At 40.8% G+C, this 72,089-nt stretch overlaps 2 protein-coding genes across 2 annotated transcripts; both read right to left on the bottom strand.

Moving 5' to 3' along the window:
• Positions 1 to 18,630: 18,630 nt before the first annotated feature.
• Positions 18,631 to 36,130, bottom strand: ADGRF4 (adhesion G protein-coupled receptor F4). Its single transcript, XM_021937356.2, has 8 exons — positions 33,917 to 36,130; positions 32,984 to 33,038; positions 30,379 to 30,530; positions 28,618 to 28,869; positions 26,020 to 27,399; positions 23,816 to 23,857; positions 23,277 to 23,336; positions 18,631 to 22,247 (listed from the first exon to the last, which is right to left on the bottom strand). Exons 1-8 carry the CDS (start codon positions 34,007 to 34,009, stop codon positions 22,194 to 22,196), a joined length of 2,088 nt encoding a protein of 695 aa, XP_021793048.2. The 5' UTR covers positions 34,010 to 36,130; the 3' UTR covers positions 18,631 to 22,193.
• A 9,940-nt stretch (positions 36,131 to 46,070) lies between these two features.
• Positions 46,071 to 69,861, bottom strand: ADGRF2 (adhesion G protein-coupled receptor F2). Its single transcript, XM_003897702.5, has 9 exons — positions 69,055 to 69,861; positions 64,574 to 64,616; positions 63,243 to 63,394; positions 62,071 to 62,304; positions 59,716 to 61,077; positions 55,273 to 55,314; positions 51,721 to 51,780; positions 48,462 to 48,538; positions 46,071 to 47,192 (listed from the first exon to the last, which is right to left on the bottom strand). The coding sequence occupies exons 1-8, from the start codon at positions 69,211 to 69,213 to the stop codon at positions 48,491 to 48,493; spliced, it is 2,100 nt and encodes a 699-aa protein (XP_003897751.3). The 5' UTR covers positions 69,214 to 69,861; the 3' UTR covers positions 46,071 to 47,192; positions 48,462 to 48,490.
• Between the last annotated feature and the right edge of the window lie 2,228 nt (positions 69,862 to 72,089).

The following is a 72,089-nucleotide window of genomic DNA, read 5'->3' as shown; positions in this document are numbered from 1 at the left end:
ATTCTGAATAAAGACAGGTGCAACCAACCTGCTTCTCCAGAGATCTCCCAAGACTTCAATAATGGGGTCGAAGGAAACAGACACCCTTGGGGTAACCCCCACTGCCCCACAGAGGAAGAGAGAACTGGTATACTTGCTCTAAGAACACACCTCCCATTAACCTACAACTCTACCTACCTCCAGCATCAGTGTAAAGAGGGGCCTCTAGAAACTCGCCCTCTCTGGCCCCCTCTAGTCAGAGCCTCACCCCACTCTCTCCTTTGGATCCACCTTATTCACTTTATTCCTGTTTATGAAAACCACCTCAAAAGCCCCAAACTGCAAAGCCACCCCTCATCTCCCACATTGTAAGGGTCTGCTCACCCCCATTCTGCCCATCTCTTCCACATTTCCCCCAATCCTGAGATCCTTCCATTGTGCTATTTGGATTCCTAGCAAATCACAGAGGACAAATCCCCCTTATTGTCCTCTCTTCTCTGAATGTTCTCTCATTTTCTTGTTGTTCAAACAGAAATCAGGTCCACAGGAGTCTTTCCACCCCACTAACACCCATGATTCATTGATTCTTAAATCTCGTTGCTGTCCACTGCTCCTGCCCTTCTTGATGGTTTCACTCCCCTCCTTACGCAGCTGAAACTCCATAGTTAATCCTTTGCATATACCCTTTTGCCCTTAACCCTTTCTCATTTGCTCCCACTTCCTTGGCAAACCACAAACTTGGCTAAATCCAACATTTCATTCCCTGAAGCCCACTCTAGCAGTGGTTGGTTTTCCCCCAGACCTGGAAGGGAGTAAGTGTCCTCCTTGCCTGCCCACAACCTCCATTGCTGCTTTTGGGCTGTTCTCTTTCCTTCAATTCTGAATTTCACTGTAGCTGTCATCTGCTGCCCCCAAGCCCTGCCTCCTTATTTTCCACGGGAACTCTTGGTTCACTGTCACTTCGTACTATTTTGGTGCTAATCCTTAGTCATTTCAATATACATGTAATTGCGACTTCTAATGCCTGGACTACCCCATGGTCAGACTCTAAGACCTCATCATTACCATCCTTTACAGAGCTGCACACTCTTCACAGTCTCAGGTGTGCACATCCCACTCTCTGCCAGCTGCCTCCTAACTGCAACTCACTCCCTCTAATACCTATGCCAACTGTCTTTCCACCACACTCACACCCAGTATTCATTGATTCTTAAATCCCTTTACTGTTCACTGTTCCTTAGCCCCTTGATGGTTTCACTCCCCTCTTTACACAGCTGAAACTCCATAGTCAACCTTCGCATGCACCCTTTATGCCCTTATCCTCTCTCATTTGCTCCCACTTCCTTGGCAAACCACAAACTTGGTTAAATCCAAATCAGCACATTTTCTGCATACAATCTCTTTAAATTTGTGACCACTAAATCAAGTGGCCTCTTTATGGTGCCCAGCAGTCATAAGAGACCCCACTTTCCAAAATGACTATTCCACACATTCTCTTCCCCTCTCAAATTCCACACTTCCTCCCCCATTCTTATTCTCAGCCAATGATCTTTCTTTCTATTTCTCTGAGAAAATAGAAGCAAACGGAAGAGAACTTCTACAGGCTCCCACCATCACTGCTTCCCACCACCAGCATCTATATTCAATGACTCTGGGTTTCTACCTGTTAACCAGAGCTGATCCTCTGAAAGCCAGCCTTGACCCCTGGGTACTAGATCATAGCTATGGGAAGTTTTACATTGCAACTCATTAATTTTTCCTAGCTGCGAGGAGCTTCTAAAATAATTTGAAAAGGACATTTCATAACAGTTTGTCAGTACAGGAGATTTTGCTATTATTAATATACACAACAGATCACAGTGAAGGAAAGACTTGACTTGGGTGGCCATTACAGCTAACTCTGGGCAGCTGTGAAGTAACGGAAAAAACACCAGTTAGGTGTTTCAATGCTAGTGCTTTTAAAGTGACCTTGGGAAATAATTCCAGAGTTATAACAAACTGAGTTTGAATCATAATTCTGCTACCAACTGGCTTTGCTATTTGGACAAGTTATGAAATAGCAAAGGCCTTTAGTTTCCTGTACATAACAGCACTGCCTCATATGTTGTACTGAGGTCTAAGTGCATAGAATCACATAAAATGTTCGTTTTTAAATTTATTTTCAAGATGGAGTCTCACTCTGCTGCCCAGGCTGGAGTGCAGTGGCTCTATCTCAGCTCATTGCAAGCTCCACCTCCTGGGTTCACGCCATTCTCCTGCCTCAGCCTCCCGAGTAGCTGGGACTACAGGCGCCCGCCACCACACTTGGCTAATTTTTTCTTTTTTTGTACTTTTAGTAGAGACGAGGTTTCACCATGTTAGCCAGGATGGTCTCGATCTGACCTCGTGATCCGCCCACCACAGCCTCCCAAAGTGCTGGGATTACAGGTGTGAGCCACCGCACCTGGCCTAAAATGTTCTTGAAATATATAATTTTCATGTTTAGTTTCTTCTTGATGTGTTCATTTTACACTGTTAAAAAGTAAAAACATTGTAATATCATTTCCATGCTGTGGAAGGAGGAAAAGTGACCAAACCCTGCCCCAGCCCCCAAGATGTCCATATCTGACTCCCCAGAGTCTGTGAATATGTTACCTTACCTGGGAAAGAGAGTTTGTAGATGTGATTAAGGATTTTGACATGGAGAAGTTATCCTTTATTATCTGGGTTGGCCCAGTGTCATTACAAGAATCCTTAAAAGTAGAAGCTGGTGTGGTGGCTCACTCCTGTAATCCCAGTACTTTGGGAGGCCTAGGTGAGCGGATCATGAGGTCAGGGGTTCAAGACCAGCCTGGCCAATATGGTGAAACCTCGTCTCTACTAAAAATATAAAAATTAGACAGGCATGGTGGTGAGTGTCTATAGTCCCAGCTACCCCGAGGCTGAGGCAGGAGAGCTGCTTGAACCCGGGAGTTGGAGGTTGCAGCGAGCCGAGATCATGCCACTGCACTCCAGCCTGGGCGACAGAGCAAGACTCTGTCTCAACAACAACAACAACAACAAAGTAGAAAAGGTACTCAGAAGAGTGAGGTAGAGGAAGATTGACTACAGAAAAGGAGGTCAAAATGACTCAGCGTGAGAAGGACTCAGTGCATCCTTGCTGGCTTTGAAGATGGCAGAGCAGTACCAAAACGTAGGCCGCCTCCGGAAGCCGGACAAGGCAAGCAAGTGTATGCTGCCCTGGAAGCTCCAGAAAGGAACACAGCCCAGCTGACATAGCCCTGCTGACACTTGGATTTTAGCCCAGGGAGATCCATTTTAAACTTTTGACCTCCAGAACTGTTATATAATAAATATGTGTTGCTTTAAGCCACTAAATTTGTGACAACTTTTTTATAGTGCTATAGGAAACTAATACGCTTATGTGTTCAGTACAACCTATGCCTCACCCCACCTTGCCCTGCTCCTAATGGTAACCACATTTACCACTTTCTGCTTTATTCTTCCTGTGGATATATTTTTAATAAACAAATACATATGTGGTTACTCTAGCTTTTTTCTTTCTTATGCAAAATATTCTATACTACATACAACAACTCTGCTCCTTGGATTTTTTTTTTTTTTTACTTAACAATGCACATTCTTGTTCTTTCTTTACCCTGCACAGTAGCCCCACCCATGACCCAAGTTTTTGCAATCAAAATGTCTCCAGACCCTGCTAAACATCCCTCCCGTTGAAAGCCACATTTGTAGATGGAATAAATACCTCAATCTAGGGAAACATCTTTATGGGCTGTGAGTACAGAAGAATTTCTTTAAACACAACTTCAAAAACACAAACATAAGGCAAATGTGGATCAATTTTATGACATCACTCAGGCAATTGTATTGAGAATTAAACAGTAAGGGGATAAGAGCTGAATCCAAAGGACCAACCAGGCAGTTCTTAAACTAATTTGGCGAATCCAAGGCCACACAGCAGGCAAACAGTAGAACCAGAATTCAAACCTGTAGTGTCTTATTTCATGCACACACTCTACCTCTGCTTCATACTTTTCTAGAGTGTCAACATAAGGAATATTGCAGGCTGGTAAAAGGCCTAAAAGAGTTAAGTTGGCTCAAGTACAATCAAGTTTCCTTAAAAATAGGTTATGTGATGAAGTTCAGGTTCTACATTTAGAGGCTTTATAAAGTTATACATGTTCTGAAAAATCCTGATGGAAAGATCTGGGGATAATGTGAAGTCTGTCTTTAATACCAGGAGGAACTCATGGCTGACGGGAGAATTGAACGTTTTCGATAAATAGCAGAAAATCAGAAGATGGAAGGGTAAAGCTGTGCTTTAGTAGTTGTGTCATATAAAAATTGCAAAAGAGAGGCAACTCTTGGGACCATCTGAAGAAGGCTCACAGATGTTGACCCTGTTCAAATGCCACAGCCTTCAACCGGCCTGTTCAGTGGATAGGGACGTTCGTGGTGCCTCAGCCAGAGGCCAGTATGGCCATTAGAAGAGGGGATTCACCATCCTTCATTCTGTCCTGTGCATGCTTCACTACCCTGCATTTTATTTTATTATGGTAACAAACACATATTATAAAATTTATTATCTTAACCATGTTTAAGTGTATAGTTCAGTAGTGTTAAGCACATTTACATTGTTCTGAAAGAGATCTCCACAACTTTTTCATCCTTTAGTGCTGGAACTATATATCCATTAAACAATTCCCTTTTCCCTCGTTCTCTGGTAACCACCATTCTATGAATCTAACTACTTTCTAGACCTCATATAAGTGATATTTTGCAGTGTTTGTGTTTTGCTATTGGCTCAATTTACTTAGGATAGTTTTCTCAAGTTTCATCTATGTTGCAGCATGTGACAGGTTTTCCTTGCTTTTCGGATCGAATAATATTCCATGTTTATATATGCATATATATATATATAATATTCTATACGTGTGTGTTGCTTCTACCTCTTGCCAGTTGTAGACAGAATTGTTATGAGACCCCACTTTCAATGTTTTCAGATATACACCCAGAAGTTGGATGGCTGGATCGTATAGTAGTTCTATGTCCTTTTTTAATTTACTGAGGAATTCTCATACTGTTTTCCACAGCAATTACACCATTTTACAATCCCACCAACAATGCACAAGGGTTCCAACTGCTCTGTATTCTCGCCAACACTTGTTATTTTATGTTTTGTTTTATAGCGGTGTAAAATCAAAGAAAAATGACTGAGGAAAGTCTAGATCAATTTCAAGGTTTATTTTGCCAAGGTTGAGAATGCACAAGGGAAAAAGGGACACTAGCCACAGTTGGATCTGCGGCCCATAATTTTGCTGAAGAAGGTTTGAGGACTTCAGTATTTAAAGGGGAAAGAGCAGGCAGTAGAGGAAAGAGGAAAGAAAAAGGAGGACAGTAGATAAAAGTGGTAATCAGTTGCATTCTTTTGAGTCTTTCGATCACTGTTCACATTCACATTTTTACATGTGAAAAGAGAGGCTAGAGAAACAGTCAACTACATATTTGTGTGGCCTTCTGCTCAGTGAATCTGCATTTCGACATAAGATAAAGTAAACATAGAGTAGAAGCAGCAGTCAAATATGTATTTGTCTCAGGCAAGCAGAAGGATGACTTCCAATCCTGTCCTTGTCCCAAAACTATGAATATAAGTTGTTGATGTACATTGTCAGGGTGAAATTTAACAGAATTTCTGTTTTAGAGTAAAAATCTTGGAGCCCACAAGGAATTTCATTGTAAGCAAATTGTGAGGGAGGCCCCCTGGGGAGGTAAGTGGCCTTGCATCTTTTCAGCTCTCTATTTGGGAACACAACAAGAGGCAGTTTTGCACTATTCAGTTCCCAAACTTAATTCTTCCCTTTGGCATGGTGAGTTCGGAGTCCCGAGATTTTATTTTCCTTCCACAACAGCCATTGTAATGGGTGCAAGATATCTTGCACTTTTGAATGGCCATGGGTGTACAAACAGGTTCAGATTCTGTATAGGAGAGGATTAGAGGTGGTCTCTGGTTGAAATAATGCTACATTTGCATCATACTTTATATATCGGTTGAGAAAATGTAATTGTCCATAACTAATATGGAGAGAATGGAGATTTCATAGACTTTGTGAGGTAAGGTCTGGGTAGAGTGAAAGTTCTCCCAAGTCACCTATCACTGACAAATGATGATTCCTAGGCAGGTCTCGTTGGCTTTGTGTTTTCTGTTGTGTGTCCTTGCCGTAAAATGCTTTATTCCTGAATGTTTACAAGCTGAACTTCTTTCTTCATTGTATTATCTGGTGACCCAAATAAATCCTTCCATCTTTTATTTTGAATCATTTAACCAAAAACAATAAGCTTAGTGTCATGCTTGGAGCATTTTACTTCTACTGCTTTGGGTAGATGTCATTTCAGCTGTCATTCACTCTAAGATTTCAACCACCAGGTGGCGCCTAAGTGTTTATTAAAATCAATTGTCTGTTAGCCCAGTTTTAATTTGCCTAATAAGTTATTTATGACTATAAAGTCACAGCTACTGTATTAGTTTTGTATCATTGCTGTGACAAATCACCAAAAACTTATTGGCTTAAAATATCACAATGTATTATCTTCAGTTTTGCAGGTTAGAAGTCAAAAGTGGGCCTCTCTGGATTAAAACCAAGGTGTCTGCAGGACTGCATTCCCTCTGACGCTCCAGTAAAGAATGTTTTTCCTTTCGTTTTCCAGCTTCTAAAGGATACATGCCTTCCTGGGTTCATAGCCCCTTCCTCCAATCTCAAAGCCAACAGCACAGCATCTTTATATCTATCTCGTCTCCCTCTCGCACTTACAAGAACACTTGTAATTATATTGGGGATACCCGGATAACCCAGGATAATCTTACCCACGTTAAAGTCAGCTAATTAGCAAATTCAATTTCATCTGCAACCTTCATTCCCCTTTGCCATGTAACCTAACACAATCTCAGGTTTCAGGACATGTCTATCTTTGGGGGTCATTACTTTGTCTACTACTGCTACCACAAGTTCTGGAACTTTTAACTTGTCTTGATTTTTTCATACTCTGCCCTGACATGCTGAAGTCAAACAGTATCAACATTTTTTTCTGGAGTATTCAAAGGATGGATGAATGGATGGATGGATGGCTAGATGATTTGATACTCAGACAAATGTGAGGTATTAATGTGTTTCACACATACAAATCCCATTTGACTTCATGAACTTCTCCTGCACCCCACTTGAGCTTATAGATATGAAGTGGAAATCAATTCCAGCTACCATAATTACCAGGCTCAAACATCCAATTCCTAGCTTTTTAATTTCGAAAATACTAGTCTGTGAACAAGACAAAAACTTTTAAAATAATACTTGACGAATCTTTTTTCCAGATTCAAAATGGGTTTTGGCATTCACAAAATAGGTTAGGATTCTCCTGGCTGGGGGAGAGAAGCAGGAAAACCATTTGCTACTGGCAAAGGTGTCTAAGACACGTCCTGAGCTCTGGGGTTAGATCCCAGGTTGGCCGAGAGTGTAGGGAGAAAGCAGATGATAAGTTTGGGGGACCAAGAAAAGAGGAAACTTGTCCACACCCCTACCTTTTGGAATATGACAGACAGACTCACAAACATTCAACACACTATAGTGGCAGGGGGTGTAGAGTGGAAAAGGCTGTGGGAGCTGTTAGGGGCAGAGAGTAATAAGCAACCTCACCGTGTTTCTCATGACTTCAGAGAGACATGAGATACCACCTGTATCCTCTCCACACACCTGAGAAAAGGACATGGAAGTTAGGAGAAAGAGAGGAGGAGAAAGAAGTATAACAAGCCATTTGTCTAGATATATTCATAGAAATCTCAGCAGATGCTGGGACAGAGTGATGACTATCCCCAAAGACGAGATGGTACAAATCCAGGGCAGATGCCCTCATAGATAGAGCAGCCCAAGATTTGAGACCTCCTTTCTGCTGATACACAAAACTATGGAAGCCCCTAGAACTTAAATGGAATCTTAGGAAGAAAAGAGAGGGAGGGAATAAGGAGGACAAATCCTGAACTAATTGAAATTGGCCTAGAGAAAGTGAGTTTATTTTGAATGGGCTCAATTTATATATATATAATTTCGCTAAAGGTGAAGCAAGGTTTAAAATTAAGTTGATTTTTTAAAAATTCTATTTCTTATACACATGAGTACATGACTTGAAACTATATGTCTACTAAATACAGATAATGTCTGCTAAATAGACTGATAATTAGAACTATTAAGCCATATACCTCAATTTTTTGCTCAAAACTATGCAATCATATTAGTGTACTAGGTGAAAAATGATATACTTGAGAAAGTTTCGTGCTTGTTAGAAAACCTAAATTTTGATTCTCAGTCACTAGCCCCAGTTTTCTATCTATAACCTTTACCTTCTTCCTCATAGAAATAAGTGTTGATGTTTATGTGCATTTTCCATATTTTAATGGGCAATAAATACCAGTCATGAAGTCAAGAAGTTATTTGGGTGAGTATATGTCTAATACCATAAATCTAAAAATCTGAATTATACAATGTATAAACTGTGTAAGAATCTTAATCTTAGGCCTCTCCACAATTGCTCCACTAATAAAATACAAGAAAAACTTAAAGAGTGAATACCAGGATTATCATTTGGGGTGGGGTATCAGTATTTGGTACCCAGCCAAAGACAAGCTCAAGTAAAGTATTTACTAAGATTACTAATATTTTGGCTCTCTGATTTGGGAGCTGGGTTCTATTTTGAACCTCTCCCACATAGGAATAACTGCTGGCCTCTTCAGCATAGGAATAAAGCAAGGATTTCATTTCTCCAAAGTTAATTATGACTTAATTGCTAGTTCCTACAGTGACACCATAAGCCCCACAGTAGTGTAGGGACACTAGAGAGGTTCTCAAGGCATTATGGCAGTGCTGGCTGCAAAATAGGACAATAAGGCTTGGAAAAGCTTTTTAACAAACTCAGTCTCTCTCTCTCTCTCTCTCTCTTTCTCTCTCTTTCTCATTTTTAAGGTGTTGTTTGTGCACAAAGAAATAAATACAAGGCAATACTAATAAGACATGACTGCTGTGAGCTACAGAGAAAAGAATGAAACCCTTATTCATAAGTTAATCATAGAGGGAAGCTCTCCAAAAGCTACACAGATTCGACTCTTAGCAACTCTGGTGGCATCCACTCCTAACTCTGGCTGACCGCAGAGTGTAGAGTAGTTAAGGGTCATTGCTGAACAAGTCCCAGTTTTAATCTAGTAAAGAAAACAGAAACTTGAGAAATTAGTCAGAGAAAAATACATCCTATGACATCCTAGTTATTCATTATTTATTCAGATAATTAAATGATGTAAGAATAGTAGAACAAGAAAAATAAAGATGTGAGTATTCAAAAAGAGAGAGCTGTCTTTATTCATTTAACACTAGATTCTATACATAGAAAAATCTACAGATAAGAGATTAGAAAATATAGTAAATTTAGCAAGGCTGCTAGATGTAGGAGCAATACACAAAGAAGGCGATTTTTTTCCACATGACAGAAAAACAATTAAAAATGAATACTTTTAAAACAACAAAAATATAAAAAAAAAACTCAATACCTAAAAGTGAAAAATATGCAAGACATACAGAAAACTACAAAACATGTGGAGAAATTAAAGAAAACCCATTGACCAAAAGACTAAGATGGAAGGGTAAACTATGTTAATGAATTAAAGACAAAAATCTTACAAAGATATTAACTTCCTACAAATTTAATTTAATTCCAATCGAAATTCAGCAGATTGTTTTTGTGTATGTTGACAAACTGTACTTAGACTCATGATTGCATAAGGTTAGGCTTAGGATAGCAAAGTTGTAAACTTTGCTTTAAAGTTTAAAATTTAAAACTTTGCTATCCTATGTGACCCAGACCAACCTACTTCACCTATCTGAGCCTCACTTTCCACTTCTATTAAAGTGGAGATAATAATGTCTCCCTCACAGGATTCCTGTGCAGATAAAATTGGCAATTTAAATAATGTTTTTCAGTGATCTGCTCCTCATATTTCCTATTTGTCTCTCTCCTACTGTAGACTATAAGCTCTTTGAAGACAGGGACTGGGTTTTGTTCACAATTAAAAGTCTAGTGAAGATACTCAATAAATGTTGTATCAATAAATGTATTTTGAAATATACAATAGGAAATAGATGGCATTTCAAGCAAATATCATGCAAGAAGGAGCTCTTGTAGGAGATAAGAAGGGTTTCCTAGTAAGTGGGCAAGTATGTGATTAAGGTATCTGGGAGCAGACTCCTACTCAAGTCGGGGAGGGATCTGGGAATCAGTCCCTGGGGAAAAGGAAAGACTGGAGCAAGGTAGCAAGTTGAAGGCCCAGATTTATATGGACTTAAAATCAGAAAGGACAATCAATACATGGCACAGAGTCATTATTAGAGCCGGTACAATTTGGAAAGTTGGTTCCAGGAGCACGGTGGAAGCCCCATTACAACCAAGGCATGTGATCAAAGTAAGCAAGGAGTTTCATTAGATATTGAATCACCCAGCTCATAATGAAAAAGACTTTTTATACTCCCTTCTGATTAAGATCAAAATCAGTCCTAAAGCCTAAGGCAAGGTTGATCCTGAAGTTTAAGATGAAGTGACCTTCACTGGGGAAAAACATTTCGTCAGAGATTGGAGTCTAAGCAGAATCATTACATATTGGAGATCCTCACTTACACATTGATTAAAATATAAAATAATATTTGAAATAATTGATTTGTTTAACCCTATTGGGGGGACTTTTTATGTGCAGATCTTCTCTACTTAGCTCCCTTTGGTGACAGGGCTGGATAGCAGCAGCAGGGGATGGCAAGGCAGGGGATGGAAGAAAGAAGCAGCTCTTCTCTGAAGTTTTCTGAGACCTCAACAGAGGAAGCTTATGGGAATGGACAAGAAGCTGGACTGAGCTCACTTACCTAGAGGACTGGTCTTATGTGGAGTGAGCAGCTACCCAACTCTCAGAGCGCAGAGAGGCTGAGTAGCCAGGGCTTGACTTGGCCATGAGCACTGCCTAAGGGGTCTAGGATACTTCACAGGGTATAGCAGCCAGACCAGGAGTAGGCAGTGACAAGTGATCTCAGGGGGCTGACCAATGGAGCAAGTTCCAGCCAGAGCATGGGACAGCACCCAAGAATGAAGCTGCCCAGAGGAGGTGTGAGAGCTCTGCTCTTATAAGGTACAACTCAGATCAGGACACTAACCACAGCATGACAGCTGTTTAGTAAACCAGACCCCGCCAATACAGGAGATAAAGGAAACAATAACAGGCTGAAGACACCCAGAACCCTGGACTCATCTTCAGCTCACCTAACCAGGTTGATGGTAGCAAATCCCAGGTCCTAATCACTGCTGTGCATGAAACTCTGAGCATGCTTTCCAAATTATTGGCATTGGCTCAAAAGTGGGCAAAGTTGAGCTGGTAAATAAAAGGCTCAGTATAACAGTGCAGAGGCTAGGAGGTAAGGGCTAAGGTGAAGATTCTAGGCAGAGAGCATGATTCAGAGGTGACTCAAGTAGACTGCAGTAGGAAACCTTAAGCAGGAAACCTTGAGTCTGCAACTTAAGCCACTGCTTCAGTGTCTACAGAGAAAGATTCACTTATACTTGAAACACTTTTCTTTGAAAAACAGAGAGCGAAGATTAGAGAGAAAATAAACCAAGAAAGACATGTGACCTTACCCCAGAAAGACAAAGGTGTCCTTGTAGATCCCAAGTGCATGGTCCAGCCCCGTTCACCAAGACTGACTTCCTCATGGGAATATTATTGCACTAAGAAGTCCTCGTGAAAAAGAGACATGATTGAAACATTCCCTCTGCAGTTCTTGTTTGTGGCAACAGCAGATCAGGGACTTGGAGATTCAGGATTGATTGCAGCCCATTTTTCCACTCTGTCCATGGTGACAGGTGAAGAAACAGATGGACAGAAGAGTTATGACTTTCCCTAGGTCACATGACTGGTGGCACTCAGGTGTTCTCAGAGCTCAGAACATATTCCAGAGCCTGATTTATTTCCTGATTTCTTTATGATAAATCACTCTGAAAACCAAGAACACTAGATCATAGACTGCTTGTGCACTAATATCAGAGCTCCTTCAGAAATGGGTGGCCCATTCCTGGGGTGAACAATCATATCTCAAGGTGCATTTATCCTGGGTAGCCACACTCAGCCCTGTGTTTTCTCTTTACATAGTTCCAGCAGCCTGCAAGGTCACTGATGGGCAGTCCTCTAATAATGGCTTAGTAACTCAAAATGTTTGGATCCCAGGTTTATTTGGCTGCTATGTGGCTTATTTTTTTTTTTAAGTGAGTCCTACTTCCATTGAGCACATGTTCTCTAATGTCAGAAAATTTTCATCAACATAGTCTATCATGCAAAACATTCAGACTATCAATTACTTCCACTTACTCTGAGCAAAGAATATCATTAGTATACCAATAAAAATAGTTTTCTATGAATGGCGTCCTTGTTCACATTCCCTGGAGAGCAGAATCTGAGATGGAAGTTTAGTTGCATAAAGTTTATTGGGGAGTGTTTCTGTGGGTGAATGAAAGCAGCCAAATGGGGAAGAAGGAAGAGTTGAACTGTGAAGCAATGAACAGTGGCCACCGCTGATCCCACAGGAAGCTCTGGAGATGGGTGGTCCTTCAGAAATATTCCAAATTGAGCAAGGCCTTTATGGTTAATGTCATTCAATCATTGCATGCAAGCTGACCTTGGCATGATATAGGGAGAGGCAGTTGACTTCAGTTCTCATAGGACAATGCTTAGGGTGTGATGTGGTTTGTCCCCACCCAAATCTCATCTTGAATAGTAGCTCTCATAATTCCCACGTGTTGTGGGAGGGACCCAGTGGGAGGTAATTCAATCATTAGGTGGGTCTTTCAGTGCTGTTCTCATGATAGTGAATAAGTCTCATGAGATCTGCTGGTTTTATAAAGGGATGTTCCCCTATACAAGCTCTCTTGCCTGCCACCATGTAAGACGTGCCTTTGCTCCTCATTTGCCTTCAGCCATGATTGTGAGGCCTCCCCAGCCATGCTGAACTGTGAGTCAATTAAACCTCTTTCCTTTATAAATTACCCAGTCTTGGGTATGTCTTTATTAGCAGTTTGAGAACAGCTGTAAGCCATTAACCAGCAACACTCCTGGAAGCTGGGGGAATGAGTGACTTGATCCTGAAAGGAAGGTCATGGTAGTGCCTCACCACATCCACTATAATTGGTTTCTTCAAGATAGTTGCTTTGAGAATATAAATGGATGGCCATTTTCACAACAAACTCCTTGCAGTACAGCACTGTATCATGTTTGTCTTTATAACTACTATACTATACTAGCTGCTCTCATGCTCTTTGCAAATAGCTAACTTCAACAAATATTTAGATTAGAATTGCCTGAAATAAAATCCACCCTATTATTGGCATATTATTTTGAAAATGAAAATAAAAAATCTACAGTGGAGCTAAGAATAAACAGTTTGTTTGTGCAGACTTGTAATGATAATAATGCATTGTATCCACCTTTTGTTCCAAGAAATAAATACGTATTCTCATGAAGCATTTCATTCATCTAAAAATATCTTTAGGCATGTACATTAGCTTGCTAGGTTTGCCATAACAAAGTACCACAGACTGGGTAGCTTAAAACATAAATCTATTGGCTGGATGTGGTGACTTACACCTGTAATCCCAGCACTTTGGGAGGCCAAGGCAGGCAGATCATCTGAGGTCAGGAGTTCGAGACCAGCTTGGCCAACATGGTGAAACCCTGTCTCTACTAAAAATACAAAAATTAGCCAGGCGTGGTGGCAGGTGCCTGTAATCTTAGCTAGTCGGGAGGCTGAGGAAGAAGAATCACCTGAACCCAGGAGGCAGAGGTTGCAGTGAGCCAAGATTGCACCATTGCACTCCAGCCTGGGCAACAAGAGTGAAATTCTGTCTCTCAAAAAAAAACAAACAAACAAACAAAAAAATGTAAATTTATTATCTCATAATTCTAGAGGCTGGAAGTCCAAGATCAAGGTGTTGGCAGGGTTGACATCTTCTAAGGTCTCACTCCATGGCTTGTAGATGGCTGTTTTCTCCCCGTGTCTTCGCATGGTCTTTCCCCTGTGCTTATCTGTCTCCTAATCTCCTCTTCTTACAAGGACATCAATTACACTGGACAAAAGCACACCCTAACAGCTTCATTTTAATTTAATTCCCTCTTTAAAAGCCCCATCTCCAAATGTAGGCACATTCTAAAGTAGTGGGAATAAGAACTTCAACATACAGATTTTGGAAGAGACAATTCATCTCATAACAACATATGGGAAGGGCTCATGCTTCAAATATCATTTTATAGATAGATAAACCAAGACAGAGATGCTGAATGTCTTGAGGCACAGGTCATGTTACCTATCCCAAAGGCTTATCTTCTTAATTTTAATACAACTGTAGGGACATCACTCCAGCTAGAATTTTAGCATTCAGAGAGTGAGCTTTTACCACTAATGTCCCCCAGAACTTGTTTGCATTGAACAATTAAGTTACTAAAGTCATTCAAGAATGGAGTTTGTCGTCTCCACACAATTGGTTCCTCTGAAAATTAATATTATCCCATATAAGGTTCACTCTCTTGAACCAGGTTCAAGACACAGATATATATATATTTGTTTTTTGTTTTTTGTTTTTTTTCCTGAAGCAGTTCCTTGCTCTGAAGCTCTTTCCCTTTTCCTATCCTGAACCAGGCCTAATCACTAGAAGGACATTTGGAGGTTTCTTCTAACTCTTGCTTTTGAGCCTGATAAAAGTCTTAATACATAAGTCCCTGATTCCACTTCTCTAGTATTACCACTACCCCCTCATCCCCAGAAAAATAGAGAGATGGGAAGGGGGACTAACATTTCTCCGATATCTACTATGTGTTAGACATGAGGGCAGGTGCTTTCACAGATAGCTTCTTTACTCTAAACCATACCGTAAGGTGTGTTTTATGTTATCATTTTATAGATAAACATTTAGACTAAATATTAGGCTCTAAGAGCCTAAATACCTTGCCCAAGTCACCCGTTGGAAAGTGGAAAGGACAGAATTGAAATGACAGACATGCCTGACTCTCCAAAACCTAGCTTCTTTCCATTGGCCTACAGTGCTTATGTATAATGGGCATCACAGAGACAAGCCCCAATCCAGCCCACTCTCTCCAAAAGTCCCCAGGTCCAAAGGTGTAGATGTTCATAGTCTTTACTCCCTGACTTTCATACCCCATTTATGTGTCTGAAAAAAGGTTCTATCCACTGTCTTAAAATACCCATATCATATAGAAGGGTGGCACTCTTCTGCACATGCTTGTTTCCTGTTTCATGAGCTTCAACATTCTTCATTTGTTTTATCAGCTTAAGTCTTTTCTTTGCCAGCTCATCACATCCTGCACTGAGGGCTGTTAAATCTGCACAGGCCCCCTCCAAGAGGAAGTTGTGGGAACTGGGCTGAATGCGAGCTCCCTTCTCCAGTTGCCTCTTTCAGGGGTGCCACTCAGTGACTGACTGTTTCCCCAAGGTCCTGTGACTCTGAAAACCAGTTCTCCACTCCCCAGGCAGATTGCTATCTCTCAAAGAGCTGGATTGCAAAAACAAACCTATGTAAAAGCTGCCCCTTCCATTTGCAATACAAACTTTCAGCCAGATCTGCCAATGGAATGAATGAAATGGGTGAAGAGGTAGAACGAGATGACAAAATACCACCTGGCTACAGTATGCAGGTAAAAATGGATTTCTTTTTAAAGAATGATATACTTTAGATGTTTGTCCCCTCCAAGTCACAGGTTGCAATGTGATCCCCAATGTTGGAGACGGGACCTAATGGGAGGTGTTTGGGTCATAGGGATGGGTCCCTCACAAATGGCTTGGTGCCCTCCCGATAGTAATGAGTGAATTCTGACTCTATTAGTTCACATGAAAATTGATTGTTAAAAAACACCTGGCACCTCTTTCTCTCCCTCATTTTCTCTCTCACCATGAGACACACCTGCTCCTCTTCCCTTATGCCAAGCTTTCTGAGACCTCACCAGAAGCCCAGCAGATGCTGGCACCATGCTTGTACAGCTTGTAGAAACATGAGCCAAATAAACCTTTCTTCTTTAGAAATTACCCAGTCTCGGGTATTCCTTTATAGCAATGCAAAATGGACAAATACGAAAGGCTATAATGGAACCACAACCATTGAGTCATTGACTTGTGACATTTACTAGAAGGGAGAAATCCATAGCTGTAAAATTTACCTTCCAGTGAGTGGCTCAGGGCTGAGATCTTTCTGCCTAGGGTTCATGCCCGGATACTGGAATCATAGCAAGATAGTCATCCAAGAGCCTGGGCAGTGCCTTCCTAACAGATAGCCCCTTTACTCCACCCTGTCATCCTCTCCACATTTCTCTGAGTCTTTGGTTTCCTTAATAAGACTAACCATTGTTCTCCAAAACAGAAAGCTGTGCATTAAGCAGTATTTATTATCTTTACTGTCACATACCAGATCCAGCCCCATCATCCCCACACCAGGTATGCTAGGCCTTCCACAATCTGACCTACTCTCCTTCCATGGCCAGCATGGCCTCCACTTTGGTTAGGCTGCTGTCTGCATGGTCTCCCATGAGTGCCTTCCTTACTCTTTACTTCCCTCTCTGGAGTGCGCATGCTCTCCTCCAGGCCTAGAATAAGCATCTGTTCAAATCCTTTCCAGCCATTAGGCCCAGCTCAGGTTCTACTTGCTCTGAGATCACCATCCAATTCCACAATTCTCTGATATATTCATTACATCAAATCTTTGTGTAATAATTCAATATTGGATAAAACTTTTTATATCATCTTTTGGTCAGATATTTGGTCAGAAGCAGAAGACTAAGAGAGACTTCATTTTCTCTACTTGAACCCCTCAATGTAGGCACATACAGTAAGAAACCAGTAACTATTTATCTAAATTAAACTTATTGAGTGAGAAGTTTCTCTTTCTTCATTCTTCCACCTAGAAAGGTTTTCTTTTCCCGCCTTTTCAAAGACTAATTGGATCAGAATCTCTGGGGGTAAGGCTCAGGGTTTCATGGTTTTAGAAGCTTTCTAGGTGATTTTTAATGCGTTTCAGTGTTGGAACTCACTGTTCTTTATGGTGGTTCACCACGAGATACAGCCAGTTCTGCTATAATGCTTGTTTTGAAAACAAGAATTTGTTCTAACTGGATGGATATATTCGGGAATAATTTGAACATAACATGAATTTCATGTTTGCTAATATGTGATACCATCTTTAAGAAACATTAGGTGAACCCAGAAAACTGTATGTACATGAATCAAGCAATGTAGGAGTATACAAAACATGCACACACGCATGCACACACACACACAAACTTCAAACATCTACCAGCTCTCTCAATTCACTGCATGTGTTATAAGCTATACCAATTTACTTCTGGTGTTACAACTTTCTATCAATGTCAGATAACCTTCCTTCACCATAACTAACAAGCTGCAACCTTTTTGACAACCACTTCCAAAAGCAAATTTCAGATCTTTTTCAATGAAAAGTATGTGTGTGTGTGTGTGTGTGTGTGTGTATAGACGTATTTATATATTTCTTGACCACTTAACATGAGTCAAACTGTGCTATAATTTTTATTCAGTTATCTTTTTTAATGGGTCTCTGATAAAGTTTTGCCATGTTTTATCTCCGATCCATTTTCCCCATAAGCTCTGTGGTTTTTATTGCCTATTTTGCATAGCAAGGTGATTTTTGAAATGCATATGTGGCCTTATTGCAGAACTGACTGCACCCAGTACTACATTTCTCTTACTATGTGCTACGAAGATGGAAAGCTTTGGAAAATATGGAAAAGAAAGAAGACTAAATGGTATTAGCATATGGAAATTATAGATTTGGCCTTGTTACGGTATCAAATAAATCTACTAAACCAAAGGCAATTATTTGGCTTGGAATTGCATAATGCTCAGGAATTTCTGGATTGAGAGAAATAAAAGTTGTTTTTATAGTGACAAGAGTCAGAAAGGAAATGTGAATCAATAAATTAATGCTAAAGAACTTTTATACATCTAAAAGTTAAACTCATGTCTCTCCAATGAACATTTTATTTTCATTTCATGAGAGGAGAAAAATTTGCAATTGACTGAGAATTTTCACTCTTTAAATAATTACTATTTAGTATGAAACCAGATCTTATCTTGTTTCTAAACCAATACTAAAGGTTTTGACAGGAGCCCTGCAAAGAGATATTCATTCAGTTGTTTTGTTGTTTGTTTTATGAAAAAGCATGACCACTAATCAGCTTTCACGACTTCCACAATTTGAACCCAGTGCTCTACCCATGCACATACCCATCTTCAGTCCTGAATGCCTCACTATAAAGCCAAATTGGTGATAGAAATTTCGTTGAGAATCCCTGAAAGACGCTAGTGTTCTTTGCTAAATATTTCCAGGTTCCCGCCCTGTGAACGCATGGCAGGATTGCATTCTCAGGCCTCCTATAGGTATGATCAATGCACTGAGGTGGACTGATAGCAGCACTAGTGCCCAAGAATGTGTGGTACCAATAGACAAGCCCATCTCAAATGAACTCACACATGAGCAAGTTGTGAAAGGTACATATATTCATTTTTACATCTAAAATAACAACCAGAATCTTCTTTATATATAGTATTTTTAAAAGACACACACACACACACACACACACACACAAACACATGCAGGTAGACACAAACACACAAATAGTAATACCTACAAGAATTTTTTTTTCCTGTTTCACAAATAAGGAAACTTGGATCCTAGAAGCTAAATTAGTTTACTCAAGGTCTAAAATACACTAAAAAAATTAGCATATGAAACAGTTCTCTTACTTTTCTTCTGTTCCCTATCTTTAGGAAACATACCATGACTTAACTGTCTCCAAAGTAGACTCATTGTTCCTCCTGCCACCCCACGCTACCACTCACACCCCCAACCCTACTCCTAAAATTGGATCTAACCCTCACTGTCCAAAGTACCCAAGATCCACGCAGAGTGATGGAGGACTGAGCTATGGAGCCACACAGCAGGCCTCAGGAGTGAAAGACAACCAAGCCCAGCAGAGCCCCACAGCCCCCAACTGGCCCAGGAGACCATAAAACGGCTTGCAGGTTGACTCTTAATCTAGCCAAGATTGACCAAGAAGCCAGCCTCCTGCAGGGCGCAGATAGGTCAAAGGGTCCATAAATCACCCTCCTTAAAGCTCAGTCAGCAAATGATATCCTCAGTTTTTCTTCAGCAGACCAAGAGCTTTGGAGTCACTCCTGACAAGAAGAGAAAGTATTCCAAGGAAGCATGACCATTCCTCCTCACTCCAGACTGCTTTCCATGTCCTCTTTCTCCCAATCTCCCCTCTTGGTCTCAGGACATCCATCAGAAATGGGGCAGCCTGGGAAATATGGTTGAAAAACAATTAATAGCAAGAACAACAGCTTGCATTGGGTTTTTAACGTGTTAGTTCATTTAATCCTGAAACTGTCTTGGGAGGCCTGTACTATTATCAACTCTGCTTTACAGAAGATGAAATGAAGCACAGAGCCATTGAGTAATTTCCTCAAGGTCACACAGTAAAAAGGCGATGCTCTCAGCTGCAATTTTTGGTGCCTTTGCCTTCCCTGGGCTGCTCCTTCCACCCTAAACTTGGTGCTCAGTGCCCTCCCTCCTCCTCTGCTGTTGGAACTTGGATTCTAGAATGCCTCTGCTGCTGTGAATTTACTTTGCAAACCGTGTTGCTTCCCTTGGGGTATTTGCTCAATCAGTCTCATTTATTATTGTGGAGTGAAAAACTCTGTATCCTTTTAGTGATAAACCAACACTAAACAGGCATAAACAAATATGTGGAAGACACTGGAGGAACCCAGAGCCTTCCTGGTGCCCCTGGAATCTAACAGCCTGCTTGTCTTGCCCTTGATATGAACAACAGAGGGTGCTGTGGAGCTGTGGTCTCCAACAGAATGCCGTGGCCCTCTCTCCCCTGCCTCCCAGGATGGGGTCCCCCAATGAGAATCTATACCCAAAGCTAAGTTCCCTGTTTCTCCACCTCTGCAGTCCTCTTTCCCTGACCCTAGGACCACCTGACAGACCTGTCTCAACCCTGTTTCTAAGAACAATTCTGACCTGCGTTCATTGGGATATGAGGAGGGTCCCCCAACACTGGAAGCCTCAATTCTCCATGCAAGTCCAATTCTGACCTCTCAACCCTTTTCTCAGATTGAGAGGCTGAGACCAGGTCAGCCTTCAATCCTGTATTCTTGGTGAAGGTCTGGAACACTGCCTTCCCCCATGGTTCAGCCCTGCCCTGAACCACCACCACTCCTGGTGCTTACCAAATAACCCGAGTGTGCCTGGGGTTTTGCCCTGAACCCTGTGCATGGGGCCCCTCTCTTTGCTGAGGGACCCCCCTGGTGCTGCCACCCTCCACTCTGGACTTTGGAGGATGATCTAGTGTGAATTTCTTAGCCCTATACTGTAATCTTTGTTGGGTCCTCAACACGGTCTACCACGATGCCAGCTGTGATTATAGAGCCCTTCTGATATCACGTGAGTCCAGATGTGAAAAGCATAGGACCTAATACTGAGAAAATTCAATAGGCACCGAGCCACCTACAAGTGATATGCTCAAAGAATCCAGTCCTCAGTTCCTCGCCTACCTCTTATCGCTTCCAAAATAGAGCAAGTTGATAGTTAGAGAATTACGTAATGAAGTCTTCATCATGGAGTATCGTAAGGGCATTCCACCTCCTTCCTGGACTTCCTTCTAATACTGGCAGACTCCTTTGTATATCCCCAACCCTAGTTAGTGTAGCTCCTGATCTTGCCTTCTCCTGTGTTTCTCCAACATGGACTACAGCCAACCAAGGATCCCCAACCAGCTGGAGATAAGGCCTTCACTACACACTTCTTCCCTTGAAAGGCTGGACACAGCATAAAGGCAGGGCCTCCTCCACCTGAGACAGTCTGATAAACCTAAAACAAGCGGTTGTTTAATTAGGACCTTAATAGAAAGGCCAGCTGTGTTTTTAATAGGTCATTTGAATTAGTGACTCTCTATTAGTGGCAAATTAAGAAACGTTATAGCGATGTTTCATCCTGGAGGAAGCTGACAGACTAGGAAATGGGCAGCGAGCAGGAGGATCAACCTTTGTAAAGTTCTCCTATAAAATTCCAAATATGATGACAATTATTAAGGGTAACAGGCCTATGTTTTCCCCTCCCCATTTTCCCAGCACTCACACATGCCACTCCATGTATACGACAGAGCCCTCCTCCTCTCTCTCCCTCTCCCTGGGACTGTACGTCCCATACCAGCACAGCATACGGTTTGCAGGGTCTGTAACACGGATGTCCCTTAAAGGTTTTTCCAACTCAGAGTGTCTTTGGTTCCATGAGATTCCACCCCTTGTTTTGGCCCGTTGCTCAATATATGGACCATGACTCAGAAAAGTAAAGAAATATAAAAAGGATGTGGCTGCTGCCAAATGGTATTTTGTTTGAAAGTCTGAGACTCTTCTATAACAATGCAGAAAGGCCATGAAACCTCTCCAAGCAAAACCATTCCCAAGGTTGATCATCCCTGCCCACATTCCCCCAGTACCTCTCAGGCTTCTGGCTGCCATTTTTGTGACTTACTCTCCTGCTTCCTGGCTGCCTAATGTGTGTTCTCCCCTGGTTTCACCTGTGTAGAAATATGTCTCAGGGGCTGGCTATGAGTAGGTAGCTAATTTGCCACAACCCCACCCACACCCGCTTAGGAATGATTCTGGATTCCACTTCATTAGGAAAGACAGACCTGTTGCTTTGTGATTCCAATCAATCAAGTGTTCTTTTTCAACAATGGGGCTATTATGAGTGTTACTACTCACTGACAAGATGGAATTAAAGTATGTGAGTACTGTAGACAGCAGGTGTGATGGGTTTGGTCATGTAAGCTGAGATGACATAGGTTTTAAAGAAAATGTACATATTTTCATTTATGTGCTAGACAATCAAGATGTTTCCATTCTCTGAAAAATATGTCCCCCTGTTCCCCTCCTACCTCATTCCGGCATCACATAGCAGGCAATAGTGTGGTCACAAGGGGCACTGGTGGATTGATACAAATTGCAAGTGAAATTTCTCTTTGTATTTTTAATACTCACATTTCATCCTTGACGATTCATTAATTTAGATCCATTGGTTGGGCTTAATGATGCATTCTAAGTGGGGGAAAAATAACAGTGGTGGTAATGAGTAATGATATTGACTAAATGTATATCCCTCTCTAGAGATAAACATGTGAAAATGAATACATGAAAAGGAGTACCCACATTGATATAGCTACACAAAACTAAATTATCATATTTCACTGAATCGAAGTGTAAGCTACATCATTATTTTTATGTTCTGCTAAAAAACAAAGGGAAACAAAACTTTCCAATTAAACTCTGACATGCCATTGAATATAAGATACATTCCAATTTCAGACACATTAAAAGATGAAGAAAATGCCTATCTTAGAATAGATAATCTATGATACTAAAAATCACAATCAATGCTATCTAACTATAAATGGTAGTTATCAATGTATCCAAAAAGTTTTTGTTTTTAAGGAAGGGGCTCCTAATGTGAATCTGTAGGTTAAACAAATAACTTCTAACTAATAAAGTAGTATCAGCAGTTTTACTTGGTGCTTTAAGAGACTGATAGCCAGGCTCAAAGTCTCCAAGATCTGTAAATACACAGATACTCCAATCCAAGAGAGTATGGTTTACTCAAAAGAGTCTCAAGGAGAATGGAAAGAGATTTCAATGCCAATTGTTCCCTGCTGTGATTCTGCTACTGATTAGCTGGGTGGCCCTGTGCCCAGCCCATAAGCATTCTGGGCTTTGACTTCCATACCTGTAAAATGAATGAGTTGGACTAGAATCTCATTTCTAACTCATTTGTCATTTCACAGCTCTCACATTTTATGAATCTATGATCCTGAGTTCATGTGGTCCCATCTTGATGGGTTCAAATGTCAAGCTGAAATACATCCAACATGAAACATTCTCTTGAAGGGTATATTCCACTGACCTTCAGTTTTAGCAGAATACTCCAAATTTATTGAATGAAGAAATGAATGAATTATGCTCTATTGATCCTCTTCGACCGCAGATCCTGAGTACTGAGCTATGGTATTTGTCTCTGCATAACTGATGAGGACACGGACCCTCCAGGGCTGAGACTAAAAGGGGAAGGCTTACCTCAGCTGCCCTTGATTTCCCCTTCAATGAAGACATCCTCATCCTCAAAGCATCTCTTATCTAAAGAAGCAATGACAGTAAGAAGTACCTCACGGATGTTGGAAGAAACAACAGAATCACCAGGGCTCAGATGCCTGTCCTGAAACTTTAAGACCAGTAACCCTGGCAGAAGCAATATCAGAGGACTTAGTATAGTGACTGGCAAGTAACAAGATTTGGATAAAAGCTAGCATGTAGTTTTAATTAGATTTCGGATTTGGTATTAACATTAAAATTGTGATTATGATTTCCATTTTTTTCACCAGCAATACTCCTCCTGTTGACTTGATAAAGAGCCTTCTGTTGACTTGATAAAGAGCAAGAAATGACAGAATATTGGTTTTGTTTTGTTTTGTTTTTCCTTTTCACAGCTGATTCCTCAAACCATCCTCACAAACTCTATTCCCCTGGACTATGCTCTCCAGTCAAAACTGCTTCATCCTCCTGCTTCCCCCAGCCACATGAAAATCATTGATAAGGAGGAAGCAAATTCAAATTACCTTGTGATCCATAATGGTTCCAAACAGCAGGATGAAAAAACCCTGTGGCAAAATTCAACAGACTCATGAGGGATGGTTTTTCAAAAAATATCTCAGCTGTTATTTTCATACCACTCTTCTAGATACCTCCTAGGGCAGTTATTGGACATTAGAAACTTCAGTTTCCACTAATGCAGATAATAATGCACTGATGGGTGTTCCTTTGAGTCTGCCCCCACCCTTGGAAGAGGATCATCGCCTGCACAGGAATGTGCAGGAGGGTTATTGATATTTATTGAATGACTGTAGATGTAGGACAGTTTTCAGCCTTATGCAGTTATGTTACTTTCTTCCCAAATATAGAGGTAGCTGTTTCTACTCATGATGACAGTAACGTGTGACAGAAACTTGTAATTCAAAATCACAATCATGGAAGGTGTCTTAAGAAAACGAAACTTATATTCTAGTCTACTTTGAGCTGGAGTTAAAAGTCAGTAAATAGACAGCCAAGGCCTCTAAGCTGGTGGAAAAAAAAAAAAAAAAAAAAACATTTCTACATAAAAGTAAGAGAATGCTACAGAGATTTATAAGGCTAGGGTCTTTTCACAATCAATCTAAGGAGAGTTCATGGCGAAGAAACACTCATCAGATTAAAATTTTAGATGTTAAGTCACAGGGAGAGCTTATTGAGAAAAGAGAAATGTATATAACTAGAAACATTTGAGTATTTTTCTGTCAAGAAGAGAGAAACACAAATGAACTGAAAAAGAAATACATAGCAAAATTTCCTGGGGTTTAATTAAGTTGCAAAGTAAGGAAGGATGAGATCATTACTCACCAGAGTAACTTCAAGAGTGGGGAAATTTATCAAAAGTCCCAGAGTCTTTGATTTAAAAAAAAAAAAAAAAAATCCCTCATGTCAAAGATTTCACTGTAAAGCAATGCAACAGAAAGAGTAGAATAAGTGTGCTCCTTAGTTATTATAGAATTATGAGTAAGATATATAATTGATCTGAGTTGGTATTTCTTTAAAGGCTGCTTTCTATTTTGTATCATGCTTTCAAACAGAATAATACTGACATGTTAATAGGAATACTTTGCTGTTTAATTAGTTATATTATTTAAAACAGTAGTGGGGAAAAAATTGTACTGAAAAGAACCAAATAGTAAACATTTTAGGCTTTCCAGGCCATACGGTCTTTGCTGTGACTACTCAAGTTTGCTGTTGTAACTTAAAAGCAGTCAAAGGAAAACTGTAAACAAATGAGCATGACTGGCTACCAGTAAAACCCTATTTACAAAAACAGCCTGCAGGCCATAGTTTGCCAACTTCTGATTAAAAGCATAATCAAGAAAATGAACTCATCAAATTTTCTATTACTTGTGGGTATGAAAAGCAGTCTGGTCAATGATAGCCTCCCAAAAGTGTAAGCTTAGTAGCCAAGAGACAGTAAAACAACTTTGAGAGGAACAATCTTGCCAAACCCAGTATGTTGGAGTAGGAGAAGACAATAGAGATCATTCTAGATGCCTATCTTTATTTTACAGATGAGAAAGTTGAAGCCCAGAGAAAAGTGTCATTCCCAAGATCAGGTAACATATGGCAAGATCTGTTTCTATAAACAGATAGCTGTTAGCTGGGTGGCCCTGTGCCCATCCCATAAGTATTCTGGGCTTTGATTCCATACCTGTAAAATGAATGGGTTGGACTAGAATCTCATTTCTAACTCATTTCTCATTTCACAGCTCTCACATTTTACAAATGTGACTAGCAGGGAAGGGGTATGAGAACTCCTGACTGGCTAACACCCAAAGTGAGTGGCAAGGCCCATCTTTTCATAACATAGAAAGTGGCTGTTATTTCACTGAATTCCCAAACCACTGGAGAAAAGATAAAAAATGTACCTGTTTTCAGGCATAACATGTAGCTTCACATATCCTTGACCAAACAATAGTCCTCTATAAGTGAAAGTTGGCTTCTTCTAAGATTGAAACTTTAGTAGGGATACAGGTGGATCAGTGAGGAAAGAAGGAAGGAGATTTCCACCCAACCACCCTGGTCAGCTAAATTCAATTTAACAATCAACAGTTGGAGATGCCATAGCCAAATAATCCTAAGATATAAAAGGAAGTGGAGAGGACATTTTGTGTTCTATAATTTCAGATCATAGTCATTTTTTGTGGTGTAGCCAGAGTAACACAGAAGTCTCTCTCTTGGAACTTACCTGGAAAGCATTGAGCAAGGCAAAAATTATATGGAATGTCAAGGAAGTGCCTTCTATGAGAGTGGCTATTCCAAAACCCCAGGTCAGTCCCAGCAGTGGGGTGAGGATGGCAACATTTTTGCTGATCCTCATAATTATGGCCACATCCTGAGACTTGGAACTGCCAATAGAGGGCCTCTGAGTGTTGATGGCAACAACCAAAACCACAATGAGATTGACAGCCACAATGACCAATGCCGGGATGGCAAATGCTAAAAGGGCTTTGGTATTGTCCCAGTTAAGCCAACAGGCCTCAAGTCTCATGTAGCCGTTCTTTGGCTCTGTGATAGCAACTGTAGTGACAGCAATGATCAATGGGCACCCATAGCCAATGGCAAAGCCAATGACCATCATTCGGGACTTCATCATCCTACGGAAAATGACCAATATTCCATAAATGATAAGCAGTGCTTTGAAGAGCATCCAGAAAAACAGAGAGAGGTAGAAAAAGTGGCTGAAAAATATCACTGCAACACACATGTTGTGGTCCTGGGCCTTAGTGTTAAAGTTAGAGCCTATGATAAACCACACATTGGCAGTCAGAAGGGACACTGCTATATTCACGATGCACACGTGACGCATGTATGATATCTCCGTCACCACCACCCGGGACCACACCGTGGCTTCGATGATCAGGCAAAGAACCAAGCTTAGGATTGAGACGCTGAGCCCAATGCAGGTGATGTAGTCCAGAACTTTGTCAGTCATTGATTTGGGGGACATTAGAATGGAAAAAGACATCACTGTACTGGTGTAGTTACAGCGGCATTTCACTTCGTTCTTGATATCCGATATCATTTGGCATGCTTTCTCATCCCATCTCCTTTTCTTGGAGTGCCAGCCAACACACTGGGCTCTGGCATTGCGGCTTTTATTGATCTTTTCGAAGGTGAGTACGATTTCTTGCAACTTTTCTGGTAAAACCACTGATAGGACCAGACCATTTACCGGTCTGGGAAGACTCACATTTTGCAAGTGGGCTTCTCTCAGGATAGCTCCCAAGGTTGGGAAAGCTATGCTAATGGCTCGGGATGCATTTGGCCACAGCTTCCTTAGCTCTTGCCTGGGAATCTGTACCATTCCTAAGATATCTTCTGTGGTATTGTTTGTGCTCATGGAGAAATTGAGGCTCTTCTCTGAGGTATTATGGTTGATGTGAAACCCTTTTGTCTGAATGAAGAGTTCATTCACAATGTTCTCAGATTTATTGTGGATGTGGAGGTGCCTGGCAAACAAATTCACTGACTGCAACAAATCCGAGCTGGCATTTTTGTTGGGAATGAAAGCCCAATTTGAAATGGCTGCCGTGTCCAGGATGTGGTTGGCCACTTCACTATAGCTCTGCAATGGAGAAAGGTGAACATTATACTAAGGATTTACACATTGTTGTATAAAGTTGATTTCTAAAACCTGAAATTTCTAAAGATCAAGTTACCCAATCTTATTTGGCACATTTCTCTTCAAATTCCCTATGTATTAGAATCCCACATTAGTAAGGTCACACAGAGGGAAGAAAAGTAAAATAACGCAAAAAAAAAAAAAAAAAAAAAAAAAACCAAAAAAATCACAGCTAAGGTTTACCTGCTTTATTATTGCACCCAGGGCAGCATTTCCAGACTGCAGTGTGTGTAGAACTCAAGTTTCCCATTAGATTTTAATGATTGTTTAATGGAGGAGAGTGGAGGTATGTTCTCTGGTCATCCAACCTTGATAAAGACTGCACACCCTGTCCCTATCTCCCCCTGCCTTACAAAGAATTCCAAAGTTCATTAGGACATTAAAGGCTCTGAAAAGTTGTGCCATACAGAAAACTGCCTAACTTTGTTTAATCTAGAATTTCCTACAACTGATGTGCTACAGATCTCCCTTTTAAAAACGGAATCTCCATTAACATTTCTCAGAATGGTTATGTTCTACAGCAGTGGTCCTCAACCTTTTTGACACCAGGGACTAGCTTCATGAAAGACAATTTTTCCATGGACTCTGGGCGGCGGAGGTGGGGAGGGTTTCAGGATGAAGCTGTTCCACCTTAGATCATCAGGCATTAGATTTTCCTAAGGACCACACAACCTACCTCCATCTCATAGGCAGCTCACAATAGGGTCCGTGCTTCTATGAGAATCTAATGCTGCAGCTGATCCAACAGGAGGCTGAGCTCAGGTGGTAATGTTCGCTCACCCTCCGCTCACCTCCTGCTGTGCAGCCCAGATCCTAAGAGGCCACAGCCCGGTACCAATCCACTGCTCAGCTGTCGGGGACCCCCATTCTAAAGAATATAGTTTTAGAAAGGTACATTCCATCTTGCTCACTGCCATCACTACACTATGTGACATTTTCTTGAAAATGTGAAGTGTGTACAAAGATAGGTATTCAAAATGTTTTAACTTCTTGAAAACTTCCATAAACTAGAATGAATCAATATCCCAAACCTAAGTGAAATGCCTGCTGTTGCTGTGATGGTTGCTGTCACTGTAGTGTTTGCCCTGGAAAGTACATTTGAAACTATTCAAATGAAAATTTTAAGAGAAACATCATTTTTAAATTATTAACAAAGAATACCTTCATTTTCTCTCGAGTAACATCATCAGACAAGTCTGTAGAAATATTTTTTAATAACTCCACTATAAATGCAATATTTCCAGATGTCGTTTCTGATGATTTCACAACATCAATGATGCAGGCATAATCAAGGGGGCAGTTCTTACGGATTCCTTGAGCTACATTCTCAATGTTCTCAGGAGCTCGAAAGTCTAGAATGTGCAGGGGTATAGATGCTGCTGCTACAGAAAGGCGAGATGCACCAGTTGAGTCCTGTTTAAAACAAATGTAGTTTCATTCAAAAATCATTAAGTACCTACCATGTGTCAGACTAAAGGAGCTAAAACACAAACAATCTACATGGCGAAGGCAGATGAAGAAGCAGAATCCTAAAAAGTGGATTGGATGCAGAGCGGGGTGGAGAGGATACAGTGGGGTCAGAAAGAGGCAGAGGATTTCGCTCGAATTAGCAGGGACCAGGATATTGACCTTTACTACTGGAATTTGCTTTCAGGACATTGATTTTTAACTCGCGCATTATAACAAGATAATTTTCTACAGAGAAGGGAAAGAAGAGCCACATGGAATTTCATGGGGGAATGGATTTGGGAGGTTGGCAGGTCAAACACAGAACGCTAAGGAATTACAATTTTGGACTTTAGAGTTTACTAGTTAGAAGAGGTGATTTGCTCGTATTCTGATTTTTTTACCTAGACTCACTCAGAATGTGACTTTGAATAAGGAAAAGCAATGATTTATTTCCTTTCATTCACTTTTGAGTGTGACCATAGTTGCAAGGACTTCTATGTGATTACCTAGGCTAAGTGACAGAGAAGCCAGCTGCAATCCCCTTGTAAAACCACTGTTAAAATTTTAGAAAATGCAGAGATCCATGAGCTTCCATGAGATTGCAGGGGAGGTAGAAGATAACAGTTGCTACATGGAATTATACAAAAGAGATTTTAACTTTAACTGGATGTGTATGCATTCAATTTCTGTTCCTCTAGAAAGAGCACACATCTCTCCTTTCTTTTGGTCAAGAGATTGAAAGTATTAAAAAGAGATATCAAGGCCCGGCACAGTGGCTCATGCCTGTAATCTCAGCACTTTGGGAGTCCCAGGCGGGCAGATCACGAGATCAAGAGACCGAGACCATCCTGGCCAACATGGTAAATTCCCATCTCTACTAAAAATACAAAAATTAGCTGGACGTGGTGGCAGGTGCCTGTAGTCCCAGCTCCTCGGGAGGCTGAGGCAGGAGAATCGCTTGAACCCAGGAGGCGGAGGCTGCAGTGAGCTGAGATTGCACCACTGCACTCCAGCCTGGAGGCAGAGCAAGACTCCATTTCAAAAACAAAAAAAGAGATATCAAAATAAATTTGATTCTAGACACATTTAGTTGATTAACTGATTATCACAAGAGGCATACAAACCCACCATTAGAGCTAAAACGTAACCTCTAAGCAATCATATGCACCATAGTGTAAATGAGTTTCATATCTTTGTTTTTTGTTGTTGTTGTTTTTTGTTTTTTTTAAGAGAAGTTTCTTAGTGGTAGAAAGAGAGAGCATGTGGAGAGGAGGGAGAGTACCTGAGAGTTTGGGTAAGGAAAGAAGGTCAAGAAACAAATTTAACCCACTCTGTAGATTTTTCTCAATTTAACCCACTCGGTAGGTTTTGCAGATCTGAGACTTTTTGTCATGCCGAACAGATCACACTAAAAATGCCTCACTTTCTCCTGGGGGATTGACTTCTGTCACCAATAATTTTTGAATGCATTACCTTAAAGAGTTTTTCCACAGAAAGACTTGTACATGTTTCGGTTGATTTTTGCCACTTTTTTTGATTACATGTAAATCCTATTTCTCCACGAAAGTCCTTAGCACAGGGCTGGCTGCAGTTGGAAGAAGAGATACAAGGTCCATGGCATTTCTCTAGAAAACAAAAAGAGAGAGAGAGAGAGACAGGAGCCCAATTAGGATTTCCATACTCTGACACGTGCATCAAATTCATTCTGGAGATTTTTGGATTGCTTCCTGGAGGAAGTGATGTTGAACTGGGCCCACGGCAATGAGTAAGAGCTGCCAGGTAGATTGTGAAGCTGGTGTCCAGGCAGAGTGAACAGCACGTGGAAAGGGGAATTTCACATCATTCAGAAAGACTAGTCCAGAGCACCTGAAGGGGGAGTGGCAAGAGATGAGGGTGGGAAGGAAAGCAGGGGTTAACTCACGCAGGGCCTTGAATGTTGTGCTAATGTGGGAGTTACCAGAAGACATGATTGGACTTGTTTTTGAAAGATAATTGATGATAAGATAGAGCAGGAGTCCATAAACTTTTATATCAAGGAACACGTGAATGGTGTTGCCAGATAAAATATGGGAATCCCAGTTAAATGTCAATTTTATTTTCACACACAGTTGATTCTCATTATCCACAGGAGTTACATTCTATAAAGACACCATGAACACTAAGTGTTCTGAACAACCGCTCCTAGGGTAATATAAGGTTAGGGTCCTACAAGCTTCTGCTTACAGCATTTTCATCAACTAATCAATATATGACCTCTTGAATGTGTGTTTCTATATAAAGATACCTTATTTAATATATATTGTTGATTCATTAGCATTGACTTCATGGCCAATAGCACTGTAACTCATACCTGAACAAAGCTTATCTAACATATGCATTTTCTCCATAAGACACATTCCAGCCTTTTCTGGCTTAGGAATGCTAGGCAGTGCTTCAGCAGTATGTTTGGGGGCTATTTTAAACAGCAAAATCACCAACAAAAAGCACAAAAATGCAGGAAAAAAAATTTAATTCTGCGTAGACTAGGAAAGGACAGTTGTTTATAGTAGGAGAGCTAGAATAAGAAGGTAAAACGTCACCTTGTCCAGCTCCTGCTGAAAACATATGCACTGGACAACTCAATTTTTTGCTGCTCTCTGCATGTCTGTGAATGACCACAAAAGCACTGCGAGTGTTGATTTAGGGATTACAGATAAATTTCAGCATTAGGCAAATTTGCAAATACAGAATCTGCAAATAATAAATGACTGTAAATGCTCAGATAAACAACAAATAAGTTTTCAGTGTGTGTATGATCCATGCGCTATTATTCATTGTTTATCTGAAATTCAAATTTAATCAGGCATTCTCTATTTTTATTTGCTAAATATGGTAACTCTAGCCAGAGAGTAAATATTTTCAGCTTTGCAGGCCATATGGGTCTTAGTCACAACTACTCAACCCTGCCTTTGTAGTGTGACAGCAGCCAAAGACAATATGTAAATGAATGGGTATGGCTATGTTCCGATAAAACTTTATTTACCAAAACTAGTGGCAGGCCAAATTTTGCCCATGGGTCACAGTGAAGGCGCTTTGGATAGGAAGAGTGAGCCTGTTGAAATATTCTCAGGAGAATTGCCTTAAGATAGCAGCTGGGGAATGGAAAGTAAATGATGCTAAGAGCTATTAGGGTGTTCAAATCAATAAAATGAGGTGACCAGTTACCTGCGAGTCACCTTTTGTGGCTTGGACAGCTCTGTGATGACTGCATTCACTGGGAAAGGAAACAAACTTTGCCAAACCTTGTTTGCAAAATTTGCATCAAACCTTGCCTGCAAAATTTGCATCAGTTTTTGCAAGTTCATTAACCAGAGTAGTTCTCAGTTTCTTCTTCCATATAGATTGAATATGATGCCATAATGTTGTTATAAATATGGAATGAGACAGCATCTTGTACAACACTTAGATCCAAGTTGTCTTAAATGCCCTGTAAATGTTAGCTACCTTTCTCTCTGCTTTCCTTTCTCACCCACAAATAAGGATGTATTTGCCACCTAGCCATGATTGTGCAGAATCCAGTTACTCCCCACTATGTGAGTGAGAACCACAGGATTTCACTGAAGTACTATTAGTGATTACCCCCTTAGTTTACTTCTCACTTCTTGAGAGTGACCAGTCTCATCACCCATGATGTCCATCTTACAGTGCTTTAATAGACTTCTCAGCACCAGAGTGTTGCATACATTTAAGCACCCTGAAAATCTCTTTGAATGAAGGAAGGAATAATCTTGTCCTCTTTCCTTTTCTGCCTCCTGTTAACTCATTACTTTGAACAGATTTCTCTTTGGGATTTGGAGATGTGCACTTCTCTACTATTCTACAGCATATGTGAATATTTGATAACTCCCTTCATTGACTGTGCCACTGGTAATGGTATAAATGTAAGAAAATCTATGAATACTGGTAAGCGTAGAGAACTTACTGGAGATTGCTATTCAGTTGGAAAGCCTGTGATCTGGGGACAAGTTTGCAACACCAGTGCCCTTCCTTTATTCTTCCCTGTCTTCAAATGGATGAAGACTGTTCTATAGTCACATACCTTGGATCCTTCCAGTCTTGGGTTTCCCTTCAGGGCTTTGAAGTTTATCTCCAGCCTGAAAAATATAAATTCCCAAAGATCCTCTTTACTGTGGGGCTCTGCTCCCTCATCTCAGCTGAGAGGCTCCATGTGAATATGAAAAGAAAATGCGTTCAGGACTAGAAAGAAAACTGCAGCAGATCCACATGCTGGTATTGTGGGAACTTGCTGAAGGAAACGTAGGTGAGAGCACAGGGAGAATGCACTGCCCTCTGATGAGGTATAGAATCTTGACGGTGGTCACTTGACCTTTCTAGGTGAAGTTAGTAAAGATGCTACATCTTTCAAGAAGTTTAAGCATCCAGGGAGAACAGAACACAGATGAGAATTAAACGACTAATCTGTTCTCTGCCTGTGTTAACTGTAAGGATGAAATGAAGTTAATGTGGTCCACCAGACACTGTAGATCCTTAGAAGACAGAAATTAACAGATACTAGGAATAATCACTAGATCACAATAATAGAATCACAAATCTCTTATATCCATAAAGAACTATAAATAGTATCTTTAAAAATTTCATCTTATAGATAAGGAAATTGGGACTCAGAAAAGTGAAACAACTTATGCAACTACTGGGGAGCAAAATTAAGATCTGACTCTCCATTGCTCAACTGCCAGGCGAGTACTTTCCTCTCTCAGCAGCAGTCTATCTGCATTCTATCTACATTTCCCATTGCAAAGTGATTATTCTACTGTACTTTCCCTCTCCAGGCAAGTCCCTGCCACCTCTCAGCTTTTCTTTGTTCCCTTCTTTAGAAAGTTATTATCAGCAAGAGTAAAGTTGTAACCATTTGAAAATGTATTTAAAATGATATCTTATTTATCAGAAGTCTTGCCATCGAGGGCAACTGAGAGATTTCTCTTTGGATCACATAGGAATAGTTCAAACTTACTTTTAGGTGAATCTTGGATCTATAGTGGGAACATTCTGTGGACAGAAAGAACATTAAGCAGCAAATCATGGTTGCCTGGGACTTCATTTTCATACATGAGGATCTTTACCTGCAATAGAGAAAGAAGGCATACCCACCTGAAGGTGATACCTTCACACAACTAACAATACTTATCAGGCTAACCAACTCCTTAGTGAACCCACCGGATATTCTGAGATAGTCACACCAAAGCAGCCGGCCCCGGAAAAGCACACCCATATCTATTTTCAAGCCAGCTAAAATGTATGAAAGAAAATAATTTCTCTCAACTGTTAACTTTTCTACAGAAGAAGATAGAATGATGGAAGAACCAGGAAGGATGTAGTTTCACCAAAGCATCATTCCTTATTATTTAATTGACAAGTTTATATAATAGTCATATTTATCAAGAATATCTATTTGCCAATAACTGTTCTAAGCACTGTCTTTTATAAACTCATTTAATCCTATGATGCAAGATGCTATTACTATCTTCGTTTTATCACTGGGGAAAGTAAGGGACAAAGGGTTGAGCAACTATGAGCCCAACATTACTCCGATAAAAAGTGGTAGAGCCACGAGTTCAACCCAGATGGTCCAGCTGGACAGCCATTCTTCATCTCTATAACAGGATTTCTCTGTGATGGTGCTATTGACATTCTGGGTTGGATAGTTCTCTGCTGTTGGGGGCTGTCCTGTGAATTGTAGGATGGTTAGCAGCATCCCTGGCCTCTATCCAGTAGATGCCAGTAGCACTCACTACCCCTCCTCAATTGTTGTCAAATGTGCCCTTAGAGGAAAAATCTCCCACAGTTGAGAACCACTGTCCTATAGTGTACTGTCTGTCTAGGCATATGGAGACAAGTAACTTAAAGTGATTTTAATAAGCCCAATTGTCTGCTACCAGAGCAAGCTCTGAGACTCCCTCTTAGCAATGGATAAACTATTTATACAGATAAACTAGATGCACAGGAAGATAACTCTCTATTCTTTTGCCATATCTCTGTTTCTTGCCTTTTTCCTGAGAGTTCTACCTTTCAAAGCCAAATCTCAAAAAAAAAAAAAAAAAATCCTTACAACAGTTGAGATTTATCAACATCATCATGATTGCTACTATGACACCTTCATATAAGATAGTGGCAATTCAGACCACTTATTGGTAACAAAGTTCCTTAAAATGATTTTCCTGGAAATTCAGATGCAGCAAAATAAAAAGATCATTGATTTCAGAATCAGCAAGAGCTATACTATAATCTTATGTCTGCTATGGATGAACTAGCCTGTTTTTTCATCCATTTCATAAAATGTAGATGATCATTCATTCTATCAACCAACATTTATCAAGTGTCACTCATTTGCTAGAAATTGTACCAGATGCTGAGCATACAGAAATAAAAGATGCTATTTTTCCTGTAAAAGATGTTCAGTGGGTAACATAGACAAATCAAACCAACAGTGAGAAAAGAGATCACCTACACATCGTATTCCGTGAACACAGCCAGGCAAAGACTCTCCTCAGCAAACATAAATTCCCTTATGATCCAGTAGAGATGACCTAGACCCTGATCCAACCAGGTCCATAAGGCAATCGGTGAACAGGGAGCAGACAGAACTGATTGATCTGACATCAGACCCTTTCTGGGTAGCGTCAAGCATAAGATGGACTTTCATGAGTCCAGTGAGCCTTCAGCTGAGATGACGAGCCACAGGCACTTACAGGAATGCTTCCAAATTATCTTTGAGTTTAAAGTTTCTAACCAATGAACAGAGGGGAAAGTATGTTTATTTACAACATCATCTGGTAGAGCAAGTCTGAGCGAGGGAAAGAGAACATGGCAGCATGACAAGCAAGGTGTGGTAATGGATTTGATAGGGGTTGGGATTATGAATGCGGAATTGATGATCTCACAGTGTGGGTAGAAAGAAGTCACCATGTAGGCCGTAAATTGATGAATGGGCACACTAAGCAATTTGCAATACGAATATTGTCTAGGATAGATGCTTAACTGATCATCACTAAAGAAAGTACCAGAAGAACCAGTATAAATTGTTTTAAAAGTATCCATATATTTCACATATACGACTTTGGCTTTCAAAATTTTTTGACAGGCCGGACACGGCGGCTCATGCCTGTAATTCCAGCACTTTGGGAGGATGAGGTGGGCAGATCACAAGGTCAGGAGATTGAGACCACCCTGGTTAACATGGTGAAACCCCATCTCTACTAAAAATACAAAACATTAGCCAAGTGTGATGGCGGGCGCCTGTAGTCCCAGTTACTCTGAAGGCTGAGGCAGGAGAATCACTGAAACCCTGGAGACGGAGGTTGCAGTGAGCTGAGATCGCACCCCTGCACTCCAGCCTGGGTGACAGAGGGAGACTCCGTCTCAAAAAAAAAAACACCAAAAAACTTGACAATAAAAAACAGATCTCAAATCTCATATTATGACTCACTATGCACAGCCATACATAGGTATGTATCTATGCATGTATATCAGTGTCTATACATAAAACCAAAAAAACGTAATTTTTATATTGACAAATTTTATGTAAAATAGTTATCCTTGCTACCTACAAGTAAGAATTCTGATACGTCCAATAGTTTTATCTTATATTCTTCTCCATTCTATTTGACATTCTCTCAAATACTAGTTGTCACCCACTAAGTTTAATTCACAAGCCTCTAATGGATTGTAACCTGCAGTTTGAAAAACAGACTATAAGATTCATTTTGATTATCAAGCTGAAGACTGTTCACTTCTCTCATTAAAGTGATCACTTTAATCCTTTCTCTTTGCTAGTCTTCACGATTATACTGAAGTCTCCTTCACAGGGTACATGTGTCAAGGAGAAAAGAAACCTATTCTCAGGGCCAAATAATAGGACCGATGCTGAAGGCAAACCCAATTCCTCTCCACACTTCAGATCATGGTCAGAAATGTGCACTAAAATGGGTGACGACGAGATGAAGGTAGGCATTTATAAAGAATAGCATCTGCTGCCGGAGGCTGTGGCTCACCCCTGTAATCCCAGCACTTTGGGAGGCTGACGCAGGCAGATTATTTGAGGTCAGGAGTTTGAGACCAGCCTGGTCAACATGGTGAAACCCCACCTCTACTAAAAATACAAAGATTAGCCGGGCATGGTAGTGGGCACCTGTAATCCCAGCTACTCGGGAGGTAGGAGAATCGCTTGAACCCGGGAGGAGGAGGTTGCAGTGAGCTGAGGTCACGTCATTGCACTCCAGCCTGGGTGACAAGAGCGAAACTCCGTCTCAAAAAAAAAAAAAAAGGGAGAGAGAGAGAATAGCACCTGCTGTCTGAGGCTTCAGGAGAAGGGTCATGTTTACTGTCCATTACCTTTAATATAGGAGTTTTGCTTAAAGCTAACCTTGTTGAAAGCAAGTCAGACATTTGGCATAATGATGTGATGTCATTTGTGAAGTCTAAAAATGTCTCTCCAACTAGTGCTAGGCCTCCAGCTGCACACAGCTCCTGAACGTGTTCAGGGAGTAAAGGATCCAACAGCTATGACATTTTCTGTCAATCATTCTTTGTGGAACAATATTGAATAATGATATATTTCATATATGTATATACATAAAAAATTTTACTAGCATAAAATATATATGTAATATGAAATCATAAATGTGACCATAAAATACACAAATTTGAACTAAGCACAATTGGCTGGAGGGTTTTGATTAATTAATTTGCTACTTGATCATTCACGTTACTATAGTCTGGCATAGGTAACTACATACCATTTGGGATGGCAATTTATATAGTAAATTTTCTTCAGTTATTACAGATGTTGGGGGAGAATATTCAGTGACACTACCCAAGAGGAATCATAGCATTTTTATTTTAGCCCAGTTTGATTGGCAGGGATGGATGAGATAGACGTTTTCAGGTTGGCCCTAATTTGGTTGGTTATCTTCTCACCAGAAAGAGTTGAATGGGATCCCTCCTGTCAGAGTTCAAATGTAGCTGAGGCCAAAAGCCAGAGTCCTCTGCAGAGAAGAGCTTAAGGACTCTGAGAATGAAGAATTTAAAATTTTAAAAAAATATTTGGCAGCATAATTTATCCTCCCAATTCATCCGTAGTTGATATTTTATAGAACGTAATGGAGGAAACACACGTCCTTACATCTACCACTGATAAAGACTTAATAATTAAAGTGAATTGGAGTTTTTCAACATTCCAAACTGAAAAGTTTCAGTAAATACAAATATAGTGTCTCTCCAGCACCTAGCACATGTCTATATGTAGTGAGTAGTCTCCTAAAAGGATGAGGGAAATAAAGGAACAAGCATGCAAAACCTGAATATTAAATTAAATGTAACAAGAACAGTGAGAATTATCCAGATGGATATAAGCAAACCATGGCCCGTACCTAAAGAAGCAGCTTCCATACAGGAGCCTTACGGGGCTAACTCACCCAGGTGAGGGACATACCAGTTCCTGGTAAAGAGTGGGGAGCCAATGCTAGATCCTATCCTACGTGGAGAATCCAGACTTGTTCCAAGCATATTCTCCTTAAATTACTTTTATTCCATTTATTGACTTCTGGTTCTACATTGTGTTCAGGTTATCAACAAAATTGTGTATTCTTTGTGTGTGTGTGTGTGTGTGTTTCATTATGCAATAAATAGTGTGGTTTTTTTTATACTTTATGTTCTAGGGTACATGTGCACAACGTGCAGGTTTGTTACATATGTATACATGTGCCATGTTGGTGTGCTGTACCCATTAACTCATCATTTACATTAGGTATATCTTCTAATGCTATCCCTCCCCACTCCCCCAACCCCACAACAGGCCCTGGTGTGTGATGTTCCCCTTCCTGTGTTCAAGTGATCTCATTGTTCAATTCCCACCTATAAGTCAGAACATGCGGTGTTTGGTTTTCTGTTTTTGTGATAGTTTGCTGAGAATGATGGTTTCCAGCTGCATCCATGTCCCTATAAAGGACATGAACTCATCCTTTTTTATGGCTGCATAGTATTCCATGGTGTATATGTGCCACGTTTTCTTAATTCAGTCTGTCATTGATGGACATTGGGTTGGTTCCAAGTCTTTGCTATTGTGAATAGTACTGCAATAAACATACGTGTGCATGTGTCTTTATAGCAGCATGATTTAGAATCCTTTGGGTATATACCCAGTAATGGGATGGCTGGGTCAAATGGTATTTCTAGTTCTAGATCCTTGAGGAATCGCCACACTGTCTTCCACAATGGTTGAACTAGTTTACAGTCTGTGTATTCTCTTATATTCCCTACCTTTATAAACCCTCTGTGTATGGTGGCAGAAAAACACTTTGTTGGGAAGAGATGTCACCACTTAAATTAAGATTGTAGTACCCAGTGAGGGGAAACAAAAATGGCAAGCAGTAATCGTGACAGAACAATGCTGGAATTAGGCATATTTATGTTTGAGGTTGATGCTTATTATCCACCATTTGTTTGCCAACCATTTGTAGCAGGCACAAAAAGATTAAAGAAAATGGAACAGAAGAAAAATTTAACCTTGAGGGCATTTGTAAAGACTGACCTAATTTTCTTTGAACTGGGGGAGTGGGACTGCTCTACCTTTAGTAGGCAAACAGTGGAGGCTTTGGTGTCTACTGTATTTGACCAAGGCCTTGTGTCCTCACGTGGGTTTCTGTGGAACGCTGGTCTCATAAAAGACAAAGGGGTTCCATGGCCAAATCAGTTTGGGAAACAATGTGTAACACCACTGCCACAACTCCCCCCAACACACACACAGACACACACACACACAGGCGTGAACACATATCAAAGGTTCTGAGATTTCTTGTAGTAAGAAGACTGTTTCATCCAGGTTTTACAATTCACTTGATAATCAGAAATTCCAGGCCAGGCGCGGTGGCTCACGCCTGTAATCCCAACACCTTGGGAGGCCAAGGTGGGTGGATCACCTGAGGTCAGGAGTTCGAAATCAGCCTGAACAACATGGTGAAACCCTGTCTCTACTAAATACAAAAAAATTAGCCGGACGTGGTGGTGCATACCTATAACCCCAGCTACTTGGAAGGCTGAAGCAAGAGAATCGAATCGCTTGAATCTGGGAGGCAGAGGTTGCAGTGAGCTGAGATTGCACCATTGCACTCCAGCCTGGGCAACAAGAGTGAAACTCTGTCTCAAAAAAAAAATAAAATAAAATAAAATAAAAATAAATAGATAATCAGAAATGTTCCGGGGAGTTTCAAGCTGCAATTCCATCACAATATGTTATATTGGAGGGAAACACGTTAATCTCTCCAGACTTAGGCTTCACATGTATTTGCTGGGCATCTACCTAATGCCCATCCCTGTGCTAATACATTCATGGGAGCTCTTTAAGTCATTCACAGCAAAGCTTGGGTGACCAAAAGAAAGAGATCAGTTTCAGAAACGAAGAATTAAAAAGTGAAAGAGAAAACAAGAAGCAAAAGAACTCTTGCCTGAGGTTATCTGTGGCAAGAAGGTAAATAAAGAGTTATCAGTTATTTATAAATTCCCTACAATTTCTATACTAGTCACTCGATAAGGGCAGCTCCACATCTCGTTCCCAAGGTGTCTGCAAGATGACTTATTTCAGAGATAAAAGCAACTAAGCCACCTAGAATGGCAGCTTCTCAGGACCTGCAAAAGTCATGTCCCAGGTTCCTTCTCCTCCACTTCCATAACCCGCCTCTTTCTGTGCATGATTATAAAAGTGTTAATTACCCACTACCATCCACCTTTGTTTTTCACACAGCACTAAAAAGCAATTCAAGCCTGCTGAATGGAGGCCAGGCTCCCCGCTCCAGCATGTTCATCACAAAGGAAAAGATACCATTTGCTGGTCATTACAAAGAAAATAACATTTGCTGGCCTCAGAGACTTACAGGAAAACACAGCTAGACCTGATTGTCCCGGGGTGGAGGATGTGTCTAAGGATCTACCTCTCCATCAAGTTTACAGTAATCAGCTACTTTCACACTGCTGCCGAAATTCTAATCACAGTGGGTCAACAGAGCACAACAATTTGTGCTCTTTGCCCCGGAGCCTCAGAGAAATTAGGCCACACCTAGTGAAATAGACAAAAAAAAAAAAAAAAGGTCAGGTTGTCATTAGTCAGAATGTAAACACCTCATGTTTCTCTATCCTCGGCACCCAGCAGAAGATACAAAATAGACACTCGGTAAACATTTGTTGGATGAGTGAATGAACTGGGAAATGATCTCTGCAGAGTGACATCAGCATCTGAAGCATCTGAAGTTTTTGCTTTAAAATCATGAGGCAACTTTTCTATCTCAGAGGGGCAGGTGAGCACATTTGCAACTCTAGATAATTTTGGAACCTGGTGACTTAAGTAGAAACACTCCTGGATGCCAATCTGACTGTGGACCTCCTCTTTATTGTACTGCCTGGAGCCTTATGTGAAAGAATTGAGCAGGAAATAATGCTATGCCAGGTTAGGAATGTCCACCATGGGCACAAGAGGGTGTCATAACAATGCATGTGTCTCTTTCCACACTGTCTCCACAAGTCAGAACTAATAAAATCCTGTTTATCTGGACAGACCCAGATGACCCCAGCTGTTCTGAAACACCATCTCCTATTTGTCCCATCTTCCTTGTACCTGGAGCAGATTTTCTGAATGAGTTGGAATTTAAAACTACAGTGAGTCTGCCTGGGTACTGGAGCTCCTTTCTGAAACATGCTAGATGGAATTGTAGGGGATGACTCACACAGACTGAGTACTCCCTACCCGTCTGAACACGCTGAGTGTGGCCTGACATCGGGACTCCCAAAGAAAAATTTAAAAGGTCAGCCGGGAACTATAAGTGGAGTCAATCAGGAAGGAATGCCTTGGAAGGTGTGATCTCGCAAACCTATTCATGCAAAACACCCTAAGGTGAGTGGCCAAGAATATTTGTGAATCAAGGACATACTCTCCCAAAGGGGTCCTCTCCCTGGAACTGTACCACAAGGTAAGAGGGAGCGCCTATTCTCACTTGTTTGCCAGTCTTCAAGGTAGCAACTCGCCTCATACTCCCAGGCCAGACCATTGTCTGATGAGAACAACCCATTCAAAGAGATTAACTACAGGGCAAGGAACCTAAGAATTAAGTGGCCCACATTTTGGGGTGTGTGTGTGTGTGTGTGTGTTGTTCCCCTAATTCTAAAACCGTCTGTTTCCTCTGCTCCAGTAGTATAATTAGAACTCTGATTATAACATCAGATGGATAAACGAGTTGTTTATGTGTTTAAGACCCAGTGTCTCTTGCCTTCAATAGTAGACGAGTTGTTCATGTGTTTAAGACCCAATATCCCTGCCCTCAGTAGTAGAATCTATTTAGTTACCCTTAGCAGTTCTCCCTTGCCATGGACAAAATGCTTCACATAGAGCCTTGGGGGAAAGCAAGATAGAAAAGGACGATTAGAATCAGAAACATCTCATCTCTGCCTATTTTACATGGCTTCCAGCCAATCTGTTGGCAGCCCAGTATCTTTTCTAAAAATTGGAATCTGGATTTAGATTCTGATAGGTTTCAAGAATCACATAATTTCAGAGTTGGAAGACATCCAGATATCTCACCAACTATCTTGATACTTATAAAATTTTAAAGAAATTGATAGGCCCAGCAATTGCCTCTGCTCCATGAAGAAAGCTCATGGAGTGCTGGCACTGAAAAAAAAAAGCAAAAACAAACAAACAGCACCTAATGATGCAACACTTTAGAGCTCTCACAACTGTCTTCAGAGTATGAGGAATATAGAGTTTCAAGTGGCATAGAATTGGCCACTTGAAACAAGGGAAGATGCAAAACGTGTTGGCAGGAACTGGAGAAATGTTTTTAAAATTGATACAATGACAGCTTTGTCAGGCTCACTAAAAGAAGAAACTGATAAAGAATGCTTTTAAAACAACATCCAGCTTTACATTCAGTCTAAAAGACAGGTATTGAAATGTATCAAGCAAGGGGACAATGCAGGGACAGTGAGTTCATTTGCCTGACAGGATACTTTGCATTTTCACTCCTAGGAGTGAGCCACGAAAGCCTGACAAATGACTCTTAAAGAAAAACAAACGTAAAGGCGGCTTAGGAAATACTCCAACCTTGAGCTAGCCAATTTCTAAATCATGTTACAGAAGTTTCCGGAAGAATCGAGCATTCCAGAAAATACCATCATAAATCACACATTTCCCCCTTCTGGAATATGTGCAAAAACAAGCCTTTCTTCAACAGGAAAATGGTGTTGGTGTGGGACATCTACTCACGGCATCCAGGAAGCAGATCTAGCAGCCCTGAGGTGGAGAATCACCCGGCAGGAAGGCCGGCGCTCAGCTCCCCAGCATGGTGCCCCACCATCACGTGGCACCTCCCACAGTCCCTGGTCAGCGGCTGTGATCTGTCTTCTCCATTTTTGAAATGGAAGGTCCAAGGGGCCCAGTGAGAACTCACTGCCTGTTGTGAGAAGCCGATCTGAGAACTGTAAAGTTGCCCACAGTTTCAAGGCTTGTGCAAGTCTGTGATTCACTCCACTATGGGTCCATGAAGCACGCCTAAGAGAAATTACAGGTTTCTCCTGTCTGAAGCAAATCCATTAAAGTGAGTCATCTGTTTGTCTTTCAGTTCTCCATCCTTATCTCAGATGATCGCATGAGACTCTGCTTGCATCTGCTGCGCTGGGGTAATTGGAACGAGGGTGATAAAATGCAAGGTTATGCCACTACTCTTGATGATTTTTAAAGGCTGATACTTTTTTTGTCTTTTTGCCTGTTCTGATGTTGAACTTGGAGGAAATTGGCTGACAAACTGATGCATAAGTTGTGATCTAATTCCTAACCAAGCAACAGAGAGATTTCTGTTTTATTTTTGCAATGACCGGGACAAGGAGTTCTTACTGAGCCACTACATGGCTGTGGTAACTCAGACACAGAAGGCACTGTGGGGAACGCACACAATTTGACTTTAGACAGGGGAGTTGGTTTGCATTGTTCTGCTCACCACCAAACGGTCCCACACACTCCAATTCTACTGTTGTCTACTCACAGGTTTCTTCCCCGCAGAGATCTAAAGCAAACCCTCATTTAGATATTTCCAGGGGAAATGTGAACAGTAAGGAGAGGTAAGTGAGGAGGCAGTTTTGTTATGGGTTTTATAGCAATGAAGGTCAAGGAGGTGCTGTTTATGGAAATGGGTCAGTTCCATTTAGGTCAGTAGTTAAGAAGAACTAGCTCATTTGGGAAGTGGAAAAGCCAATATCAAGCCATTGTGTAATCAAAGGACTTTTTATTGCACATATTTACCGAACATATTCTATGTACAAGACACCATGATCTGCACTATGGGCATACAAAAGTGAGTAACATACTGAGTAACAAAAGTGAATAACCCCATTCCCCAAAACATAGACATATGCACACAAAAAGACCAAAAGGAAATAAACAATACAACACAGTAAATACAAAAGTAAAGTGAAGGACACAGATTATTAAATTACAGGAAATCAGGTGGGGAGAATCAGCACTTCTGGTTGGACCAATCAGGGAAGACTTCTCGAAGAAGGCGGAAAGTGAGGGTGAGCTCAGGCACACATGCAGTGAGCACAGCTCTGTGATGTGTACTCCTTCCTGGCCAGGGAACTGTGTATTATGACCACAGTCATGAATGAAAAGATTTTTCAATGGTAAGCTCAACAAGTTTTGCTGACTGATACCCCTAATGTCAAACAGACCAAATCAAATGCTTAACTCTTTAATTCGGAAGTCAATGAACTAGTTCCCATGAAGGTGTCTACAGCCAAACTTATGCATGGGGGCATGGCTGTGTGTTTGCTTGTGTTTGTGTGTGGGTGGGTGGGTTCATATATTCACAGGACTCTAATTTAAAAAAAACAAAAACTAACATTTGAATTTGAATGAGCAATGATTATGTGCCAAGTACTATACTACTTTAGCTACATTTATCCACTTAAAGTCTAAAGAATTGAAATGGCTTTCCCAAGAATCATTATGTATTAAGTCTGATACTTACAAATCTGCCTTGGACACTATCAGTACCAAGTTCTCCTAGGGTCACCTGACCAAATCACTTTGTTGGTGAGGTGTCAGCAGGAAACTGAATGTGTCTCTACCCAGGGTCATCCAGAGTCAAACTAATCCATACAGTTCCTTGACATTTTTCAAGATGGTGTAGAGTGGGCTTTGGGATGCAGGAGAGAGGGCATAGCTTCTTCCAGGAATTCCCAAATAATTCCAGAGTTTTTCTCTCAGCATCCTGGGGGCTTTTTGGTTACTGATGAGGCTAAGGTGGGGTGTCTTTCCCACCATCCTGTCTCGGGGAGTGAGTATAGCTGAGTAGTGAGTACTTCCATACTAGATGTGACTGCTCAAGGCACAAAGCAAATGCGAGGCCAATCCCTCCCTCTCTCCCTAGTGCTCAGAGCTGTTATCTGTGAAATGAGGTAATTGGAGTTAGTCTTTTATAAAATTTGTCCAGATTTACCATCCTATACCTGTATTTGAAATTCCATTTTCACTTCAATATATGGACTCTGGGTAAGTGACATTTCTTTGTACCTAGGCCTGCACTGAGGAAAACCAGGACTATGTCTTTCTCACCCCTTCTCTTGAAAAGAATATACAAATATATTGGTAAATGGTAAATTAAAACCACTCTCTAACTTTATTTGTGAAGGATGCTTTTGTTGTCCCAAGATAAGCAATGCCATTTGAAAAATGACTCTTTCTCCAGGTTGATGCATTTTTGTAAACTTCAGATTGATGCTTTTCGTCTGCTCAAACTTTCCTACTTTAGGAAGATAATTTGTAATAAGAAAGAAAAGAAAAGAGAAAAGGAAAGAAAGAAGAAAGAAAGAAAAGAAAGAAAGAGAAAGAAAGAAGGAAGGAAGGAAAGAAAGAAAGAAAGAAAGAGAGAGAGAGAGAGAAAGAAAGAAAGAGAGAGAGAGAAATAAAGAAAGAAACAAAAGAAAGAAAGAAAGAAAGAAAGAAAGAAAGAAAGAAAGAAAGAAAGAAAGAAAGAAAGAAAGAAAGAAAGAAAGAGAAAGAAAGAAAGAGAGAGAGAGAGAGGGAGGGAGGGAGGGAAGAAAAGGAAAGGAAAGGAAAGAGAGAGAGGGAGGGGGGAAGGAAGGAAGGAAAGAAGGAAGGAAGGAAGGAACTGCACTCATACATAAAGCAAGCCCCACTTTCTCCTTTGTAATGAAACATCATTAATACTGACTTCTTGTTGGGATAATTAGAGGCTGCCCATTGCCCCTTTGCCTTTATCCACTAGTTAGATGCTGCTGCCGTCATCTGTGTCCTTGCTTTGTAAAGAGGCTTTTTTTTTCTCAAAGAGCTTCTACCTACAATACTGTTCTATCAGGCAACACCTGGTTTGAATGTTGAATTTGTTTACATACAAGTTAAGAAAATGAGCAGCTCTGAACTGGAAAGGTGATATTTCCTCTCTCCAATCCCAGGTATCAAAAAAGCATATTGTTGGTGAGGATTGATCTTACATTGTCAGTGTAGGCAGAAGATCTTTCAGTGGCTACACGATCTTGAAGAGGAAGTGCAGGGCTAGGAGCCAGCAGACTTGGGTTTCTACCTCTGGCTCAGTCCTTGATTAGCATTGACTCACAACTCCAGGCTTCCATCTCCTTAACTGAAAATAGTCATCTTTCTGTCTCAAAAACTCTATGCTTTTCCCCTTGGTTCCTGGCCAAGGAAGTTGTATCTAAGCCCACACCAGGTTGACCATCCAATCTATTTAAATTTGAAAAAGTAGAATATACTGGCAGTGGATTCCTTTTGGGGAAAAAAAAAAAATCAGCAATGACCTAGTTAGAATCAGCCCAACTCTTTGTGACTATTCATGAGGCTCCTCCCTCAGCAACACACAGAATCCAGCCAGGTGAAATCCCAGGCCGCCTTTCCCAAGATGAGACAGAGCTTGCTTTCCAAAGACAAATGTGACCCAACAGCAAAGAGGTGGAAAAGCCCCAACAAAAACCACGGTGGTGACCCCCTTTGTCTTTTTGTTTGCTGTGGCTGCTCAGCATGACGTATATGTAGCTATGTACAGTTGATGGATGAGAAACGTTTAGTAGCACAGAACAGCTTAGACAGAGGAGGCTTTCATCCTTTCTGCACATCACGCCCTCCTCCATCAGCACCACATGTGTGAGCTTCCTACATATTCTCCAGAGGCAAGAAGACAGGAATGAGCACATTTCTCCTTTGGGCTCTGCCATTCCTGGAATATACAACCTTGTCAAGAACAGAAGATCACAGCTTTCATGTACAAGTAGCAAGATTCATAGGCTTTATAACATCTGCATTATAAGCTCACTGTCTTGAATAATGAGCCCATGTGGGTACATCCCTTATGGCCGATGGAGAGTCTTCTCCCTTTAAGCCACTTTGGAATCCAGAGAACAGTCTTTTCTGTTGCCCACAAATGCTGAATTACACACCTTGTCTTTCTCTAAGCTGGACCACCTCCTTTTCATTGTAACACGTCTTGAAAAAGACCCATTTTTCATACAAGGCACTGAACTGCTGCAGAAAGCCACAAACGCTGCTGGAGCCTGGATGTGTTGGGATGAGGGGTGGGCGGCCCTCTCTACATAGCTGAGTGCATCTGTCTCTGTTTCTGTCTCTGTCATGCTGTATGTGTCTCTGTGAGTCAATCTCTCTGTTTTTGTTTTTGTTTTTGTTTTTTGTTTTGTTTTGTTTTGTTTTGTTTTTCTGCATTTCTCTGGGTCTCCCAATGCATCTCTTATCCCCCCCCTGCATCTCTCTGTCTCTTATTATGAATGTGGGTATTTCAGTGTGGGTTCCTCTGTCTTCCTCTCTTTTCTGTCTCTAGATCCAGAGGCACATCGAGACACAGGATTGGAAGACTTGTGTCTGCACATGTCCTGATATCTACGTGGCTCTCTTCTAGTCATGAGTCACCATGTCCCTCTGTCTCTATGTATCTGAATTTCTGTTTTCCCCTATGGCTCCTTCCTCTACTTCTGTTTTTCTATATATCTTTGTCTATCTCTAAGATCTCAAATGTAAATAAACTTCTCCATCATCCCTGAGGCCTCTCACAGATATTGTTTATCATACCTTGATCTTTTCATGCTAGGGAAAAGAAACGGGCCACAATGGGAAATTTGGGGATACTGCTGATGTCATATAGGATGTCCTGGGATAGAGAACTAGATAGAAGATTGAAGAGAGGGAGCAGTTAAGTAGAGCAAGCAGCTCTCCTCACTCCCATCTAAAAGTCACCCAGGCTAATTTAAAAGCATTTTCAGACATGCCTGCCTAATTTTCGGAGCCAAAAAAATTTCAGTAGCCTAAGAATTTGAAGTGTGAATATATTTCCAACCATAGCTAGGTGAGAATAGACTGTATAGGAGAATCCTTTTAATGAAGAAAAAATCATTTCCAATTATAATTAATCAAATTGCAATTTTAAAAGAAATGTCACATATATGACATATATGGGAATCCCTTGCTTTGCACTCACCTCCCAGGTTAGGAATGTAGACTGGTTTCTTAACTTGGGCCTTTGATGGGATGACAAGATAATTCAGAAGAAGCCTTCTGTTGATGACAAAGTATAATTGCATTTATTAAATATCATTATTAGTCTGTTTTCAATTATCACAATTATTCAAAGCACCTGGGAAATTGTGATCCACAGTAATTCCTTTTACTCCTTCACTTTATTCCTCTCCTCTCCTTTTCTTTTTTTTTTTTTTTTTTCCAAGACAGAGTCTCACTCTCTCGTCCAGGCTGGAGTGCAGTGGCACGATCTCAGCTAACTGCAACTTCTGCCTCCCGGGTTCAAGCAATTCTCCTGCCTCAGCCTCCTGAGTAACTGGGACTACAGGCATGTGCCACCACAGCCAGCTAATTTTTGTATTTTTAGTAGAGATGGGGATTCACAGGTTGACCAGGATGGTTTCCATCTCTTGACCTCATGATCTGCCCACCTCGGCCTCCCAAAGTGCTGGGATTACAGGTGTGAGCCACTGCGCCCGGCTCCCTTCTCCCCTTTTTTGTATTGGAACCACTGACAACATAGGAACCGACTGCTGTAAGAGATCCTCCTCCTCCTTGGCCTGACCTGGCTCCACCTACTGAAGGAGCCCCAGATTTGGGAAGGTCGTAGATAGTGGAGAAGACATTGAGTGGCATGGAGAGAGAGAGAGAGATAGACAGCAAAATGGCTCCAAGCTCTCAAACAGCTCTCTCAGCTGGTCTGCTGAAATCCTCAGTGTTAAAGCCATCCCCTTGTAATGCACCTGTCTCCAAAGGATGTCCTTGTGTTTTAGGAATGTGTTGCCTAAAATAGGTAATACATTAACTCACTGGTAGAATTACTACCACATAAACATAGGCTAATTCATCACATCAGATATCAAATGAACACAGACAAGCAAATTTATTATGCTGGGTTTGGGAAGCAGGACTGACACTACCCAGGCAGGCGCCATGAGGAGGGGAGTTGAATCTCGACTACAGAAGATTGTTACCTAGGGATTAGAGGCCTACAAAGCAGAAGAGGAGAGCACAGATGAGACACCTACTTGCCCTCTGAGCAGAGTTGACAAAACTAATTGCAGGCAGTGGCCTAAAGTTAGTGAGCAAGAAATGAAGGGGGAATTGCAAGAAATTAGGATAAATTTACATAGTACCTAGGCCAGTGATTGTTAACCCAGGTAGCACATTAGAATCACTGGGGAGCTTTAAAAAATGCTTAGGCCCTACCTCCAAGAGTTTCTGATTTAATTTTTCTTGATTAGGGCCTGAAAAATGTTTGTTGTTGTTGTTGTGTTGTTGTTGTTGTTGTTGTTGTTGTTGTTGTTTTGAGACGGTGTCTTGCTCTGGCACCCAGGCTGGAGTACAGTGGCACAATCTCGGGCTCACTGCAACTTCTTCGCCTCCTGAGTTCAAGCAATTCTCCTGCCTCAGCCTCCCGAGTAGCTGGGACTACAGGCATGTGCCATCTGACTAATTTTTGTGTTTTCAGTAGAGATGGGGTTTCACCATGTTGACCAGGATGGTCTTGAACTCCTGACCTCAGGCAATCCGCCCACCTCAGCCTCCCAAAGTGCTGGGATTATAGGCGTGAGCCACTGTGCCCTGAAGTGGTATATTTTTAAAGCTTCCTAGGTGTTTCTAAGGTACAGCCAGCATCAAAAACCACTGATTCAATCGATAACTACTCATAAAATGCTGGATGTTATTTTGACTTACCAGTCAAATAAAACCACAAAGAGAAGTGGGAGAAATGACTAGGATTTTATAACACTGAAAGGCAGAATTTCTCTATGATGACCTGAATGGATCAATTCTGAAACACATAAGGAAAGGAGCAAAGCTAAATTGGAAGGGATTGAGAGAGTCAGGACTCTCTCCTGAGAACACCACAGCAGACCAAAGTGAAGGAGGAGACTACTTACATCAGGGATGCCTGTTGGAGACAAACATTTACAATGCCAGGACACTTCAGGGAGACTTTAGATGAATGACTCTCAGCCTTGACTGTACATTAGAATCACCTGGGGAGCTTTCAAAATCCCCAAATCCAAGCCACACTCCAGACCAATCAAATGAGAATCTCCAGGGGTGTGACCCAGGCAACCCCATTTTTTGAAGCTTCCCAGTTGATTCTAACGTATAGCCCAAGTTGAGAACCATTACTTTAGATATTTATTAATGTCATTTGCATTAAACTTTTGCTCTTTTTTTTTTTTTTTTAAGCTGAAAGGGGTACAGAGAAACCAGCAGATTCCCAGGTACAGAGACCAAAGACTAAAAACAAGACCAAAGGTTAGGTAAGAGTAAGGCAAACGAGAACAGAAAAAGAGAGGGAAGAAAAAGAAGAGAAGAGCAGGGCTAAAGAAATCCACAGAGAGGGAATGGAAAAGCAAGGAACGAGGATGGGGCAACGCTGCTCTCAGGGCCACAGGGTACCCAGCCCCATCAATTAGCCTCTCTCCGTGCAGATCCCCTAAAGCCCCAGTCCATGACAGGGGATGTGGACCCCAGCAGACATTGGCGTGGGAGCCTCTAGATCACCTCCTCGCTTGTTGTGGGTGTATTCCTTGGGCCAACCCTGAATCTCCTTTTGCTGCCATTTAAAAGTTTTTTTAAAAATTGAGCGGCAGTTTTTCCCTCACTCAAAACAGTTCATGGCCCTCATTCTTTGCATAGCAATACATTGTTTCCAAGTCACAGGAATAGAAGATAAGTTAGAGGCCCTGTTATAGTCCAGCCTGCTGTCCAATGACTGAATCTTCTCTACAGCAACCCTGAGCAGGCCCCAAGCCCACTTAAGCCACTTCAGCAACCATGGCAACTGGCCCCTCTTGAGTAGTTCTTTGTGTAGGATCAGAATTAATTTCCCTGCAGTTTTTACACTTTGGATGTGGGTCAACTGATTGGAGTCATAGAGAACAAGTGAGATATCACGGGAACCTAACACTTATCTCATTTCTTTCATCACTTGCTCTCCTACTATGTGGTTTGAGGTTCACCCTCCAACACCAGCCATCTTGTCACTCTCCTCTAAATTCATGTAACTCCACTTGCATCTCTTTGCATCCCCATATTCCAGAAAGAATCTGAACTGTTTAAGAGGCACCCAGCACTTCTGGGAAATCCACATTGCGAAGTGTTAAGGTGAGAGTGTTAGCAACACTCCATATGCCAGAAACTCCAAGACTGTTGTTATCTTGTTAAACTTTTCAATGCAAAAATTAATATGAAAGCTTTACCTCTGATATTGTGGAGCTCCTTTTTGCAGAGGTTACTCGACCCTTTAAGGCTTCTCTTATCTGGATATTTAACAAAAGAAGTTAAGCATTAGAAGATCGTAAGAAGATAACACATATGCTTGGACCTGGCTGATATCGTGGCCAGGTACTGTGTTAGCGGCTAGGTTCTGTTGGAGGGATATGGAGGGATCAGTGACCCGGTGGAGTAGTCTTGGAAAAGATGGAAAGATGGGGAGAGACAAGAGAGGTGGAGGTGGCACAGGATACTCACTTTCAGGGCCTTAAATATGGACCCAATGGTTGAGAAATACAGTTTGCCACAAGTTTGAGGATTCCTCAACATAGCTTCTTTTTTTTTCTTGAGACGCAGTCTCGCTCTGTTATCCAGGCTGTAGTGCAGTGGGGCCATCTCGGCTCACTGCAACCTCTGCCTCCCAGGTTCAAGCAATTCTCCTGCCTTAGCTTCCCGAGTAGCTGGGATTACAGTCGTGTGCCACCACGCTTGGCTACTTTTTTTTGTATTTTTAGTAGAGATGGGATTTCACCATGTTACCCAGGATGATCTCAATCTCCTGACCTCATGATCTGCCTGCCTCGGCCTCCTAAAAGTGCTGGGATTACAGGCATGAGCCACCTCACCTGGCCTAGCTTTGGCATTATTTTTATGGAGCACTTATGTAATCACTTCTCACAATTTGTCAATTATTCAAACGACCTTTTCTAGAGGAAGAAAGTACTATACGACTGGATATGGTGGCTCATGCCTGTAATCCCAGCACTTTGGGAGGCCAAGGCAGGGGGATCACTTGAGGTCAGGAGTTCGAGACCAGGCTGGTCAACATAGTGAAACCCCCTCTCTACTAAAAATACAAAAATTAGCCAGGCGCAGTGATGGGCACCTGTAACCCCAGCTACTCAAAAGGCTGAGGCAGGAGAATCGCTTGAACTCAGGAGGTGGAGGTTGCAGCGAGCTGAGATCACGACAGTGCACTCCAGCCTTGGCAACAGAGCGACATCCCATCTCAAAGAAAAAAGTACTATACAACATAGCAACAGCCCATGAAATTCATCTTCCCTGACTAGGTCATCCTGTCCTTTTCTCTAAGTTTTGCCTGCTGAATACAGGCCCTCTTCTTATTTCTGCTATACAAAATATTATTCACCTTCTAAGGCCTTGTAGAAGTTCTGTGTTCACAATTCATATATGCCAAAGCCCTCCAGCTCAGGGTGGCTCCCCCTTTCCCTGCAGATGCCATATTCTTTGTCACACACAGACATCAAACCACCCGCCAGGGATGGAGGACGGTGTGCTCAAGGGCCCACTGGAATTTGTAAGATACATTGGCACTTCTACTTACATTTCTTTGTCCGCACCCTTTTTCACTCTTAGGTTTCACAATGTACGTAACACTTTTTAAGTTAATAATGAACACATCTAGGGATATGTGCTCACTGTGTTTTACTAATCCTAAAAGTTTGAAGACTACTGGTATATACAACTTTTGGTCAATGAATCATGTATGGTCCTGTGACACTTTTGAGTATTTACCTTTCATATCATAATTGCAAAGGTAAGAGGTTTTGATCTTGATAGAAGTTTCCATGGCTTGGAGTTCTTTGCACATCTCACCTAACACCGGTAAACTAAGTAAAAATGCAGCTGCTGGTACTCTGGCTACAGATGCTAGTTGTGGTTTTACAGATAATAGAAACATAATCCTGTGGCATATGACTGGGCAGTACCTTAAGTGCTTTGTGTTTTTACCTACAAAATTGCATTTGTTCTTTGCCATAATCTAATGGAGAAGGCAGAGAAAACATTACTATCTCTGCATCCCAACTGGCTCTGTCGCCAGGCTGGAGTGCAGTGGGGTGATCTTGACTCACTGCAACCTCTACCTCCCGGGTTCAAGAAATTTCCCTGCCTCAGTCTCCTGAGTAGCTCAGACTACAGGCACATGCCACCATGCCTGGCTATGTTTTTGTATTTTTTAGTAGAGATGAGGTTTCGCCACGTTGGCCAGGATGGTCTCTATCTCCTGACCTTTTAACAAACCTTTGATATTAATTTAATAGAATATTACTGGCAGTAGGCTGGATGCAGTAGCTCATTCCTATAATCCCTGCACTTTGGGAGGCCAAGATGAGTGTATCCCTTGAGCTCAGGAGTTCGAGACCAACCTGGGCAACATAGGGAGACCCCATCTCTACAGAAACTTTTAAAAATTAGCTAGGTGTGGTGGCATGTGTCTGTAGTTCCTGCTACTCAAGAGGCTGTGATGAGAGGATCATCTGAGCCCAAGAGGTGGAGGCTGCCGTGAGCCATGATGGTGCCACTGCACTCCAGTCAGAGTAATAGAGTGAAAGTTTGTCTCAAAAAAAAAAAAAAAATTAACATGTCCTTTTCTCTAAGTCTTGCCAGCTGAATACAGGTGCTCTTCTTATTTAGTAAAAAATAAATAAATAAGTAAAAAATAAATAGTAAAACATAAATAAATAAGTAAACAAACAAGAAACTGCAGTGAAGGTGGGGTGCTTGGGGGAAGGAGTGGATTACGTTTTTGTTTGTTTGGGGTTTTTGGTTTGGTTTTGTAAATCCAACCTGGTACTGTTCCTTTTTATTTTCATTTATTTATTTATTTACTTTAATTGACAGAAGGGTTTTGCATTTATATCTGAGAGGGTTGTTTGCTTTACTTTTTCCAGAAGGTAGTATGGTACAATGGAAAGAGGGTGGTTTTAGAAGCCTGAATAAACATTTGAGGGGTTGTTCCTCTGCTTGGTTTTTATTTGTTTTCAATGCTCATCACTTGTCAAGACTCATCTGCATTTGAAGAGTTTCTTTTCTTGACTCCACTGCTGTTCAAGATACAAGTAGGAACTCACACTTCCACCCAACCTTGCAGCTAAGACATGACCATGTGATCTGAACTCAGCCAATCAGACATGACAATGAATAAATGCGGGTGCTGGTGTACCAGACAGGCAGGGTGAGGCGATCTCCCAGGCAGCAGTAGCAGCAACTCTGGCTTAAGTGTTCACTGCCTGACATTGGCCTGGTGAGCTGTGCTATCTGTGCCCAGCAAAGCGGGGAAGAGCAATGGTATCTCTTGTGGAGCATTTCTGTGCTGTGCATTGGTAACTATTCCTGGAGCAGAGCCTCCAAAACTCCAAGCCGAAGAGACCCTCCCAAAGATAATACTGCAGGATTTAATAAGTTCCTTTTCTGCTTCAACTATTCAGAGTGGGTTTCTGTAGTGATCTTGAGCAAGCTGTTCACTCTGAGTCTCAGTTTCCTCATCTGTAAAATTGAAAATATCAATACCTACAATTGTTTTAAGAATCAGCACTAATGTACATAAAACATTCATTCCCATAAGAACTTGCAAGCTGGTCAATATCATTTGCATTGTAAAGAGCAGTGATCCAGGCTTCATACATCTGTACAAATGACTGAAGTGAGAGCTTTTCAATAAATAGCCTTTACAAGCCTTTACATGGCCAAGTACCGATAATACAGAAAAAGCAACAAGAAGAATTTACATTCAGTACCTTTGGATCCAGGATGGTTCCAAACACTAGGATGAAGAAGCCCTGGGAAACAGAGAAGAGGGAAGAAGAGTCACTTACAAAAGAATGATGATGATAAAACACACTCTCAGTTATTACCAATTCCTATTTTGATAAAAAGAAAACAATTTCATGAAATCTCTTAATTTATCATCCTTAGATCACAACACCTAGATTCATTCAATGAATACTGATGAGTGTCTTCCATATGCCAGTCACTGTAGAGGTACCTCAGTAAACCAAAGAGACCAAGGTCCCTACATCATACAGGAATATTTTTAAACTTTCCTTTTAAGTTGGGCAAATTAAAAGTGTTTGCATTTAGCAGGAGCTGGGCCTCTCAACTGAATATAATGATCCAAGAAAGAGTCAGAGGAGGTGTTGGGCAACGAATGCAGGCTTGCCGTCCTTGAAGAATAAGTAGGAGAAGCCTTCCACAGAAAAGAGCAGAAACAGCTGTTGCTCAACTTCCCATAACACCTTCAACCTCCTTCCTCATCCACTACAAAGAATATTATAAAACTTGCAAAGAAAAGTCAAGTGTATACATCCTCAAAAACTTAATGACTTTAAATAGATTGAGTTTCTAAGCACATGACAAGTATTCCCAATATGATGATGTAGAAGGAATTAATTAGCTTTTATATCTTTTATTTTCCATATCAAACAAAAAACCCCATATAAAACCCAAAACAGTCTTTTCCTCTATAGCTATAGTCCATTTGAAGTTTTTACTTCTGTTTCACATACATTGACACAAACCCCCCCTTGAGGAAGGAATGGCAAGTTGTAGTTCCACTTTTCAGTTAAGGAAAAGGAAGCTGAGATTCAGCATTCAAAATGTGATAGACAGGAACATTCATTAGACAACAATTTCTCCTAAATGTGCAGTTACTCCATCCATGGCTCACCTGAAAAGGGAGGTTAGATAATGACATTTTATTTAGGAATACCCATGCTAAGCTGCTCTGACTTCACAAGTGAGTATGAACTCTTACCTGAACTCTTACCTACCCAGAGGCCTGTTAACAGGCATGGGTTTTATACAGCTGGCACCATAAAGATGTTACAACCTGGTATTCATCGCTGAGAACAATACCAAATCTGCCACTATTTGGTAAAAGCCCAGATGAGAGGTAGAGAACTTTACAGGGACCAGTGTATATCCTTGCAGCTAATCCAGTCCCCCAAACATACTAACATACACCTTCCTATTCAGCCAGTCCAACCCTCAAAAGCTTAATCTCCATGTAGCTTTTATGAGATTGTTCTTCTGTGTAACACTCTGAGCCTACAAGGTAATTATTGAAATCTCTTATTGTATCTGCTACAAAAAAAAATTATTGTTGTCATGGTCCATTATGTTGCAAAGTTATCATGCTTATAAGGCCCCTTCTGACAAATATATTCCAGCCTGATTTTGGTACTAGGAATACATTTCAAGTCAGGATCTCCATTAATTTGGGCCAGGAATTATATTTTTTAAAGATCTGGGAACCACAATGCTAGCATGCTTTTTTTCTACAAATATGCTGATGGCTAATATTCTTTGGCTAAAGAACTAAGAGGAATTTCTCTCCTTATAGGATTTTTAATTCCTTGGGGTTGGTCTATCTATATTTGTATCTGCAACATTAAGCATAATGCTTGGCACAAAATAAGTAGTAAATGTGGTGTCTCTTCATTTGAGTGTATGTATGTGTTTAATTTCTGTATTATGCAACCTGCACTTTTATAGTCATGTCACATGACTATAAACATGACTTTAACATGACTTTATAAACATGTATCAGGGAAATACTCCACTAGGATCACTTTTCGTTGGCCCGTGCCACCTTAGATAAAGTTATGCAAAACATCTTTCAGAAGACTTGGATTAAAAGATTGGCCATAAAGTTTGGTATCTGGTTGAGAAGGGAAGAAAGAATATACCTAACAAACAATTCACCAGTAGCAGCTTCTTCGCATTTCTTTTAGTAAGCAAAGCACAGTTTGGACAGGTAACTCTCAAGGTGTTCTCCCAAGTTTTGGTATATGTGCTTTATTTTTTCCCTCCAAAATGGCTATGAGGGAGTCCCAAAAACTCACCCAGCCCACAATCACTCTCAGTAAATACAAGAGTAGGATGCCAACCAGAAGTTATGGATGGACAAGGTGGGTAGTCGAGGCAGCAACTGACACCATAATAAAACCACTCTAGTAAAGGGGATGGGTGAGTTTTAAAACTAGTGCAGATATTGCCCTGGGGCTAGGACCAGGAAATCTTTACAAGAGTCTTCCTCCCACATCCTCTGGGCCTCTCAATATGTTTCAGAATCTCTCCCCTCTGTCTGTGCTCCATCAGCCTCTGCTGCTGCCCCTCATCTCATCCTAAGACTCTACTTCTCCTGCTTTTTACACCCAGTTGGTTGTGTCTCCCATCTCAGTAGATCCATGGCTCCTCTCTCTCCTCCCTCAGAGGATGCCCTGATCCAGTGATATGCTAGTAAATGGCAATAAACTCTCCTTATTTGTAGTGTTTGCCAATCTCTATAGTTAATGACCCCCACCATGGCCTATTTGAATCTTGCCCTGTGACATCGCTGAGCATGGATTTAGAAAGAGATGGGCAGTAGCACATCATTGTACAGATTTTCCACCATGCAGACACAATAGAGGCAAGTAACCTCAAGAGAAAAGGTAGACAAATAATTAGGAAGTGATGAGTTCTGAGGGTATTTGACCTTTACTTTTAACCCAATTTGTTTAATTGCAAGTCTATATATAATTTAATTGTTATTGATGACGGTGTTCACAGCCAACTCAGAACAATCCTGAAAATATAATAGGCAGCTTCTGTGAGTCAATACAGGCCAGCACCAACACAGCACTGCCCAGTGGCCCCCCACTGGCCTCACCAACACTTTGTTCTCAGCTCCTCACTGCCCCGTCTGCACTGGCGTTTAGGTAGGCCCCTCCCTGCTCCTTACTGGGATTCAAGGCAGAAATGAAATTGAAAGCACAAGTGATCCTACAATGACAGGTAAAGGTGCTCAAGATATCAAAATGCAAGTGCTCACAGCCTTGTCCAAAACAAAACTCACAGGGAAGACGGCCCGAAGGGAGACAAGAGAAGGAAAATACTGTGGAGTGAGTCATGAGCTCATGAGGGGTTTATGAAAAATAGGGTTTTTACCCAAGTCTTTTCAATGACTAGTTTTGTAAACATGCATAAAGCAACTGATAACTACCAAAAGCTATACAAATGTAGGATACAATTAATATTTTCTATAAAAGTGCAAAAAAAGTAGAGACTCAAAATATGAAATACCCCTATTGTTATTAACTTTGTTCTTCAAGACATCAAAGTGTTTATTATAAAGTGAAATCATTTATACATAAATTCTGAAAAAGGAAAATGAGAAGACACTTGACTCAAGATATCTATTAGCAATTAGGTGAAGCAGTTACTTGAAAATAGTCTTACTGGCTACTGCATGCATTCAGAAAAAAAGATAATGTTTTAGATATCTTTAGAAAAATAAAAGCTTCCTTTTCAATTAGTTGCTATCTACATATTAACATTCAATATAATAAACTTTGGATCATTCACACACTATAACATAAAAAAATGGAAAAAAAACAAAATTTCAATCAAGAAGGAAATTATTGAATATGCAATGCTATGCAGCCATTAGAGACATATTCATACATAATGAGCTGGTAAAATTCTAGCGCATATTTTTAAGTGCAAAAGCAAGTTACACAATCATATACCTTGTTTTAACCCCTGTGTTATGTGAAAATATATTTGTATGAGCATAGAAAATTTGGCAAAGGATGCACATGAAACTGTGAACATTGCTTAATTCATCTAAGTGTGATAAGAGAAGAAAGGAGAAACGATCTTCAATACTTTTTCTGTATAGCTTGCCATGTTAAAATAAGATGGTTTCCAATGGTAGCTAAAAATTCTAAGTGGAAGGAAATGTAATAAATGTGCAAACTTTAATACCTCCAGTTATATACCTAAATTTTGGGGAGGGTGTTATTGCTTAATTTTTAAACCATAACAACTTAGCCTATTACTAGGTTGTCTATGATCTTTAGATCATTTTAGTAGTTGATCCTTTCCCATTCAGCATTTAATTTCATTTTCCAAACACTCCTATAAAGTGGACAGTATTGCACTCATTTTATATGTGAGGAAAATATGGCTCGAAAAAGTTGAGTAAATATCCCAAGATCATGTTATACATTATTAGTAAATGAAAGAGTCAGGATCCAAATCCAGGTATCTCTGGAACAAAAGTTTATTTCGCCACGCCATATGCTATTCCGAATCCACTGGCTTTTACATAGAAATCTAATGCCACAAGCTCCTAATCACAGAACATCTTCATGAATTCTCTCACTTTGGACTTGGTCAGAAGCATCTGGACTTACCTGGAATGCATTGAGCAGGGAGAAGATAATGTGGAAGGCCAGGGATCTGTCATTGATGACGGTGGCTACTCCAAATCCCCAGGTCAGTCCCAGAAGTGGTGTGAGGATGGCAATGTTCTTGCTGATTCTCACAATGGCTCTCACTTCCTGGAACATGGAATTGCTGATGGCAGGTCGCTGGGTCTTGACAATCACCAGTGTGACTGTGATCAGGTTTACTACCACGATGGCCAAAGCTGGGACCACGAAGGCCAGGAGGGCTCTGGTCATATCCCAGTTGAGCCAGCAGGCCTCAGGTCGTAGGTAGCCTTTGCCAGGTTCAGTGGCAGCAACCGTGATGGCAGCAATGACCAAAGGGCATCCATAGCCCACTGAAAACAGAGATGCCACCAGGACCGACTTGGGCAAGGTATGGAAAACAATCATGATTCCATAGAGGATAAGGAGTGCCTTGGCAAACATCCAGAAAAATACAGAAAGGTAAAAGAGATGAACAAAAAATGTGGCTGCCACACATCCGTTGTGGTGTGTTATTGGACCACTAAGAAAGGAAGCTACAATGAACCACACATCAGCCATCAGCAAAGTGGCTGCAATGTTAACAATGCACACATGGCGTAAATAGGTGATCTCTGTCTTTGTCACTTGGCTCCAGACTAGGACCTCAATGGACAAGCAAAGGATCAGGCTGCAAATAGAAATGCCCAGGCCTATATATGTGATATAAGTCAGGATCAGACTCTCTAAGATGTGAGGTGACATAAGAATTGAGAAAGAGGTAAACAACTTGCTTGGCCTACATTTGCAAACAGCTTGCTGGGAGTTTTCTTGAATCATTTTGCAGGCCTGCTGGTCCCATCTGTTCTCCACAGAGTGCCAGCCAACACACTGTGTCCTCCTCTCCTCTGACTTGCTGATCTTTTCAAAAATTAGTGAGATTCTTTTAAGTTCCTTGGGCAAAATGACAGACAGGACAAGCCCATTTATAGTAACATTTTCCAAAAGACTGGCTTCCAAAATAGCCCCAATAGTTGGAAATGCAATGCTGATGACCTGAGAAGGGGAAGGCACCTTCCAAAGTTCACCTCTGCTGATCAACACTCTCCCAGTGACTTCATTGCTGGTATCATTAACTCTCATCGAAAAAGTGAAATTTTTTCCAATGTTATCTCCAGATATGGTGGTGCCCATAGTATGAATGAAGACATCTGGTATGTCAACGGGATATTTATCTATGAACAGCCTTCTTGCAAAGGAGTTGACTGAGTGTAGTAGGATATAGCTGCTGTTTCTGTCAGGAATGAAAGTCCAATTGAAGATGCTTTTGCTATTAAGAATGTGGTTGGCTATGGTGCTGTAACTCTGACAATAAAGAACCAGTGTTAGTACTGAGCCACTCTCTGAAACTGCCAGTGCATTCAACACTCACTTTTATAAAGCGTGCTCCTCCAACCAGCAACCTAAGCATACTCTGGGAACTTCTTAGAAATATAGAATCTCAGATCCCACCCCAGATTTAATGAATCAGAATCTGCATCTTAATAAGATCCCCAGGTGACTTGCATGTACACTGAAGTTTGACTTAGATGATAGAGCTACAAAGGAATTGCCTCACCATGCCCTCCTCCATTTATGCAATGGCCTTCTGCGAGCCAGGCCACTGGGCAGCTTTCCACATGCTCCTGTCCATCATTCCCTCCACATCACACCTAGGCAAAACTAGCAACTTGCTTACCCTGCTCAGAGAACCCATCACATGTTTAACCTCTGTTGCATCCCAAATGTGTTGCAGGGCCCTATACAAGAACGTAATAAATTGGAAATTCACCCTGGAGTCTGAATCTACTTTTTATTATCTTTGCTTTGAAGATCAAAACTAAGCAAAATGGACCCAGTTCTATTTCATGTTTCTGCAATGGATAGGTATGGCTGTGTTTCTTTTTTTTTTTTTTTTTTTGGGTTTTTTTTTTTTTTTCATTCAATTATTTTCCATTTTAGCAACCTATCCTAATTCATAAATGAAAATAAGAAAAGTCTTTCTCTCTCCAAAACAGAATGTTTCTTAAATGTATTCAGTAGCCAAAAGATACATTGGTAAATCATACTCCAAAGTTCACTACAGTACCAAGGAAGTGCTCTCTATAAATATTTGTTGATTAAATATGTTTACTTTTACCATTCATTTATTCATCCTTTCTTTAATGAATATTTACTGAACACTTGCTTTGCTAGACATTAGAAATACTGATGTGAAAGAATGGTTCCTAGTCCCTAAGAAGCTCACATAATACTCGAACTAACCTGCATTCCTTTCCCACTGAGATAATGTTCTTCCAAGTATTCAGGGACACTCACCCGCATCTTTTCCTCATCAACACCTGTCCATAATGCTGTTGATATGTTGTGCAAGAGCTGCACAATTATGGCAATGTTTCCTGGTATCCGGGGTGACTGCTGAATGCCTCTAATTACACAAGACAAATCTGTGGGACACTTTTGTAGCAACATATCTGATATGGTCTCAGACTTTCCAGTATATACACTTATTTTTATATTGTCTTCAAATGGCTGAACCAAATGTGAATCCTCCTATGATATGGCAAAAAGAAAGAAATTTTTATAATTTTTATTTTTATGTTAAATGTAAAAGTACCTTTACTAAAACTTAGGACAGCCTAACATAATGTTTTTCTGTTTTATACTTTCAGAGTCACATCTGCTGTCAAATAACTTGACCAATACCGAGTTGCATGAACCAGCAAATAAAAGTCCCTACTTCCCATCTACCTATTCTTTAATCCCCCTCTCCCCAAATAACAACTGTTATCTTCAGCATATCACTTCAGACAACCTGTATATATAGAAATTTCTAGTACCATTTAAGCTTATTTGTAATATTTATGAAGGGCAAATCATGAGTGATGAGTCTATCTTAAAAATAGAAATTTGAAACTCGATTTGGATGAATCAACTGGAACACCAAGACTGAAAATAGCAATAGAAAGTATCTCCCATAGATTCAGACTCTGGTTCCCATATTTTAAGGCAGGGGTGGCAAACTATGGACCCAGACTGGCTGCCTGGTTTTTGCAAACAAGGTTTTACTGGAATACAACCTGCCTGTTAATTTAAACACTATCCACAGCTGATTTCATGCTACAATGGTAGAGTCGAGTAGGCACGACAGAGACCATGTGACCCACAAAGCCTGAAATATTTCTGTCTGTCACTTTACAGAAGTTTACTAACCCTTGCTTTAGAGGACCCCCTTCTGGCCCTCCTGCAGCCTGCCCCTTCACATGGCCAGGAGTCCATGAGCACAAACTTTCACATACTCCAAGTTTAGAAGGCTATTTTTGCATAGAAAATGAGACTAGTGGATGCTTATCTATTCACCCATCCCTACACGCTGCCCTGCCACATGCTTGTTCTCTCTCTTACTGAGGGCAATATCCACTGCCAAGGGGAGCCTCCACTGGGCTCATACAGTGCACATCAGAATCCATATTGCAAAGAAAAGATATTACCTCAAAGATGTTGACGGCACTAAGAGTCCGACAGGTGTCAGTGATCTTGTGCCATGTCTTTTTCCTGCATGAAAACCCCATATTTCCCTGAGTGTCTGGAGGGCAAGGTTGAGTACACTGGGAGTTGTCTGTACAGACACCATCGCATACACCTGGGAAAATGAAAGGAGACCGTATCAGATGGGAAGGTCTGGGCTCTGGGCCCATTGGGCCAGTCACCAAGGTGTCACTGCCAATGACAGCACATAAATACTGAAGACATCAGTGTCTTCTCTTCCTAAAGTGGAGGAAGACTGAAATGGATCAGTGGTCATCATCTATTTTAGCAACAAAATGTTATTGTTTCCAACAAAATCTTATCCTGAACTGCAGTGTATAAAATAGATAAAAGTGGAACATGGCCAGGTACAGTGGCTCACACCTGTAATCCCAGCACTTTGGGAGGCCAACGTGGGCAGATCACGAGGTCAGGAGTTTGAGACGAGCCTGGCCACATGGAGAAACTCCATCTCTACTAAAAATACAAAATATTAGCTGGGCATAGTGGCGTGTGCCTGTAATCCCAGCTACTCGGGAGGCTAAGACAGGAGAACTGCTTGAATCCAGGACGCAGAGGTTGCAATGAGCTAAGATCGTGCCACTGCACTCCAGCCTGGGAGACAGAGTGAGACTGTCTAAAAAAACAACAACCAAAAAAATCTGGAACTGTCCCAGGTGAAGTGAGAGGGACAAACCCACAGTGCAGTCCACTAGGTTACTCTCACACCCTCACAGGAACCCCTGAATACTTCCTCAGACCCCTGAAGCTCCCCAGATCAGCTCTAGTTGGAATCCACTGCTTCCAATGTTTTCTAAGAAGTCTCTCAGTTCAGGAACTCTATAATATGTTATATCATCAATGACTTCTCACAGATCTATTCTAGCCACTGGACCAGTTTGAATGGGCTCAATCCAAAGGATCTATGGCAAAGAATTCTCAGACAAGGGTGGAGCAGAGGGTACTGGGAGGAGAGAGGAACAGGGTGGGGTGAAATGTACAATTTACTACCTGGTACTATGCTCACTGCCTGGGTGGGATCATTCGTACACCACACCCCAGTGACACGCAATTCGCCAGTGTAACAAACCTGCACGTGTACCCCCTAACGTAAACGTCAAAAAGAAAAAAAAGGCAAAGGTACAATTTAATATGAAGGAAATAATCAGAGTCCAAATGCAAGTCATCAAGGATTCCATCTGCCATGCCACAGGACAGAGGGCTGAGAATGGCCCTCTATTACAATAGATGGACAGCAAAACTTCCATGTGATAAGTAACTGCTGCCAACATACCGTATGGCCTGGCAGGCACCTTCTCCTTGCTTTTGCTGGCAGCCTAGAAAGGGAAAATCAAAATTTGCATCAAAATCAATTGTTGGTATGCCAGCCCAACAGCTCACGTTAGTCACAAACAACCACAGTTAAATTAGCTATGATACCAGCATGGCCCACCCAAAGCTGAGTCCATGAATTACGGCTCCTCCGTGACCCCATTTTCCCTTCAGCCTGGACCACTTTCTCTCCCACTGCTACCCAGTAGGAGCACTCCTCTCTCTCCAGTAAGAAGAGTCTATGTTCTATCCAGGAAACATGTTATGAGCAGAAGTGGATTGAGCAAGAAATTGACGAAGGTTAAGCCTCAGAGAGCCTTGCTCATATGGGACCTTTTGAAGCCCTGGGAAAGGATCTAGCAATGAGCAGATCATCTCATGTGTTCATGTGATCATATGTTTTATTAAATTATCAAAAGCAAAATGTTTTAACCACCTACCATCTGTTAAGACCATCATTTTGTGCCATTTCAGTTCTGCCTCCTTCATACTCTCTCTCATTTTGGGTATCACTAGAGAAGCCATATCTATTCACGGATTCTGGACAAGTTAAGCTGGGATACGTTTAGTTTGAATTTAGTAGGATATAGTTATGTAGTTTTCAGTCACTTCTGCATTACAATGAGAACATCAACACTTAAGTGATATCAATGCCAAGAACATTTACAATTATTCACAGAACAAGAAAATTCTAAGTTCCCTGATACCTTGCAGCTCACATATGAAATAAATTGGATAGAATTTTCCCAAATTTGATGACAGTCCAACATGCTTACATGCCATTACTAATAATAAATTAGAAACTGAAAGATACTTTTCTAAACTAGGAATAATGAGAAACAAATTTGATCAATAATGCTGGAGGAAAGACTGAATAATATTTCTATTCTCTCTATAGAAAAAAACAATAAGATCATGCAAGTATGCAGTCAAAAATGTAGGAACTAAAAGGTGGGCATTTCATTAATAAAAAATATTGTTTTATTACTGAATAATGCTAAATAATACTATCCAGCATTTCTAAATTTGAAATTTGTTGTGATTCCTGTTCTCATTCTAAATAAATTTTCACTTTTCCCTTAGTTTTGTATGTGTAATATTGCATTCTTTTTCCTTAGGAGAACTCCCCCAAAACCTAGGTCCCGCACACCATGAGCATCTCCATCAGTCCTAATTAGAACCCCCTCTTTGTCCCATCCATTGAGACCATATCTGACCCTTCACTAAGAAAGTGTCACATAGTGGTCAAGGGATGTACTCTGGCAGTAGACAACCTGGGTTCAAATCTCAACACCAACATCTGAGACCTTGGGAAACTTTATCCCTCTGAGCCTCAGTTTCCTCTTCCATAAAGTAGAGTAGGAACTATAGTACTATAATTGTATGATACTTGCCCTAGAGCATGTTTATGAGGAATAAATGTGCTCATCTATGAAAAGCACTAGGAATGGGCTCTAAGAATACTATAAGTCTATTTAAGGATTTACTACTGTTATTACTCTGCACATAAACTTACAAATGTCAAACGTCAATTACATACAAAGCTCACGTTTCCCCCTTCCAAGAGATCTTTCCTGATCCAGTTCTGTACATGATACATCTTTTCCTCTGGTTCCTACAGGGATCATCATCCATACAGCCATACACACATTCACTGCTTGGCATATTCTCACCTGACCTGCTATTTTGCTATCTAATCTTTTTTATAGAAGCATATTAACTCCTCAATTAAATCTCAAGTTCCTTAAGAACATGTACTGTGTATTGTGCTTCAGTATATTCCTCCAAGTAGCTAGTTCAGTGTCTTGTGCATATGTGTGCATGCATATATACATTTTAGTATGCATATATATACACTGACATATATGTACATGTGTGTATGTGTGTGTGAGGAGAAAGAGAAAGACTCAGTTTTCTTGCTTCTGCACCAGAATAGCGTTTCCTAGTGGCTGAGAAGAGCCTTGACCCAATTACTGCAACTTGGGCTCCAAGTTCTAATCCACTGAGGAAGAAATTGGAAATTCGATGACACAGCTCTGTGACTAACTCTTGTGGTTCATGCCAACTCATGGGGTTCTTCTTCACAACCTTACTTCTCTCTATGTTATCAACAAACAAAGCTGAATATTCCCTGTTTTCTCTACTGAATAAGAACTTGTGGGGTATCTGAATTGAGCTTTTGGGATCTCTCCAAAGTCAAGAAAGTATCACTGAGGATTCATATCTGTGAAATCACTGACAGAAGATGACTTTTCATTTTCTAGTCCAGAGAATCAAGCCTTATTTTATGAGTGGAAGAATTAAAATTCTTGCACCAAACAAGAATGCTAAAATAACATCTTCAGAATTTTGGAAGACTTTATAGATCATCCAATCCAGCCCTCTTATTTTACAGTTAAGGAAAATGAGGCTTGATATTGCAGTGATTTGTACAAGTCCATGCAGGAAATGCCCCTTACAGCTAGGATGAGAACTTAGATCTCCTGATCCTACAATATTGTTTTTTCTAAACAGCCAGCCTGTGTCCAAGGGCAACAGGCAGAGGGGATGAGTGGAAGGAAATACAGGCATCTCAAGATACTCAACACCATCTTGATAGGACCACGGTGTTCAATGCACTGTGATAAATGCAGTTATAGGTCAACAACTCTGGATGATATTTGGTCCATTAAATAAACTCTAGTGAAGTCACATTATATTTATCATGTATATGGGCAGAAAACCATGATATTCTGTTTACTTGTAGTTCTGAAAACTCTGTCTTCTTAAGGGAAGGATCTGATTAATTTCTTCCCATCCAATTTGCAAAGCACATCACATACTCCTCTGGTTATTTCATTTCTAGTGTAGCACCCAGTATAGATTACTTTAGCTTGGGATACCAACCGTCCCCAACCTAATACTGTGAAAAAAAGAGGCTTGCAAACCGGCAACCTGCTGAACCTGCTGAGCTGCCTGGGTGCATAGGCAGGTCAGGAGCCAGCAGTATCAGCAGCTCAGCACCCAGTAGCTTGTCTAATGAGAAGAGAAGGATAGAATGTTCCCAGTAAGGTAAATCCCAATGATCAAGAGAAACAAAGCCAACCTCCCATGCTCTACCTACTGTCCACATTCTGTCTTGTAGAAAAGTGTGAATGCAGAAATGGAATGAAAGGAGGAATTAGTAACAAACTGGAGGGTTGACAGTCTTCAGGAAATGGTCTTTCCAAGAGTCTCTAACTTCTCCCAGAAACCAGGTACCTGTTTAGTATTAGTGGGGAAGGGGAGCCATGCAGAAGATTCCCATGCAAAGACAAACTAACTTGAGGGTAAAGTAAATATCATTTGAAAAACTCTTGGAAGGAACTTCCAAAGTCATTTTTTCCTAAAAAGGCTCTTGTTGGGAAGACATACATTAAAATGGAAAGATCAAGAAGCCGAGAATCTGAAAACAGGGGTTCTGGCCTTGGCCCTGTAACTGAGTAAGTATGTACTTCAAGCAAATCACATCTCACACCATGGGTCTCCCTCCCCTCAACTGCAAAATAAGGGCGTGGAGTTTCACCAGTTGATCTCAAAGCTCCCTTCCAGAACTTGTGGTCAAATAATAGTACTCTCTTCAGAAGATGCTCAAATGTTTTCATGTATCCTCTCTCAAGTGCTCCTCCACAGCTTATTTTAAATGAGTAACTAACAGGGAAATTAAAATTACTTATGGTGTCAGGAAAAATATTTCAGAAAGAGCCATAGGGCCCCCTGTGCTACAAAATTTAAAATAGTCCATTGCCAGAAACTCTGTCCCAGTGAGACCTCGCTTAACCACTGCCTGAGTTGCTCCTTCCAGCTCCTTCTAGCTCCTTCTAGCTCCTCATTCCTCCTTCTAACCCATTCATGGTTATGGTTTTTTATGGGAGTTTCTTCAGGTTTCTTATGGGAGATGTTTCTTATGGGAGTTTCTTCAGGTTTCTATTAGGTTTCTTATGGGAGATGCTACTGCCATTTTGGATGGGACAATGCTTCATTATGCCAGGCCATTCCTAGGCCCTATCTCTTTAGAGGCCCTACCTCTAAATGCCACTAATACTTCCTGGTCATTGTGGCAACCCTTACGACCCCCACATTTTCAAGTGCCCCCAGGAAATGGTACCACCCTGGTTATGAACAACTGAAACATTCACTATCAGAAGATACAGAACAAAGTATTTATTACTCTTAAATCACTTGAGCCTCATTGCATCTCAGGAACTCATGGGAAAAGGCTGAGAGACAAACAATGTGTAGCTAATGGCTAAAGTGGGTTTTGGTTAGCTGTAGTTGTAATTACTACTGGCTGGGCCAGTCACTCTATCACCATCTTTTCCCTATACTTCAGCTCTCTGGTAACTGAGAGCCGGTAGCTGATGGATTTTTTTGTCCATTTGCTTTCCCCACCAGCTCATCCTCCACTCCTTCCCCTTTTCTTACCTGGTACAACGTCCTACATGACTCTGTGGGCAAAAGAAACACCAAGCAGTACAGCAAAAGTGTATGAGTCATTGTCTTCCACACAGCTGACTTTCTTGTTTCTACAAGAATAAATAAAAAGGCAAAATGTCTCCAATTTGAAGCTTTCATAGGCTCCATGCCACTGCAGACCCAATCAGTTCACCTATGAGACTGGGCAGTCTTCCTCTTCCATGCTGCCTACTCAGACCTTTCTGCTCCAGAGGCAGTGTCCTGTGACCTCCCATTAACTTCGTTCTCTAGGAGGCTGCAGTGAGAGCACAGGCAGCATTGGGAGACAGAGGCAATTGCTGAGATATCCCCCACCCTCTACTGTTAGCTTGCACGTCACTCCTAACATGAGAACCCCTCCAAAGGAAGCTACTGCCTGCCAGATTTCACCTTGCCCGCATGGATATAATAAATAACAGCCTGTATTCAGGGAGCAGGAATGATGCTTCAGTCTCTGGGTTACGCAGGGCTGAGAAGTCTGTGAATGGCTACAGTAGAAGATGAGCTGGGGTTCCTATGGGCAAACTCAGCCTAGAAATATCTTTTGAAGAGGCTTGGCCTATTATTCCTCACTCCCATCTAACTCTGGAGCCGTATGTTCATAGGTAACTGGTGATTTCTTCAAAACCGATCTTCAGCATGGTCTGTTATTGTTATTTCTACCAGGACTGATATCAAAACTAAACTGATTCCTCGACACCTAAAACAGTGCTTGACACATGGTTGGCACAGAGTATATTCAGTAAAGAAAGAGGAAGGTAGGGAGGAGGGATGGAGGGGAGGTGGGTGGGAAGTGCTCATAATTTGCATCAGAGTCTGTGCTCTACAGAGGACTTACCTAAGCTAAGAAATTTAGTATTATACTTTAATAATGTTAATATATTTTATCTTGAGTTGAGATCATCCTTGAAAGTGATTTGCTGTTTCTTCATTTTTAGTTAAAAGGATTCAGAAGACTTGAATGTAATCAACAAAGGCCAGAAGCAATCACAATGGTTTATATTTGCTATTTGACCATTTTTAGCCAAGAAGAACTCTAGCCCAATCATGCATAATTCCATAGGAAACAATGTCATTATTTGAAAGACTAGGCAAAATTCATTTTCCAATCATGTTTCCTCCATCGAAATACTTGTCTAGCTAAAATTCCACTGAAATTCAGTGATTATTTAAAATATTTTGTATTGCCTATCTCAGCCTGGTATTAATACAGCTGTCCAAACATTTGTAGTTCTTACTCAAAGAGGCTACTTTGTTACTCATCACTTTAAATGTATTTTGTAGCAATACAGATGGACACACAACTTCAAGTAAAATTGCCAGCCATATTTTCATCCTTTATTCCTACCTAAGTTATTCAAACACATGAAAATTATGGTATAAAAATCATCAAACTGACCTATCAGAATCATCACCAATGCAATTACTGCTTTGGGCAAAATATTCAAAATTGGAAAAAATTGAAGCCATTGATGAATTTGATGACATAATGCTCATGAAACTTAAGGATGACTCCATGTTTTTCTGAATCAAGTTGATTTTATCTTTCAAAACTCTCCTCATACAGAATGTTCTTTTTCTTAATTAAAACTAATTCTAAAAAATGATTTAGGGGATGACACAAGACAACAAACTTTCATAATGTTAGCGCTACTCAGCACGGAAGCTCAAGTAGATATTTTTTTTAAAAAGGTGTATGATCAGCTGAGTTCTGCAAATCAGGATGAAACTCATTCTATTTGCTTCAAATTTTAATGTAATATGTTGAAAATCTGTTTATTAAATTGCCATTTTGCTTTGCATTTTAAATATAGTTGTTATAATTTTTATCAAAAATGCGTTTGATTATTACTAAAATTATACTTCCGTTGTGTCCAAATGAGGGCTTTGTGATCTCCGTGGAAGTGACCTTCATTATACTTTGCAATATGGCCTTTTTTGATAGTTATGCTGCTGCACAGAGCCCAGAAGTTTTTCACATTTTCTTTACTTCCCAAGTCTACCTTGTAATAAAATAACTGAGGACCACAGCTCTGACATGCTGTCTTTTTCCATGTTTCAGCAACAGTGTGATTTTAATTTTTAGCGTGTTTTTCAGCTTTATCTAATTTCTTTTAACTGGAAGAAACATTTCTTAAAGTTGACCTTTTAAAAAACTTAGCCGATAAAACTGATTGCCCTTTAAATTAAGTAGCGTGTTTTAATCTGGGCTTGAATGAAATTATTTTTCTTTCAGAGTTGTTGACATTAAACCATAGTCATTAGCTTTTTTTCTAGTTCTATGAAGCAGAAAGTGTAGTGGTAAAACAGTAGTGTGACTCTAATCTTTTGACCACCCACCTCCTATCCGCCAGGGCCTCTGTCCTCATTTTCTTGTGAAAAGCCACAGGCATCTAGTGGTTCTGACCTCCCTCCCCTGGGTGAGCAGGGGTAACTCTAGTATAACTCTTGCCTCTCAAACAAATGTTTGAAATGTTGGTTACCCACGTCCTAAGCTAAAAAATTCATTATAGACATTTATTTCAGAAAAGGCTTACCCGTCAAGAACATACAACCTAAAAATAAGTCACTTCATGTGATTCATATTAAAAAAAAAAAAAACCCAATTTCATTAGTATTGCAATTTCCTAAGGTGAAATGTGCCAAATACAAAAGTATTAGATATTTTTTAAAATAAAAATTAAGAAACTGTTTTCCCTCTCCCTGATTTAGAAAAAAGAAAAAAAAATGTGGGGTGGGGGGAGGGGAACAAAAAAGGAACAGCAAAGTATACTAGTAAGATGGCTGGATCTACAAAGAAATAACCTTTCCAACCCTCCAACCCATTCTCTGCTGTCTGCTTTCCAAACCTGAAGAAGCCACTTAAGACGTTAATCTATACGTTTGTTCAACAAACAAAAAATGAGCCCCTTATGTCTGAACGATGTCCTAGCAGTTAGAACAAGGATGGCTTCTTTCCCACAGTCCCTCACAACTCTGGGAATTCAGAGTATGACAGATCTGAT

Source organism: Papio anubis, chromosome 6 (genome assembly GCF_008728515.1).
Source record: "Papio anubis isolate 15944 chromosome 6, Panubis1.0, whole genome shotgun sequence".
In the NCBI taxonomy this organism is placed as follows: domain Eukaryota; kingdom Metazoa; phylum Chordata; class Mammalia; order Primates; family Cercopithecidae; genus Papio; species Papio anubis.
This window is presented reverse-complemented; position numbering and strand designations above follow the sequence as displayed.

What these genes read in the sequence shown, in the direction of transcription:
- ADGRF4 (XM_021937356.2), bottom strand. Translation starts at nt 34,009, where the DNA reads ATGAAAATGAAGTCCCAGGCAACCATGATTTGCTGCTTAATGTTCTTT. An exon ending in GATCCAAGATTCACCTAAAA is followed by an intron (nt 33,039 to 33,916) that starts GTAAGTTTGAAC and finishes TATATTTTTCAG; the next exon opens with GCTGGAGATAAACTTCAAAG. An exon ending in CAAGACTGGAAGGATCCAAG is followed by an intron (nt 30,531 to 32,983) that starts GTATGTGACTAT and finishes TTTGTTTTCTAG; the next exon opens with AGAAATGCCATGGACCTTGT.
- ADGRF2 (XM_003897702.5), bottom strand. Translation starts at nt 69,213, where the DNA reads ATGGAGCCTATGAAAGCTTCAAATTGGAGACATTTTGCCTTTTTATTT. An exon ending in GTGCCGTCAACATCTTTGAG is followed by an intron (nt 62,305 to 63,242) that starts GTAATATCTTTT and finishes GCCATATCATAG; the next exon opens with GAGGATTCACATTTGGTTCA. An exon ending in GAACCATCCTGGATCCAAAG is followed by an intron (nt 51,781 to 55,272) that starts GTACTGAATGTA and finishes TTAAATATCCAG; the next exon opens with ATAAGAGAAGCCTTAAAGGG.